At 37.5% G+C, this 72,089-nt stretch overlaps 1 protein-coding gene across 1 annotated transcript; it reads right to left on the bottom strand.

Annotated features, from left to right (window-relative positions):
* Nucleotides 1–29,410: 29,410 nt before the first annotated feature.
* On the bottom strand, nt 29,411–52,360 carry LOC108665979 (calcium-activated chloride channel regulator 2-like). Its single transcript, XM_018152790.2, has 4 exons — nt 51,736–52,360; nt 33,593–34,167; nt 32,033–33,276; nt 29,411–31,780 (listed from the first exon to the last, which is right to left on the bottom strand). Exons 1-4 carry the CDS (start codon nt 51,997–51,999, stop codon nt 30,129–30,131), a joined length of 3,735 nt encoding a protein of 1,244 aa, XP_018008279.1. The 5' UTR covers nt 52,000–52,360; the 3' UTR covers nt 29,411–30,128.
* Between the last annotated feature and the right edge of the window lie 19,729 nt (nt 52,361–72,089).

The following is a 72,089-nucleotide window of genomic DNA, read 5'->3' on the forward strand; positions in this document are numbered from 1 at the left end:
TTTCTATAAGCAAATTGTTCATGATTATTTTGCTGCAAACTCATGCAGACTTGTTATCATCTATTGATCGCCGCAGAGTTAAGTTAGTGTCCTGAAAGTATTGCCGTAAAGTATAATGTCATTTGTCGTAAAAATTTTGCCGTAAAGTTATTATCATGGAATTATTCCTTCAAACTTGTTGCCAGGAAAGAATTGTCCCAACTTTTTGCTATGTAAGTAAAGCTGCAAAGTTGGTGCCCTGAAAGTATTACCGTAAAGTTTATAATATGAACGCATTTCTTCAAACTTATTACCATGAAAGAATGCCAAACAAGTTGCCGTTAGAGTATCCTCGATTTAGTAAAATACATGTGTTTTAAGTTCAATTAAACTACGCTGATTTTCTAGGAGTTTTCCCTTTTGCAGATAAGAGTTGCATATAACGACATTTTTAAAGCTAACAAATTTAATCCAATTTCTTATGTGATCCGAAGCTCGCTAACGATATCAATTTTCTTTATCATAATGCAATCAATAAATGTTTTGAGCGACTATAAAATTCACTTGCGTCCTATAAATTTTCAGTCAGAAATTTTACAATGTTCTACTGCGCTATAAGACTGGTTCAATATCTCGAGTGCTTGAAATGCAATAAAAAATACCTTATATCCAGTATATTGTACGAATAATTGTTTATTTTAGAATTACACAAATTTTATAATATTTAAACCATTTGTGAGAATCTTAACCTATTCTGTATATATAAACTTCCGCTGGTTTCTCACAATCATCTGAATCCAGCTTTCTTTTTCCACGGCCTCAAGCCAACTTCTAACCTTAAGCAATAAGAAATAAACAAATTGTGATCCCAGAAATAAATTCAGAAAACATGACTCGTGAACAAATTTTTCGTAATTAAACCTCACCCTCAATTCACTTTTTTCGCATGAACTAAATTCGCGGCAAATCAATTCACTTTTTTCGCAAGAACATTAATTTAGCTGCAAATCTGGTAGCTGCTGCAGTATTCCATGGCGTCATTACAAAGCTCTCGTTTGTCAGTGAGATGAGCCGAAATGTGACACAACGAGAGCCAAAACACGGCTTGCAACTGCTCTGAAATGCTCCCAAGATCGGGTCGCATTTCCTACCGCCTTCGACATGAAGGAAATACTCGATGGCTGCTGAAAAATTTTTGAACTGCTCCCGCGATGGACTTGTACTCCAGAAGCCATTCTCGCTCGCGCGTAGTGTCGGAGTGGCGCAAAATACTTGTGTCGGGAGTGAAGCTCTACCGTCGAGTTTCTAATAAATTGATACCGAACGATTTCCAGAACACGCATAAAATTCTTGGCTTCAAATTGGTTTTGCGTTGTTGTGATATTAGATATAAAAAAGTGAATTCTTTCTAGATGAAGACAACTACGGCCGGAAGCGTTACGGTGAGTTCAAATATAATATAGCTGCTTTCCTGAATTATAAGAAAACATCCTATTGTGTTATACATAACATAATTAGCGAACGCAATTAACATGACATAATTCAATTAATATTGAACATAATTTTTAGAACTGTTATTAAGGATCACTCAACCCATAATAATTTTATCCCTTCCTGACCCGCCTTAAATCTTAGATCGGATATGGTAAAATTAATGACTTCTTATCACTAAACATACATCGCTTTCCTGACTTGCACCTACCAGCCCTGAGGCTCTCATGATTGCCTCCCAAACATCCTCTTCCCTGGGCAAACAAACGCAAGGTGAGCGTCAACCTTACGCACGACGACGCCGCTATTTGGTCCTCTCAAATTTTTGGCTTCCCATCGAAAATCGATCGTAGGAGGTGGATTTTGAGTGCAGTTTCGTACGTTGATTTCTACGCTCCGACAAAAAAATTGTGTAAAGAATTCCTAATACATGAGGTCTTCATAAGCTAGTTTTACGTTAGTCCCGAAATGAGCTATGAGGAATTGATGTGAGAATTACTAATTACATCCGCGAAAAGAAAACTTGTGTAAAGAATTCTGAATACATGAGGTACTCATAAACTATATTTACGTTAGTCCCGAAATAAGTTCTAAGGAAATGATTTGAGAATTACTAATTCAAATTTACTCATATATTTGTTTATTTAACCTTTTTGTGTTTTGCCTACAACCAATAATAATATTATTCAAAATTACGAGTCCTGCTAGCAAGTTTGAGTTGTTTGGTACCGATAAATTCATTTCAACCTGAACAGAGCAATACCTCATTTTTATTTCAGTGATCTTTTAGTTTTGGTTGCGATTCGATGGCAAATTCTGGCTTGATTACGTGACCGTTGAGTTCTTTTAGCCCACATCGCAGCTTCCTGTCAAAGCTTGGAGCTCAAACACAATGTCGGATAATCAGCGACGTTTCCTTCCGTCGTTGCAGAAGTCTACATGGTCTCCCATGATAGCGAGGCTTATTGAAAAAGAATCAACGTTGCTTGGCGGCGAAAAGATCCACTCTATGGACTAAAGAAGTACCGTGTCTTGGAAAGAATTGGCAAATTTCATTGAAATCGTTAAAGAAAGGTAATAATAGAGGAAATATCAAACAACTGGCTCAGGCGAGGAAAAACAATTTAAGCGAAATAAGTATTTTTTGATATATGAAAATTATGTGAAAAGGAACCACAGAAACCGCGTGACAACAAAATTTATTTTCCAATCATTTCTAAGAGTGGAATAGGGTAAGCTACTACAAAATTTATGATGAAGCATCTTTTCATCGTCTGTAGATTCCAACATAAATCTTTCTGCAATACGCCAAACTTTCCAAGCGAAAATTCTACAGTTCGAGTTTGTTTTTTTCTCTCCCACAATAAAAAGCAAATAAGTTTTCATCGTGTTGCACCTATACGCAACCTGGGGTATTTAATCTCCCTAGGATTACAAGCTGTGGAACAAACTCGTATTGCAAAAACAAATCTATGTACCTTGACTGAAGCACCCCCGAGCCTTTGCAAGTCCGAATAATCTTTGCCGATACCTGGAGCTCGGACGCTCGTCCTACCCTCTTTGTAAGTGCAAAGGCTCATACGCAACAACGCAACTTTGTTGTGTATGTTGCGGCCAACGTGCCGAGACTCGTGCGTAACATCTTTATTTTATGTGTTTTGTATGTTGCAGCCAACATGCCGAGACTCGTGCGCAACATCTTTATTTTATGTGTTTTGTATGTTGCAGCCAACATGCCGAGACTCGTGCGCAACATCTTTATTTTATGTGTTTTGCATGTTGCAGCTAGCATGAAGAGACTCGTGCGCAACATCTTTATTTTATGTGTTTTGTATGTTGCAGCTAGCATATGTTGTATTTTGTATGTTGCAGCCAGCATGCCGAGACTCGTGCCAAACACAACTTTGTTTTGTGTGTATTTTGTTCGTTGCTCTACAATTGTACACTCTTCCCACCCTTTCCACAGAGTGGTAGTCTCACGCTAGAACCATTAATGTTGGGAAACTCCCACACGAAGTTCCCATGATGAACATTAACGTGTGTAGACACCGAGCCGATATATGGACGACTCATTTTAAGCGCCGTCTGTAATTATTGCAAATTACCTCCTATCATTTGCCTTATCAACTCATTTATGAGACGAGAAGGGAAAGATTTTAATGGACGATCTTCGCGTCCCAAGCACCATCTGCCGTTCACGTTCGCTATTGATTGTAACGGAAAGCTGGTATAAAAGCATGAATCCTTATAGGAATTATTTTATCAGCTTGAAATTCAAAATTGAAACTTAGGGTAGACCATTTTTTCTTTCAACTTCGTGTTGAAGCATTGAGTTTAAACATAATTGCACTTTTTAGAGCTTCAAGGCTATTGTCACAAAAACATGGATATACGTACGTATGTGCCTAAAAATTAGGAGTTGTCAGCGATTTTTTCTACTCTGAGAACTGGATAAAAGTTGTTAATATAAAACGAATGTGCACCGGAATAATGAATATGATATCCCAACGAAAGATTCCTAGATTTTCGCTAGTGTACGAAGCAAATTACAGCAGAGTTACAATTAATCTTGGGTTCAATTGTTTTTTTTTCTAATATTCCCTCTCTGCATCGTCCTGAGACTGAGAACGAGATGTCCTCTGCGAGACGCGTGCCTGAGGCAAACCGCCCCCACAGGTTGCCCCACCCTCTCCTCATGCACAGCCTCTCGATGCGCGAATTTTTTTACGCCAGTGGAGCAATCGTTCAGTTTTTGAGCGCCGACAGGAATGGTCTTGCGTGAGGTTTATTAAGGCAGTTGCTGCAAAACAAGCCTCTTGCCTGCTGCCTTATTGGGTTGCTCGGATTTTTTAAGGTCCTTCCTAAACGAATTGCTTTGCTGCCTTCGTAGCCTCATCGAATTTTCCTGTTGATTCCGAAGCGCGTGTTTTCCAGGATGAAAAACTCCGTAGGAAATGCGAGTATTACCAAAACCACTACCAGGTGCGTTATTTTCAAAAACTCTGATAACGTGAACTTAATAACATCCATTTTTCCAATATCCCTGTTGTTATAGGGTATATAATCACACATGTTTCGAGATTTGCACAATACTCAGGTATTATGCCACATATTTTCAAATAAAGAGAAGTGAGTTGCGAGTGTTCGATATATAAGCTTTTCCGTGATGTTACTTTCAAACGTATAAATAGAAAACAGTCATCTCTTGATGGCATCCGAATGTTTCATGTTAAACAATTACAATTAAGCATATAAGCTTATCACAAATCGATGAAGAGGCTAACGCTTTTTCTATGTGCTTTCCGAAAAAAATAAAGGCTGCGTCCTTCATTTTAGGTCACCGCGCACTCACGCAAGTTTCACTGTAAACTTTCTTTGGAATTTTTTTGGCTCGTTGTTATCGAGTCCGTGGTTTTGCGGAGGCTCAGTTGGTCGAAAGTGACGCTTGCGTTGCTGGAGATTTACGGGCGTCGCTGAACCAAGAGGACGGACAGTAACCAGGATTCACTGCACCGCTGCGAGGCTTGGACTCGGATATGAGCGACTTTTGTCAAGACTGAGTTGCTACTTCGCTGTCCAGACGCAACCTAAAGTAACGCAACCACTATATCCTACCTAGCTGAGTACGATACTAAACACCTTCTTGTGCATAAAATGATGTCCTACCTAGCTGAGTACGATACTAAACACCATCCTATACACAGGACAGCTAGGTAGGATATAAAATGATATCTTACCTAGCTGAGTACGATACTAAACACCATCCTATACACAGGACAGCTAGGTAGGATATAAAATGATATCCTACCTAACTGAGTACGATACTAAACACCTTCCTGTGCACGAGATAAAAAGATATCCTTCCTAGCTGAGTACGATATTTATCGCCTTCCAGGCACCACTTATTATCCATAGCTATGCACGATTTATCGTTGCCGATAATCAATCATGTTGAGCATAATATGCAATGTTGTACACCATCATTGTATACTGCTTTTCATCTATTGTATTCTTAAAAAGTATTGAAGTTCAGGCTAGGTTAATTCAAGAGGTAGTGCAGATTTGCGAAAGTCGAACGTGCCAGATAAGCAAATAATATCGATATTAAAGAACTTAGCTGACCGTTCGCATTGAAACTTTCTTGACTTTCTGATTCGTAATTTAATTTGTTTAGCAATGCAGCTGAACAAAACAACAATCGAATCGCCTTGAGTTTCGACAACATGACTTGTTAAACAATAAAATTAACTGGGCAATTGACTGCAATTGTACTTTGCATTGTTCTAAGTTTCACACGAATTGCGTACAGCTGCTCGAAAACGGCTGAACGCAACGCTTCGGAAGCAAATAGCGATAGCTTCTCATCTTCTACCACTAATTCACTAATTCGTTCTTTGATGTGCAAATTTCAAAGGATGTAAAAAAATATTTGAATACTTGTTTGACCGAAAGTTCCAAAATAATAGGCTGTGTTTGAATTCAGTCAAAATCGTTATTGCTTAGCGTCTCGACACGTGAACTTACTTGGCCAATTGTACCCATCTAGTATGTATAATAAAAGTACATCCTTGGTAATAATACGGCAAAGCGAAGCATTGATTCCATTTGAATTGATTCTGAAAGTTGAACTTTCATTTCACCTTGGATCGAAACTACATCCCGTACATTATCAACCGCGATGTAGAAATGATGGCTTTATCGGATTCTTGTTCAGTGTAGTTGAATTTATTCTAAATTGGGCAATTCAGTTGTTTTGTGTCCCAGGTTCTGTGAACAAAGTTCCCTGGTGTGAAAAAACATGTTGTTGTTCGACACGACAATCATGAGTTAACTAATTCGTCTTTTGGCACAATGTAAGCATGAACGAAACGCGAAAATCGAAGTAATTATATATTTTAATTTATTTAGGTTGAAAATTTATGTTTGTTGTTACAGGTAATAAAATTTAATCGGCAATAAATAATGAAATAACAAACTTCGTCCGCGTAGCTATTACAAATTTACTCGAATAAAACTTTTAATTTACAATTCTTCAAGCCGTATTTTATGTTTAGCATTTATTATAAGATTTGTTCAAGCAGCGCAATTAAGAAAACTTTTAGCGCTGAAGTTTCTATACTCATTCTGGAAACTATTTATAGTTTGCTTTATTTTTAAAATGATCATTTCCTGCATCACTGAGTTGCTCACGACTTTCGGATCGTTTTCATTAATACGTCACTTTGGCGTCGAGAGATTATCATTCTATTTATTTAGCAATTCAACCCTTAATGACAACAAACAATGTATTTTCATCGTCCCTCCCTTCTGGCGTTCGGGAGCATTGCTTTGAGGTAATACATGCAGATTATTCATTCAATTATTCCCCTGTTTACTATTGAATATAAGCTACTTTCATTGCAACAACTTTCTGTACTCTCTTTGTATACAATGCAACAATGCTCGGGGAAAACATAAGCAGCAGGTGTTATGTTTCGCCACTCTTCTAAAAACTTCCATTATTCGTGCGCTCAAAAAAAAAATGCTAAAGTTTCAAGCCAAATTTTACGCTGCAAAGATCGACTTCCTGCCTGAGAAATCTCCGAGTGAAAGCTTTGTTTCTGCGGCCTAAAAGCCGACCCTTGCTCGTCAGAAAAACTTTATGCTTCTATCACCGGTGCTACTAACCATTTTTTATGTTGCTTACTATGCAAAATTAATGGAGGCTCAATTTGACATTGTATACATTGTTATTTTAAGCTCATTCTCTGCGCGTAATGTTCATATGTTTAAATAAAATTAATTACCAACAACACACCTATGTTTGTGAGTCATAAAATATTGACAATGAACTGACTAACTACATTAATATAATTAATATATGATATATCATCCTCCTGCCTGAACAGCAACAGTTTGGTCATCTTAGAAGTTATACATTGTTCCAGCTTCCTGTGTAGTGCTTCAGCTTTCGCTTGGGGCTACACTAATACAAACATTAATACGTATTATGTATATATGCATTACAATCACAATTGTTTTCTTATGATAATCGTGAAGCGAGACTTACTATACAGCATTTGTTGAGTCAATTTTACGGCATCGTGAATTTTAATGTCTAGACGACCATGAAAAAAATCTAACTGTCCTCTTTCAATAGTTAGTGAAATAAATACCGAACTATTACACTTGAGCTAATAGCAGGATTTTTAAATTAGTATATACGTATTTATATATAATATATATACATATAATACCTACCTATTTTAAATTACGACCAACTTTAAATCATTACCTAATTTACATTACTGACATTATTAATGCTATAGCATACAAAACGGTCCAATAATAACAAAATAATCTCGTTCCAGGCTGCCAGTTCAATCGTAGGATCAATTTGTCAGGACTAATGCGTCCCGGCAACCTGGCGACTAATATATCCCGGCAACCTGGCGACTAATGTGTCCCGGCAACCTGGCGACTAATGTGTCCCGGCCACCTGGCGACTAGTGTGTCCTGGCAACCTGGCGACTAGTGTGTCCCGGCCACCTGGCGACTAATGTGTCCCGGCAACCTGGCGACTAGTGTGTCCCGGCAACCTGGCAACTAATGTGTCCCGGCAACCTGGCGACTAATGTGTCCCGGCAACCTGGCGACTAATGTGTCCCGGCAACCTGGCGACTAGTATCGACTCCTGCAATATTGTCCCATTGCTGCGCGGATGACACGAGTTTTGTTCTAACTCTGCCACGCTAGACCCATGAGGCTGCAACTCATTATGTCACCGAGGAACGCAACGTTTCATTGCACTTCCTGTGTATAGGCTCTGTTGGGTTCATAGAAACTATAGGACGTGCATCTAATGCAAGAGCACCGGTAGCGTTATCTAGAATTTGTTATATAATTAATAGTTACAACGCCTCATTAAATTAACAAAGGGTATATGTTGTTAGTCGCTTCAAAAATGGTATGCTGGAAACATCATAGGAATGTGTCGATAAAAATTTCTGAAATAAACCCCAAACATCGGTGAAGAATTTTTTTAAATTGAAAAAGTTATGTCGAAGCTGAGATGAATTTATGCCTGATTAAAATACTACAAAAATGCTCATTAATAATATTCAGATTTGATCTCCATGAAAGTTAAAAAAAAACATGTATTGCATCTACGGATTTCACAAATACATTGCTGCTCAGTCGTGTTGCGTTGTTCTCTCTCGGAAATATCAAGAACTATCCTGCCATTGAGAAGTTCTTGAAAAAAATTGGACAGGATTCTGTGATTTTTGCACGGAGATAAATATAAGATCCTGAAACAGTCCGGAGTTGACCTATTGAGTAACATTCGGGAAATTTACTATTGTGATTACTGTCAATATTAAATCCGCCAATTTTTATACCACATTATTTGCAGAAAGTAACAGAATAATTTTAATGATGTAACTTGAATATGCTTATAAAATCCTTTTCCTGGCTAAATTGAAACTAGAAGCCGACTCCAAAATTAGAAATTTCTCTATTCATACTGTCGCTGTATTATAGATTGGTTCATTTTCATTTATACATAAGTTCAACAACACACTTTAATATTACTTAATTATATATGTGTTTGCCACCATCACTTACACTTGACTTAAATTACAACTGCGAACAGCTCAGTCAGCTATAAATAAAGTTTGAGCCTCGTATGTGAATCTATTCCTCATTTATTTCAAGGCTACCTAAACATTCTCTTTACGACGACAACATTCATCGTGAAGTATATTCAAAGAATATATCCAATAAGTAAATTACGCAAAGTATGTATCTCAAATTAACATTTTCGCGCGTATGCATCATCGTAGTTATAGGTACTTCAAAGTTTCCGAATTTTGCTTGGTTTCCTTTCTCGCTTCTGCCGGGAAAGAAGGTCGACCGTATACCGTGGGTTACGACAATCGTGTCAATTTCTTCAATTCCGATTAGACAAAATATCTTTCCTGTGTTATCAGAGCCTTCAAAAACCGAATTAATTTAAACGCTTTGCAGCTTTCCAGCCAATCTATATCAGTATGAAAATAACATTTGTGTACCGCTGTGGTACACAAATAAAATTCGGAGATAACCCCCATCTATAACAGACATCTTTCATAAATTGTGCCTACGAAACTGAAAAAGTGACAATAATGTGACGTAAGACCAAGTCTGACAAGTCATCAACCCCATGTTTTCAAAAATTAAATTCCATGCTTAAATTCTAGCAGAAACCCGCTTCCAAGTTTCATGCTGACATTTAAATGATATTCCAATTAAAGTAAATAATTTCATTTCGCCATTTCTCAATCAAAACATGTTTTTGTTTTTCACTAAAATTAAGAACCAACCGACTTCCAATCTAATTTCATAGCATGGTTACGGACAGAAGAATTTCAGCTTCTGTGTGTTGAATGGAAAAGAAGTAAAGAATCATCTGGACCAAAATATTACTTCTTAACTTTATATTACGAAGTGTTAATCAATGTTCTAATTGTGACAAACCCATATTTTATGCATAATTATATCCATTCTTATGTTGTTGGGAAAAAATAAGTAGCAATAACGCACAACTTTGTGAAAATTCATGTTGAAAAATCGTCACACGATGGTCATTGTAGCGAGCTGAGTCCTGCCATCCCCCCCCCCTCCCCCCATTCCCATTAAATGAAAACCTGATATTTTTGCTGAAAGGTGCGTTTGAAAATGGCTCGACATCGTCAAGCTCCCTCTAATGAGCAGTGAATCGCTCTCGTAATAAGCCAGCTAATGTGCTCTTCTCATAACGGTTAACTCTAAACCGTCACCGGCTTTATGAGGTCATTTTGCTGTAGAAGTGAATGTCTTGACTGTCCAAAGACGTTCTCTTCGTGCTAGTAATGACCATAGAAAAGCTTGCTCAACAGCAGCTTTCTTCGAAATGTTCCTTAGTGTCCTGGCAAGGGCAATTTTTGATAAGTAATGAGACACTCACTGGTAAATAGTCCTTTTTAGGCAATTTTTCTGTGCTGTTTCCGCATGCAGGTATAGTAGCCTAGTTAATTCCTTTCTTCAGGTATCAGGAAGAAATTTTTTGTTTCAACTCCTAATTCAAAGTGTTAGCCACTACCAGAGTTACCATGACTTTTCATGCGAGTTAAAATTTCCCCGTTAATCGATATTTCCCATAATTATACAATAAAATAAATTAATGCATTCCAATCATGTTTTATATTACTATATTGACTTCCTAGTGGGGTTTCTATTGGGAAATTTCATCATGACGTCGCACGAAAATTGTAAAACCTTGCAATCTTCACCCTACGACCTTCCTTATCAATCGATCGAAGGAAAATTTCATGTGATATCTTCAAATAATTAAATGTAATTAAATGACTTTAAGCAAATAGTTCGAGCACACATATAATCTGTATAATAACTCAAAACACTGACACACTTATGTTTGCTAATTAGAATGCCAACATTAAAAAAACTTATACGGTGTAAATTGGATTGATAACGTTTCCGTATTTCTTAGGAAAAAAATATACCAACCTTATTGTATTATCGTCACATTATAGCCAGCATTATTTATTGATACATAAGAAGACAGAAGCCTTTGTTGTTAGTTGTCATTGAAAAATATGCGTAGGATTACTTGCAGGGGATTCCACATACATGATAGCCGGTGTGCTTCAGCTTTGTTGATGGCTGCTTATGTTTGTTAGGCCGTGGCATGAGGGCTGAAATTCTACACAAAAATCCTTTTAATCGCAGCGGTTGCGACTAATGAGCTTCGCTTGTGTGGCTTTTGTCCGGTAATTGCGAAATAAAGCTTAATTTTAACTCATGCTTATGACAAACTAGGAGGATCTTTTATATAACATAACAAGTGATTCCGTTTAATAGCACAGAACTAATTACCATGGCAATATACTTCAACAATGCGGTGTCTTTATTAAATAGAAAACGTTTGATCGCTCCCAATTAGATCTCGAAAGCCTCTGTGGCTTTATCCTGATAATTCGATTTGTATTTTCTCCATGCTACATTCACATTATTCATATTCCACCTAATATTCGCAGCGGATGTTCATTAAGCTGAAGATCGTTCCAAGTCCGGCGTATACAGTACATTCTCTTATTCCTAATCCTAAATCTATCACTTTGAACTACGTTTTTTAAACCTCAATATTAATGCTTTTATATTCTCTGCTGTCCATCCAACCTAAATTTCAAAACTACGCATTCAGAACTTTGAAATTATTTTCAATGAGGCTGAATATCATATAATCATCAATGTAGAATATTTTTTCTAGTGCATCGCTTTTCAGTGGTTTTTCAATTTGAATTTCGATACATTGAACGATTTCTTTTTGAAGATTTTGGGTTTACTCGTCGCTCAAATGAGATTCATTATAAGACCATTAAATACTAGAGAGGAAAGGTATAGTTTTCCCAGCAGAAAAAGAATCAAACATTGATGGATTTCCATGGATTGCTTGTATATATGAGGATTACTCGTATGCACACCAAGAAATAAAGAGACGAGTCCTATAACAAACCAGTTTCGTTTTTTAATCCCCATCAATACAGTGCACGTACTGATCATATAATCAAACTCAAGTACAAATAGAGGCCTAATTAAGTACACTCAGCGGCCTATTTATCGTCTATGATTGGTATTTTTAGCTTGGAAAGCCGGCAGTGATTGGCTTTTGAACTAGTAACAATGTACGATTAGTTACGAATTAGTAACAATTTACGATTGTACAGGCCCTTGCCAACGCATAGTGCTTGGACAAACGTCAATGGCACCCGTTCGCTTGAATCGCAAATTCACTAGATGATGGAAGTTAAAATCTAAATTTATCAATAAAATACGAGGCAAGAGAAATGACCAAACCATACCGCACAGTGCATGTTTTACTTTCAAGTTGAATTTATTTTTGCCCAAGTATAGTAAGGTGGCCTAGTGATTGTGGCAAGGTGGCCCAGTGGGAGTACCATGCAAGGATTGGAGCAGAGAGGCGCGGGTTCGATCCCAGCTCTGTGCGCCAGTTTCTGGTCAGAAGCGGTGAGGAAGCCGGGCGATTAAGCACGGATGAATTGCAGCAGTGAGTTTCGTGTTGGAAACCACAACAAGCTGTGAATGCTCTGCGATGTGAAGAATCGACGATAGACCTACGGCCTAATGAACACTGAAGCCGCTTTTATATTATTATATATATTATCAAGTACGTTGTACAGAGCTTGTTGTTCTTCATTACAACGCACATGCATGCACAGTGCATGTTTTTCATAGGCATAGTGCATGTTAGTTTCAATTACAGTGCATTTATAATTTCCTGTGGTACAGCGTACAATGTACTCACTTACAGAGCATAATTTGCTCTCGTACAGTCTATAATTTGCATCTGTACTGTGAAATTTTGCCTACGAACAGCGCATAATTTTTTTGCACTGTGCATAAATCGCTCGCGTACAGTGCATAATTATCTCCATTTCTATGCGAATGTAATGACATGTTTAAGTGCATGAATGGCTAAAATAAGTTCATAATGTGCTAAAATACAGAGTATAACTTTCCGATTACAATTCTTAATTTGTTCATTACATTGCAGAACTTGCTCATTACATTGGATAATTTGCTCATTACAATGTATAATTTGCTCATTAAAATGTATGATTTGTTCATGTTAAGTGCCTACTCTGTTCATGCAGTGTAAATAATTTTCAGTGCAGTTGACTGCAGTTTCAAAGCATAATCTTTGGCCTTTTGCTCAGAGCCTGGAGTCGCTCACAGTCCACAGGGAAATGAAGTCAACGCAATAAATTCCAGTCTCCGTCCAACACACCCAGCCCTCATCCAAGTGTTGAGAAATTGAGAACTATTGAGACATTAACTTCAAGCCTGCGAGTCTCAAAAGTCCTTTAGAAATAAATTATTTTGCTGAATGAAAACATAATTTTTAGATATGTACTCGAATGGAAAGCGGTGTGATATTTTTATTCTGTTGTAAATTTCAAATATATGAAAGTTTGTTAGGAAAATTTGTTTGCATATATATGTTTGTTCTTTTTTATTTGTGTGTTGTTTGAAACCTGGTTGTATGAATATGCAGGAGCTATTCGAGTGCATCTCTCACAATAGTAACAACTCCCGCCATGCCAATATACACTCGACTTTAGATTTTATTTTTATGGTAAAATCGCATGTCAATGAATAAATTAATTAAATTTATCATCAATTTAGCATCGATTTTTGAATTAAATTTAGTGTCAAATTTCAAATCAGGAGTTAAATATAATCTCTGCTTAATATGGGAGAGACTGGTCTTAAATTTGTGACATTTATTTAGATTGACGATTATTAACAGGAATATGGCAAACAGGATATGAGTAAATGAATAAGTGGAAGTAGGATCAGTAAAAAATTTAATTTGATGGAGGCAAATTCTCAAATATCAAGGACGATCAAACCAGTGCAACTTCGGGCTGAGCAGCGAGTAGTTCAACTGTAATGTGAGACACCGTTTAATAGTTCGAGGGGTTCAAAAAACAAATTTCAGCATATTTTTCCTATTAGATGATGACTTATTAGTCAGCTATAATTTCAAACATTTTTCCTCTCATTTTAAAAAATTTTAGCTGTGGACATGGATCATGATTTTTCTAAGATAATTAGTTAATGCAAGAAATAGTTCTCTGATTTTATTTCGAAAAGAATTGTGTCATGCTCGCTCAACATTTTAATTTTGCTTCAAGGGATGATTTCGGAGAGCAGAAAAAATTATATATATCCTAAAAAATTTGCGTCATGTTCGCTGGACATTTCAATTTTGCTTCAAATGATGATTTCGAGAAGCTGTAGAACTTAGAAATATGAAAAAAATTATTTCATGCTTGCTCGACATTACCATTTTGCTTTTAAATGATGATTTCGAGAAGCTGAAAAAATTTATCTTCTTGCTGTCTATTCATGCCTGTGACTGTTCATGAAACACGCCATTCCTTTTCAGCTCCCCTCACAACCGAGGGTATAACAATGCTGTCGAATGAAGAAGAGTAGGAAAGCAGGAGTTCAATACAGACATCAAATGCGACGTGGGTTTGGAATTGCTGATCCAATTGGCGCGGACAAACAATGCGACAATCTGTCCGAAGTTATGGACAATCATGCACACTATAAATGAGTTTTGTGGGCGCTGCCCGAGCAATTATTATTCACCTATAAGAAATGAACGAGAGCACCAGAAAAGAGTTGAGTTTTAATGGATCAACAACAACATGCATTATGTGTGTTGCAAGGCTGTTGCAATTTGAAGCAGATGACATTTTTTGCAGATGTCCCCTGAGTAGCTTAATTGAGTAATGATTTCCCTCCATTTTTTTCTTGTAATAAATAATTAACGTGTTGTTTCTTTTTCAGACCATTGGAAAAATAATCATCTTAATCCAATATATCTTCTCTGCATTCAGTACTGAAATAGTTTTGTGTGAAAAAGTTGCTCACGTTCATGAAGGTGATCGAAACTAGAAATGGACTAGAATTTTCGATGATTGAGTTCTCAGTAAATTATTTCGTCTTACGTGAATTATTTTTTGATTGTACGTCAATCCTCAGCTTCCAATTATTCTGCAATTTGAAGAATAATCGCATTCATTATCCCCTTTCGTCCCCCTTGATGACTTGTTGGTGCGTGAGTGATTCGTGAACAATGCTGGATCGGATCCATTCCGCGACCGAGTGAAGTCATAGATTTCAACAATACTGCAACTGGAGCTACTTGCTCGTTTCTGTGCAGCGGTGGCCTAAGCTTTCGGTCGTTCTCAAGGCAAGAAGATATCAGCAGAAGTCCAAACACTGACCAACGGCCTATGCACTGGCCATCGTGCCATGTTCTTCTGCTGTAAGAGGATACAAGCAAGGTTATTGCAGGCATTGCTGAGCCTGATACCGTGGCAATATCTTCCTTGCAACAATATGCCTCTGCAAGTTCAGCCCGCAAAGCCAATGAACAAATATTGCTGCTTCAGCTTCTCAGCCAATGCCAAGAATCATGCTTAAAATTGGTTCGGAAATGATTTTCTGTCATAAGACTTAAACCTAACAAGTTAATTTTGAATACATTCAGCGTGATATCTGAAGCAATCGTCGATGAATAAAATCGAATACACTTTAAATTCAACAATACTTCTTGTGCGCAATTAATATGATGTTTTGCATATTTATTTATTCAGTTGATGGTACATGATTGCAGAATTTATTTTTTTACATGAGTTTGATTGAAGATTAGAGAATCAATTACTGGATTACTTGATTACATTACTTAGTTTCTGGAACTAATAAGTTAGTAAGGAATCTTGGTACTCTCAAAACGTTGTTAATATTTTTTAAAAAATGGCTGTTTTTAATCTGTATTTTCAACTACCAACACCAATGAAACACGGTTTGTATTGATATAAAAAAAAGAAATTTTTCAATAAACTCATTCTCTGGTTTTCAATCTATCTTTTCCAACTACATGCACTTCATTACTTAGGAACATAACGTAAAAAGTCTTCTACAGATATTCATCGTCTAAATGTAGAATCAAGAAAAACAAACTCCTTCATACAAGAAATTGTTTCTTAAGAAACTGTAGCCGAGGCAGTCTGTTTAAGATGACAGCGTAATACCGCGTGGCTTACGCTAAACGCAATTCAGTAGGCCCCGAATTACGCAGGAATATTCTACAGTTAATTGTAAGTGTGGCATCCACTCAGTAATTTAGAAGAAGATTATACATCCGTCAACACGATCTTACCTGAGCCTGAGGAAATCTGGCGTTCATGTGAAGTGCTGTCATAAAAGCTGAGCAGCGGTTTTTAAGACTCCATTTTCTGGTCAATAATCTGCAAAATAGCCGCCGCTTCTTGATACTTTGAGCCTGGGCTACAGCGAAGTAAATTGTCTACGGGCAAGGGAGCAAATCCTGCGGGATTAATGAAGGTGTTACCTTAACTCCATAACTTTGTCCAGGCGCTTCCTAATGAATACACGGGAATACGGCCGTAAATGGGTAAGTGAGTGAGGCCATAGGAGCTCGTATAGAATGAGATTAATTATTAGTGAACGTGATATGTAATATAGTATCGAAATCGATCCAGCACGTCATAGTAGGGAATTTTACTATAGATTTGTGCGATAATCGCCATTATTAAATCGAAAACAATTAGGAATATGCATGGAAAAAAAATATATGAATAACAACAACAACAACAACAAGAAATTACTCACGATTGGTTGTTGACCTAAAGTCCAGTTAGGTCCAATTTATTTTGGAGCCAAAAGTCCAAAACGAAAAAGTGCACTTAAAACGCCTAGAAAACGAAAAAGTGCACTTAAAACGTTTCAAAAAACATACCCCTGCTCACTGGCGAGATTTTCATTAGATTTTAAAATTCTTACACTCCATACGACGTTACCTTGTTCCTCGGAAACGTCTGCTCTGAGAACTTGAATACAAACAAAGCTGCGCTATCATCTAATATTGTCTTGGCACTCGAAATGAAAAGCAAATTAATAGCCATTAGGCTAAACACTTGCGTCGCTGAAAACCTCGCTTGCATTCATTAACAAACAGACGGAAGCTGCGCGAGAAAATTGCACCGTGCAAGAGACGTGGTCTTTCGCTGCGTCGTCTTGCCATCCGTAAAAAGGTTTGCTGCTAAGAACGCTGGAAACGGAGCGTTGAATTCTGGCCCCGATAAAGGCTACACAAATACGTTATTGCAGAGCCCTGATTTTCGGGCACGATGCCAAATTTCGTCTTGATGCCTGGTTTTCCACACTTCAATATGACCTGCATCCATCGTCTAAATTTCTCAGCTCATGAGGCTGATTTCCCCGACATAGATATTGGTTTTTATTTATTAGTGATAGGTATCACATATATACATTTCTTAAGAATAGTGTCTTTGGAAGGAAAAAGGCTTATAGTTGCACTGAAAATATACCATATCGTAGAGATACGTGGGTGTCAATGCATTTTAATTTTTTTCATTGTGTCAAGCGTAAAATATATTCCGCGATGTGTCTAATTGTGTCAAGTGCAGAAAATGTACCGTAATTCTTCTTATAGTTTCAAGTGGAGAACAAGTACGGCGTTACGTCTTATTGTGACAGGCAAAGAAAATGTACCGTGATGTATTTCAGTGTCAATTGAAGAAAATGCACAGTGATATATAGCGTCCAGAAACAAGTCATTGGGCTAAGATGACACTCACTGCGCAGATAAATGTGGCAAGGCACAGAAATGTGACTCGTTGTGTCAATATTTGTGTTAAAGAGTGTGACGCTGAACCCAGTTATCGAGTATTAAGATGCCTGCTATAGTACAAAGAAGTGTGCAATTACTGTGTCATATTGTTGTGAGTGATTCGTGTGTCACATTGCCGTGGGTGATCCGTGTGTCATATTGCCTTGTGTGATCCGTGTGTCATATTGCCGTGTGTGATCCGTGTGTCATATTGCCGTGTGTGATCCGTGTGTCATATTATTGTGAGTGATTCGTGTGTCATATTGCCTTGTGTGATCCGTGTGTCATATTGCCTTGTGTGATCCGTGTGTCATATTGCCGTGTGTGATCCGTGTGTCATATTGCCGTGTGTGATCCGTGTGTCATATTGTTGTGAGTGATTCGTGTGTCATATTGCCTTGTGTGATCCGTGTGTCATATTGCCGTGTGTGATCCGTGTGTCATATTGCCGTGTGTGATCCGTGTGTCATATTGTTGTGAGTGATTCGTGTGTCATATTGCCTTGTGTGATCCGTGTGTCATATTGCCGTGTGTGATCCGTGTGTCATATTGCCGTGTGTGATCCGTGTGTCATATTGTTGTGAGTGATTCGTGTGTCATATTGCCTTGTGTGATCCGTGTGTCATATTGCCGTGTGTGATCCGTGTGTCATATTGCCGTGTGTGATCCGTGTGTCATATTGTTGTGAGTGATTCGTGTGTCATATTGCCTTGTGTGATCCGTGTGTCATATTGCCGTGTGTGATTTGTGTCATATTTCCGTGTGTGATCCGTGTGTCATATTGCCGTGTGTGATCCGTGTGTCATATTGCCGTGTGTGATCCGTGTGTCATATTGTTGTGAGTGATTCGTGTGTCATATTGCCTTGTGTGATCCGTGTGTCATATTGCCGTGTGTGATTTGTGTCATATTTCCGTGTGTGATCCGTGTGTCATATTGCCGTGTGTGATTTGTGTCATATTTCCGTGTGTGATTCGTGTGTCATATTGCCGTATGTGTCGTAAAATTTTTAGTTGCATTTAGAACACGGCTGTCTCTGTGTCAAAAGGAAATGCTAGCCTGTAGTCTTATATATTCTCATCCATACCATCGTATCTCATCCCTATCTACGTATCTCATCCCTACTTAAGTATCTCATCCCTACCTACGTATCTCATCCCTACCCACGTATCTCATCCCTACCTACGTATCTCATCCCTACCTACGTATCTCATCCCTACTTACGTATCTCATCCCTACCTACGTATCTCATCCCTACCCACGTATCATTCACAACTCTGCAGCAGCCAAGAAACTCTGCATAAAAGAGGCATGCCATTGTCGCCGTCGTGTCCTGAAATATGAGCTCGTTATAAGCGTCCGGCCAGAGCCATACATACGCCTGCACTTGATGATTTTTGTCTGTATTATAACATGATTATATGTATGCTAAATCGTAAGGAATGCAATTCTGTAATCCCATATAAATGACTAGAAATTTTATTATTATAAGTATGCGATTAAATGCAATTTTCTATGCTTGCCCAAAGGTATTAGACTTAATTTGCAGATACACATTCTATCCGCTCTCATTCATGGGGCGAATTGATTATGTACTCGCGTAATTCAAGTTAAAAATATTAACGTTTATTGTTATTTATGAATTAATTTCGCAATGCTTTAGGTGTTTTTATAAATCTAGGATTACCTTCATACGACTGACTTCAGTAATGAATTATGTAGTCAATTGGTCTCGTATTAATGTGCTAAGTATGAAATAATCGAAACGTTACGCAAACGCTGTTTAGTGAGAGCTTCGAGGTCACAATAATGACACCTACAGCTGGAGCCTCAAACGCAATCTCCCGGTAATTTCATCTCACGTCGAATCTGAATTCCAAGTGCATGTTCTCGCTTATCCCGAGCTTTGTTGGCAGCACTATTCAATCTCTAAGTAGACTTAATATCCATCAACTAATTGGCCCAAGTTCTTACAATGCGCTTTTGTAATTAATTAATCAAGAGTCGAGGCTAAGACGGATGGCAATTGCAACTGGTGAGCGAAGTTATCGCCATGAGTGCGCCGTCTCATAAGACCCGACACAAGAGAAACGCCTTAGCGGCAAATTATTTCCCTCTTTGTCGGATTTACGAGACAAGGATACAGTATTTCCTGAGAGTTTAATATAAGGCTGTACAAGTGCGCTAAGAATTTTGTGTATTTCTCCTGGATAAGGTGCACTGATATAATTAAAATCGTTTTTTTTTCAAAGTGAATCTTGATTGGATATGAAAAGAATTTTCTGTGACTGCAAATCAAATCTTGCAGAGATTCCAAGGCCTTTGAAAACGCCACTCGGGAATAGAAGTTAATTGAAAGTGACTTTAATGCATCAGTCTTCTGTATTGTCTAGATAATTAGCTAGACATCGATCAAAATTACTTGAAAATAATTATTGAATTTTGCTAAGTTCAGCGAAGTAATATCAATAATTGCCGAAGTTATCTAAACTTAAGTTATCAGAAATTAATTTATCAGAAGATAAAAAAAAATACAATGATAAACTTCAAAATATAAAATAACCGCGAAAGATTCAACTGGAAATTTCTGAGACCGTTAGCTGCAGAGAATATCTTGCACATCAAACAGTTTGAGTGAAGTGCTTTAGCGGCAGCAAGCGGTCTCGCGTTATCGTATCACTTGTCATTAATCGCTCAAGAGTCTCCTCCATCCACATCACGCGCGACACAAATTCATCAAATTCTCTCGATGAATTTCCGGACGATGTTGAAGTTGTGATCAACTCTATCGACAATGGTTCAGAGTTGAGCCGCTGAGGGAGGAACTTGTTTCGAAGTTCTCGGCCACTGCGACAAAGTACGAGTTCGGCTCGAGAAGTATTGAGTGAACTGAAATAGGCATCCGCAAAGTTAGGGATCAACATGAAATGGATTAAGAACAAAGCCATTGGCTACGACGGGAAGAACCGAGATCTGCATAAGTTGGAATTCAGGCTAAAGGAAACAGAACTTCTGGCCGATATTAAATCGTCCGCCTTGGCTGCCGTAGTTCCTCAAAGTGAACAACGTTTTTGTACGGAATGGGCAAGTGCGCGTGTTTTGGAAGAAACACAACAAATGCTACGCATTTATTTCGGTCAATCTCTTAAAAATGGTCGCTGCCGAAAGTTTTACATTGAGAGAATTTTTCCACACGACCGACAAAGTATAAATAATTATTTTTGATTTATGCTTCGCAATCATTCACTATTAACCTTTTAAACGCAAACGAGTTCAAAACTATGCATATAACAGATTTCAACCACTAATTATGTCTTTCTAATCGAATTTTTTCTCAATTTTGACCTGTTGATTACTTGGATTTCTTCACTTTAATTTGAAATAACGGTTAAATCTGTGATCCTGACTTGAGGGAACATGTACGTAAGTAGATGAGAAACCGAGTCGTAAATTAAGTTTTTTAAGGGTTTTTAAGCGTCGTAATCCAAAAATTACGTGTGTATGTCGATCGAACATTCCTTTTCTTAGCAGGGTTTCAAAAGTTTAACCCACCCAGCCCGTAAAGAAAAATTATTGAATTCTGCAATGCGCGCTATATGCCGCATGTGAAGCTCTCAGAGCGGGCAGGCTATTATTGCAGGTCCGAAATTCAAAGGCGTGGATATATTGCTTTATATTCCAAATTAGTGGCTGAGTCACCACTGGTATTTGAATTGCCGGTCTTGCTAGTTGAATATTCATTGGGTTACAATTGGGAGAAGCTGAGGGATTTGCGGATCATTGTGTTCGTCTGGGTGATGCTGCTCGGCAGTGCACGTTCGAACTGCAAACCATAATATTGTAGTGTAAAAAAGTTATTTATTTTCATTGAAATTAATTTAATAAGATGAAATTTTCATTGAAATTAGTTTAATAAGGTGAAATACGTTCGGTGAATTTAAAACCGTTAGGGTTTATTTTGCAGCATTTATTCAGTTATTTGTAGCCTATGTACATTTCCTTGTGGATTGATAGGAGCTTTTGACCGTCGTTAATAGTCAATTTGACTCCATAGGAAGAAATAAATTTCGTATATTACTCATTTGCAAGAAAAGCACCAAGAGAACACCATCATTTTGCTTACTTATTTAAATCATGAATCTAATTCATTGATGCAAAACGGAGACTAAAAACGTGACTGTGACCTCACGCGTGAACATGTATTTATCGAGGCTATTTGGTGCTGGTCGTGTCATGTCTCTATTTCTTACTGCCTATTCTCCTAAATACTTTATCCACAAGTGGTCCAGTTTACTAATTCGTCATCTTAGGCGCACAAAATTCTCATTTTAAGAATTTTAATTGAAAAAATCAAGTTTGTTTCCAACAAAGATTCATTGGTGCACATACATTTCCCTCTCACCTCTCGTCCTGTTGCGCCTTCGATGACATCGTACACCAACCAATGAATTTCAAGGTTCGTTTCCGTACACAAAAGAGGCAGAAAACATCCGATAGTCCTGTTTTCTCACACTATATCGCCGAAACGAAAGTCAAGAACTTGAGTTGTTTCCGTCAAAGTTGTTGACCAGGCAGCGTTCCCAGTAATCAACTTAGGCGCTTGTCTTCAGCAATCCGTAGGGAGTCACCCTTACTTCGTTACGAGGGATTCTACTGTCTGACAAATGCACGCCACTCCAGTTCTGTACCTTCGTCTTGCCTGAAATTCCTGAAGCTTTCTTGTTTTCCACAAGTGTCAATGGTCAAATTAGATGAACACGAGTGAAGGGAGTCACTTTTAGCGTGGAGGCATATTTTTGAAATGACTGCAATGTTTTTGCTATTGCGCCTATTACCATGAATTTTTTTCCGCACTTAGCTAAGTAAATGTTTCTATTATGCAAAGTTTCGGAAAATATTTTAAATTTTTCACCACAAAAGGGAGATATAATTAAATCAAAAGATTAATTATTGAACAAAAAATATTTATAATAATATATTCACAAGTTTAACTATCAAAATATTAACAAAATATTTGTAAGTACCAGGCACCTGGAAAAGTCTCGTAATTATATTCATTACCTCTAAATGGTTAAGTTTCATAACGGTGGACAAAGTACTAGATTTTCTTTATTTTTCTCGTGCGAGTCCCCGACATAATAACTAGCCTTCACAGGTCCCTCTCTTCTTTAACCTCAACCCTCAGTAGCATAGACCGTCGCTCATTTTTTCCCTCGGATTATCCCGTGGAAACTTTGAAAATTGATTGCTGTCGAGTTGATAACTTCGGACGGTCACTTTGACGGTTACGGTGAAAACAACATTACTCTGATATTGATGATTGCTGGCGCCTCTAACAGCCGGCATTTGCGGTTTAGGAACTAAATTTGTGGCCTGTGCGAAATTTATATAAAAATAAAAAAATCCCAACTGAATGTCCGTGGATTCCTGGCAGTGGAACATTTCATTTGTAAAACTATTCATTTTGGTTGCTTGTTTAACTAGAATCTCTTAATTCATAAAAGAATTCCACATATCAACAAGTGAATAGGGACTAATTATATGAATTGGCTAATAGCCAAGGTCTTCGCTCTACCGGTACTGGTTTCAAGTTAGGAAACCTGTGAATACGTAAAACCAATTGATTGTTGTAAATGTGTCGCTAAGGTTTATTGAAGTGTTTATAAGTTTATTGAAGTAAATGAAACTTTCATTTGTAAAAAAAAATTAAGTATTTTTCGGTCAGAAGTTCACGAGCTCCGAATTATATTCAGGAATACATATAAAAATGGATTATCTTCAACTAAACTAAAATAAACATCTCGCCAACTTTTCGTCCCGACGATGATGGAGCTGGAAGCTACATGAACGTATTTGCTCCTTATACTCGTTACTCATGAGTAACGCTTCGGAAAAAATGTAGGAAGTCCCGGACCACTAAATTTCTTTTGTTGAAGTTTTTTACCCTCTCTTGACTATCAAAAGATAAGTGCTGCTAGTTACGTCGCTTTTTTACCCTAATCAGAAAGACATACACGAATTTTAACTACGTTCTCTACTGAGCTTTAGGCGCTGATATTTCATGGTTTCCGTCATTTACACATTCGGTTCAGCTGAATAAATTACTCGTTAAAATTAAACCCGCTCTTTCAGAAGGAATTCTGTTTGTGGATTCATGATTTGGAATGAAAAATATATATCATGCATTTATATGGATATTTCAATCTATCAAATCCGACCATCACGGTGTTATTTAAATATGAGGTCATTCTTTTTATCTTACACGAGCCGATATTCTGTGGTATTTGGGTCAACTATTCAAAAACTTTTCCAATCTTAGAAGAAATATAAATATTCTTAAATCTCTGTTCCTTCCACTAAAGATGAGTGTCTTCTGTCTATTTTTTGCCCTGAAATAGCAAACTTGACATTTAAAATTTCGTGAAATACTTTCAAGAGTTTACAGTGCTGCAATTATTGAAAATTCAACATTGAATATCAATTCTAGTTATTATTTATTTCTGAACATAAAAATGCCTGAAGTTGTTTGCTTGAAATGTAGTCGCCGATTCCATCTTGCAGATCACAAAAGCCAGTTCGTTTTTAGAGTGGAAAGCGATATGACTGGATGAAGTTTTGACAGCTTCGACTTGCCAAGAGGATAGACTGAAGTTTCTAGCTCGGCAGCGGAGCGATATTTCGTGCGTGCAAATGCCTAACAAGAAATTGACAGAAAATGCAAATTTGACAGATGTTGTGGCAGTGCACGCTTTCAGTGGCAGAATTTCTGTCGTTGCCAGAATTCTGCCCCTTTGAATGTTACCTCGTAGCAGATGAGGAAATAACGAAAGTAAATTGACATTAATGTCGTAAAATGATGATTCTGTTATTCTAAAGTTTTCCTTTATAATTAACTACTTTCGTATACGCATATCATAGCATAGTTTGCCTTGAAATTTTCCTGAATGATTCACAAAAAAAGTAGCGGAAACAATGCCACAAAATAAATATAATTTTGGTTTCAATGTCCGTAGATTTATTTCATCACTTTGAAATCTGCAATCAATACGAAATCGTTTATTGGAGCTCAAAGCTTATTAGAGGTGAAACAGACAAAATGTTCAGCATGAAAACAGACAAAATGTTCAGCAATAATTGGCAAAAGAAAAACAGTATAAGACTTTACTTTAAACGCAGATAGTGCAAGGTGCCGGAAATAGTGGTTCAGCAGAAGATGATTTTCAAATACTCAAAGTTCATAGTTCCTGTAGCCGCAGTTTAGACGCATCTCGTGTAGCATTTGTTTCAGCATCGCGCCGTCACCGCATATTAATTTTGGTCCAGAAGCTGTCCTGTATGGTACAGCGTGGAGACGCTTGACATATTTATCGTCATATTATTAGGCTATCTTGTCTGATAAATTTTACTAGGATTTATTACTATACGTATGGTATATTCATTTTTTGCAAATCTAGATGCAAAATATCTTCAGCCTGCGGCATTAAGCACATAAATGTGGCCATGACCGTGGCTGTGGCTTGAGGCCTGTTTTAGCGAACATTTGTTTCTGTTTATTGGAATCAAATTTTATGTGTTACCAAAGTTTCATTGGCCACGCCTTTGTGTTAATTAAATTGGCAGGAAACGTGAAAATCATCGTATGGGATGGTTAACTAACCAACTATGGACTGAATAACTGGAATAAGAGATTACAGTTCCCATTGCCTTAATAGAGAGCCATTCCTATGGATGGCATGCTTATACTCTATACTTTGACTCTTTCAGCATGCTTATAAGGCTTCAAGAAATGCCCTAAAAATTACCAATTTCCCTAAAACATTACCTAGAAGTACCATAAAAAACTACCTAAAAGTAATCTTAAAATTAACTGAAAATTTCGTTTTTCAGAGTCTTGTAAAATTGGGATCATCAGACGAGACTTAGGACAACAGTCGTAACAGAAAATTTGTTATGAATGAACTACTTTTGGAAAAGTGTATGGAAAACCGATCATATTACTCGCGGAGTTCTCATTATATTCTCGTTGCATCGCAGGTGCAACAAGCGTCAATATTAAAGATGATAGATACCCCAGCGCACACGCTGCTTGTTTCATTCGCACATCATTTATTTATTCTCGGGTATGCCGTATCTCATTAGATATTTCCCTTAGTTACTTTTTTCTTCACATACGTTGTTTTTGTTAGAAATCAAGGCATTTTGAGACAACAGAGGATCATTCATTGGTCTTATACCATATGTGTAATACTCCGCAAGTTTTTTCAACGATGAAAAATGCTAATTATTTTTTGTGTGTAAAAAATGTAATGTAATTTAAGATTTGTAGAACAAATTCCATTATTCCGCATCTGTAACTTGGCATCGTAGCATACATGGAATTACTTCAATCAAATTTCATCAAAGTCCAATAGATAGCTTCCATTATATATGACTATAACCTATGCGTTTTTCTTACTCATCGAACAATGTATGATGCTCATCCCAGTCCTTCTATTCTGAAGACGTATACGTGCTCAGCTTTCTTAGAAGAAAATAATCAACGAAAAAAGGACCAAGAGCACAAAGTGGCTGCGGCGTTTGCGGCAATATCCAGTAGGCAATAAAAAACTTTCCGATGTTATTATAAGCTGTTCGGAAAGAGCACTTTGATGCAATCAAAGCGCTCTGCCCCATGACAGTTTGCTTCTTGCCAGAACGCGCGTGTAATTCTATTAAGTGGATTGTTTTTTTCTTGATGTAATTCCGTGCTGTTACTTATGGATAACGATCATAGTAGTGCAATTTTGAATTGAAATTTTGAGAAAAACGCCGTGTATAATGTCGAGGAGGCACAAGTTGAAGCGAATGAAACTTCTGAATCAAATAAATGAATTTACAATCTTAATTGCATTCAAACCCTACTTCCTTAATGCATAGTGATAATTCGTGTCAAAAGTTCTCCTTTTGAAATGTTTTTTCGTTAATTGCTACGAAAACATCAAATAAATTTAAATCAGAATTTGAAATTATTTAGTTTTCTTTTGAAAATTATGAACAAGTACGCACTTATCCTCAATATTGCGAACTTTTTATTCCTTCAATGTGTTTAATATCCTCTTCATTCGAAGATAAGAAACTCAAACATCTTCCTGTTGTCCTTGGTCATATTACCGGTAAATATTTTTCAAAAAAATCACGCAAGCAAAAATAACCTATTATTTTGTTTCTTTCCAATCAGAAATTGAAGATGAAAAAATTATAGGTGAAATAAAATATTGCGTAACATAAAGATTTTATATTTTATACTCAAAGGAAACAGATTCTGGCTCCCGGGAATATAAGTTATGTTACAGGCCGGGAAGTAGAGCTGGTTTAAAAAACCTAATAGAAACATGATATGATCACCGTGAGAGGATCGAGGATTCCGTCTTTCCATCTTCATTTAATGCCCGTATCTAACATGAGTATACAATGTACACTAAGTATACATTGTTTAGTATACATGATGTATACTTTACATCATATGTGGACTTGATCTACGTCCAAATTCAAAAAAATTTTCTCGATGTAAGAAAATTTGTAGACCGTATAATTCAGGACACATACGAATTGAAAACATGATCCAAAGTACAGTTTGCATTGAATTAAATGATACAATCAGATTCTTGCGGACACTGCACCCAATCAAATGTAAAACAGACATAAATTTCTTTTATACAAAATCTTAATGAAATTTCCGTACATTACTAAAAAATGGATTTTACAAACCAGCTAAAGATTAAATGAATGTCTCACATCGAAGAACATTTAAAGGGCTTCGGGAAAAATTTTTGACGTGAGGAAGGTTTGTAAGCTTGTACACTGAGTGCAGACAACGCAGCCGACATTGATTGTCTTTAGGTCTAACAAAATGTTTAGGTCTAACACACCTACGGTGACGAGCTTAGCCGCCCCTCGTCAAGTTAATTCTCAATTATCACAGATGTCCCCCGAACCCCCATTATATGAGATCAGACGAACAGATATTAACATCTATCATCAACATTTTATAATTATTTATAATTACTTACAATGCAAGCGTTATCATTTACCATGAATATTATTGTTTATGAGAATGTCTACACTTAAAACGATTCATTTATTGTCCATAGCAATTCTTGCGTCTTGCCAGAGAGCTGGTGTGGCGCTGCTCACAATATGCAGTCCATTATTATTATATTGTATAGAAAGTAACGCGTATCGTGGGAAGTCTCATCTGCCTGTCGCCAGTCATAAGTTCGATTAAAGTTCCGGATATTATAAGAAAAAGCTAAGTACTCACTTCGTACAACTCGGCAATTTTTATTTCGAGAATAAAATTCAAGTAATCAGACGAAACCAAATTCTCTGACTTGCAATCTAGGGCAAAACATTTATTTGCATTTTTTTATGAACGATTATTAAGTTTTCTAGGCATACTTTGATCCGTAGAGATTCACTTAATTATATAGAATGTCAGTAAAGAACTGAATTGATTCAAGCATTGATGTTTGTTTCCCTGAAAACTTGAATATCAATTTGGAAAGTTTAATAAAGCTGACGTAATCTTATATCGTGTCGTCCATGAATTAGTACAATGAAATCATTAATTAATACTATAATTCAGTTAATTGTACCGTATCTTTAGAAGCGTAATGAATACAAAAGAAATGTTTCCGAAATTTCGACTGGCGACTTTGATAGAAAAATATCGGCGTGCAAAACACAGCAACTAGAGAGGGAGGCGACAGCGTAATTCTAACTTTACAGTAACACTTGTTTATCTTAAGTTATTGGGACTTAACAAATTTCTTGAGCATTCACTTTAGGTTGCAGCAATTGGGACGAGAGACCAACAATAAGCCTAAACTGCTACCATTATTCACACAATTTTAGATGCGATGCAATGGCGAATATTAATTGATCGTCTATCAAATCTACCAACCGCCTTCAAATTTTATAATATTAATCTGTAAATTTACTGGTGTCACTATTTAATCAACTTCCAAAGCTGAATATAAGAACGTATTTTTAACGGAATGAAGAGAACCTGTCTAGTGGCGATTGGGTTTCAAAATTTGATGAAATTAGTTACTGTTTTATTATGAATCGCATTTCATATGCAGACAAAATAATTTGAGCCAAAATAAAACTTATTCGTGATTTTTCCGAAGCAATGGTTTTACGAATGTTTCATAAAACTAACCGACATTCCACATTGGAAATTTTTAAAATAAACTGTAGCCGAGATTGCATTTTGAAATTGTATCTTCAATCCTTAAATCAAATAATTCCAAGCCCCTGAAACCTTAGTCGTAATTTATGTCAAAAAATCAGTTAATTAAAAGGTATTTTCGTTGGGCGTCGAGAGACGAGATCGAACACACGTCAAGAGGCCGCTCAGCTGACTAGTGATGAGCAAAGCTTTAATTTCATTTATTCAACATCAATTATTTACATTCGATTCAACAGCGCAGCCACGACTGTTGATAGTTTTTATCATTCGCCAAAATAAATGTACATGATTGCATTTAGAAACACAATGAAACAATTTGAAACCCGTACAATGGACATAATCTGTACAGGCACACGAAGCTCGTATAGATATCAAAGAAGATAAATTTTTAATTAAATTCAATCTTAAAAATTGTATTGTCTGAACTCAGGGGCTTTTCAAGCTAAAATTTAACCCAGAATAAATGTAACAAATATTATTTAAATGTGAGAATCCTAACAAGAATCATTAATGGAAGGCCAAGTAACGCGGTTGTTTACACTCAACTACATAACAACAGCAATTATAACATTGACAACTCTTCGTCAGTAATACTGGATAGCACTTGAAGAAGTGGTTATGCGTTCCATATATACATAAATTTTTACACACATTTTCTACACGAATGTTAACGCTACACGACGCGCCGCAATTTTGCTGTAATCTTCAACATTAGATACAGCATTATTTTCCAGCGAATAAATGGAAACATTTATATAGTACCACAGACACTGAGTTATAACTGCTTAGGACACAGAATGCTCTAACACATGATTTTCTATACGCGACTGGTTTAAAGTTATACGTCTAAGCCAATGATATGCTTCAGCCTTCAACAGCATAGAGGCTAGACTATAAATAATCTTAGTGATTCTCAAAACCGATGAATTTCTGATTTTATCTCTATTTATGTACTCGAATAAAAGCTTTTTTTACGTTACAAAATTTGCCAATTATTGAAGGGTTGTTATGTTTATGTGTTGCAGTAAAAAATTAAATTTTGCTAAATTATTTGAAGCCGCTGAGGAATGGCGCTGGGAAAATATTTATACCTTATGTAAGAAGAGATATGCACGTACGTGACTCATAGCCACAAATAAAAATAAAAAGTTTTTTACACCTGCGTTACGTTGCGACGTTTAGGTTCACCCATGCTGCTCGGCGACCCCATGGCCCCATTAGACGAGGTGGTGGGGACAACAGGAGGGACGGGGGCGCGGGAACCCTGGGGTTTTGGGGCCACTGGAGGAGGGACTTTGGTTCGTGCGGGGACCATGGGCCTCAAGTTGGGATTGTCTGGGTATGGGGCGTACATATGGGCTTGGGCCGAGTTATAGTTATCAGAAACAAAGGCTGGCATGTCACTGGGATGGAACGGGTGCAGCTCAGCCGGGTATGCGCCTTCTCCCATTGCCGGCTGCGGAACCTCGTGAGCGTATGCGGTTGATGCTTGGGAAGATTGTGAGGAAAGACCAGGGGTGTACGGAGGCAGGTCTTCGTGGCTGTATCCTGTGGCGTATTGGTATGGATACGGAGCATAGCCTTCTGTGAAGGATTGCTGGTACGCAGGAGGATCTGAATGCGTAGTGGAAGGAGTCTGAGAACTGGGGTAAGAATGAGTACCTGTCAAGGTAACGTCGGGAAAAGGATCGTGCATGGAGGCGTTGTATTCCATGGCATGGTTTGGATTAGGCATGACAGGGCCACTCGTGACGGAAAACCGCCTCTCGTGTTCTGCTAAAAGCTTCGAAGCTGCCCAAGATTGTACAGGTGATAATGGCCGCACAGGCTTAAGAGCCTCCGCGTCTTTAACGGTGCTGTCTGCGGAATCATGACTATCTTCATGGTCGATAACGACAGCCGAATTGCTTTTAACCATAACGTTACGATTAGCTTCCACCCGGTGAGCAACCTCTTTCTTGTTGGAGTGCTTCCTACGTCGCTTCAAGTGCAAGACACACACAATCGCAAAAATGGCAATGATGACAATAAATCCGCCAACAACGCCTCCAATCACGGCAATGTCTTCAAGGGCCAATCCTGCTAAGCGAATGGGTTGCGTAACTCCACGACCTCTTGGTTCTGTAGAGGCACTTGGATGAGCATTCGACGGGAAAGTCATTGGAGGAGGAGGAGTTGTTGGAGGCTGAGGAACAAGCAAAGTTGCTACATTACTGACGCCACCTCGATTGCTAGCTGAGTCAATCGCTCGAACAGCGATATAAATCATCTGATCGTACTTCTTAACCTCAAAAGTCATAACTTGCTCCGTGGGAACAGTATTGGGTGTTGGGAGCCCAGGTATTTGTTCTCCGTCCATTGCTTTAGCTTGAGCATAGCTGTCTGCTATGACTGCTTCATAAAAATTGGCTCTACCCCAATCATAGTCATCCCCAGGAGCTGTCCACTTCAGGGTGACTAACCTCGTTGTTTCGTTCAACTGAGCGCGTAGATCAAGGATGCGAGATGGGGGGAAAATGTCCCTCTCAGAGGCATCGTGCACCACGCTGATTACTCCGTAAGGAACTTGGCGGTTAAAAGGCGCAACAGGTTTAACGTGCTTGTAAGCAATGACACTGCCGCAACATTTACGCACTTCGTGATCACCTTCCATTCGGGCCCGGCGACCCAGAGTGTCAGCGGCTGGCACTTGGGCAAGGCCGTTGTTGTGGGTGGCTGTAACTGTGAGTTCGTAGTGCCCGGGGAAAAGCAGCATTTGTGGGAGGTATCTGGAGTACACACCATCGCCTGACGTGATATCAGGATCTGGAAAAAATTAACAGGAAATTTGGTCAAATTGAACATTTGAGAGTAAAATGTATTTTCTTTTTATCCCTAATTGCAACTTTCAGTTTTTGTCATATATACGAATTGAAAGACAGGTCAAATTAAAATTCAAATCGTTAGAAGAGCGAAAAACTACACAAAAACTTTAACAATAGACAACTCTTTTTTTGTAATGCAAAAAATGACGGCTTCGATATTTACTGCAATAAGTGAATTTTTCAAAATACTCACCTCCAATTCCTTTGTCGAAGAGTTCAATAAAAGTAGGCTTGTAGCCACTGCCTGTTGTGTTAGTGCCCAGCCTCTGAAGTTTAGCCACAACATGGGCATTCAGTATAGGGTAATCTCCATCCCTAACTTCAGCGAAAAGAATGATCGGTTGAGCAGGATCAGATGGATTCAATTCTGCTCCATCGTTACTCGTCCATACACGGACATTGACATTTCTGTTTTTGCTCGGCCAGGCAGCGACTTGAACGTGAAGCCCCTGGTGAGAATCTGCTCGATTTTCTACCTTGTAACGCCAAATTCCTCGCTCAGCCTTAGGAATGTTCACGAAAATAACATTTGCATCTCCGTCTTCTTCTTGCATATTCACCGACGACATGACTTGGCCAGTGGGAGTCGTGAGTTGAATGGCGTTTCCGACGTGGTTGAGGTCGTAGTAGTAAACTGAGAATCGAACGTCAGGGCCCAATGAATCATCTAGAGTAAATGATCCACTAGACATTGAGGCAATTCCTCCTGGGTAAGCTGTGCTTTCTACAATGACTGGAGTGTCAACTGCATCGACCGGACCGCTGACTCGCACTGCGGCCAGCAGTGCATCCATCAGTGCCACTAGCATGCTCACCTTAGAGTCATTGCCCACCCCTTCGTCCATGACAGTGAACGTTCGTGTGCTTCCACCGCTCGCCAACACCAACGACTCCAGACTTTGCGATGCTGATGATGAAGCGGTGCCGGGCCTCTCAGTGAGTGGGTACAATATCGGCGTGACACGAACTCTTCGGGACTGCACCAAACGAATCATTTCGTCCATTTGGTGATGTGTGGCGGCTCCAGCTCCAGTTGTTATCAAGATGATGTTTGCTCCAGCTGCTCCAATGGAGTCACTGTCGAGTGCTCGCAACGCTTCTTGCAAGCCGCACAAAACGCACTTGTGACTTTCAGGTACAGTTGAGGGGTTTCGAGGCAATGAAGAACCAACTCGTTGGCGCACATCAGATACTGAGTCCATTTTGGATAGTGGTGCTACTGTTCGAGCAACAGAATTAAACACCACTAATGCTACATGAGCTCCGTCGGGGATGTCATAGACAGCGACTCTCCTAACTGCCTTGCGAACAAATTCCCAGCGTCGCTGCATATTCATGATTGCAGTGTCTTCCACAGCGAGCACGAAGCGAGGGGAACTTTCCTGCACGAAGCGGAATGAGGGTGCGAGATGGCCTGTCAAGTTACGAGCGAGATTCCTGCAAAAAGAGAGAGACACAACGAAATTACCTCGCATGCAGACACATTGCTGCCTTCTTCACAATATCTATTTTATTATATTATTAGCAACACCAAATCACACTCGCAAAACGGAATCAATTATTAATATTATCATTCATTTGTTCTAAAAAAAAGCCTCTTTTTTGGAACAAGATTTGAGCCATAGGTATAATCTAGCTTTAGAAAGGGAGCAAAGAATAGTACATTTTAAGATTCAATCTATACTGAAGAACCTTAATTAACATTTTCATGAGCCTTGCCGTTACAGCAAGTCTAAATCTAACAGTTACTCACTTTTCAGTAGAAAAATCATCAGATTGCGTGATGATGTCCCACGCAGGTCTCCCTCCACAGAGGGCGTTGTGTTTCGTGGGAGCTTCAGGCACGTGTTGCTTAGAACTACAAAACGGAACTTGATTTTGTGTTGGGTCAGAACATTCGTTGGGACGCAGACGATGAGTAGTAGGGTCTCGGTATAGAGGAGGATATAACGCATCTCCATAGTGCCCGCGCTCCTCAAATATTCCCCATCTGAATTTAGCCCACTCTGCGAGCAGGAGTCGTGCAGTGTAAGAATGTGTGTCGTTCGATGCAGAATTGAGGAGATCTGCTCCCACGTATATTCTATCTCCAGGCTTACCACAGCCTTGAGTTTGCTGAGCCCATGGCCTGTTACCAAAAACTGGATGGGGTTTAGTGATGGAGACATGAGGCCTGACGGGAGGAGCGACTGATGTCAACGGTTGCATTAAAGCGCAAGAAGATAGGTCATCTCCCCAGGTGCGCGGTAGGGCCACAGTAACCTGACTCAGGGAGGCTCTACCGCCGGTGCTGGCGTAGAGCTCCGATGAGAATTCCCCCAGCACCGTCTGCACGAGAACAAAAAAGGAGGATGTGAGGCATGTGTTTGATTCAGAGTTTTTCAAGGTAAATCTAAGATAACATTTGAGAATTCAGCATTACCTGTTTGAATCAAGGCGCAATGTCTTAGTGTCCAAAACAGAGGGTAGTCTTCTTCAAGAAGTTAAAGTGATAATAAAAAAATAAGTTGATGTAACGTAAAACAGCTACATTTAATCATGTATGTAAATTTTATTTCCAAGTTGGTATTTTTCACTTTTAATCACCGGTTACCTTCCTTAGAATGCTTACTATTTATCTACTTTCCACTTGATATTACTAATAGGCAACATATATTGCATACAAAACCACTAGATTGGAAAGGTATGAGGATAAAACATATAATTTACAACTCAGTGAGAAATAAGAAATTAAAATGTGAAATAAAAAAAGTATTGTTTTAAGAAGTAATAGCAAATCAACCACGTTTATTACTGTAGGTGCAGGACCAGAATAAACATAATAAGTAGTAATACGTAGACATAATACATAATTCACTTCTGTTACACAAGTGTCGACAAAAAAATTTAAATTCTCTCCCAATTCTTCTAACACTGGCATCAATTTAAAAAATACGATGTTATTATTTTGGTGCGGGCATTTGTTCGATCTCATCGGTTGATCAGATGGGCCACCTGGTGCTTCTCATTCGCTGCAAATCTCGGAAGATCCTAGCAGCAAATCTGTCTACAAAACACTTGTATCGCCCCAAAGCGAGACACCTTCTTCCGAGGAGACAGAATTTCTTCGGCCAAAATATCTTGAAGGCAATACAGAGGCCATTGCCAGCCTGCGCTGTCTCAAGAGCGCACATCCCGCCATAAAGATTGTTGGGTGGCAAGGAGAGAGAATCGATAAATGGTGGGAGTTAATAATAAACTAGGAAACTTTGTTAGTTGTTAGCATTAATGTATTGATGTTTGAACAACTTAAAGCAAACATCGATGTAAATTTTTCGAGTTTATTACAGAACAACTTTACGTGCGGATATTCCCTTGACAGGGAAATACAACGGCATCATATAGAATCTCACTAGTTCAAGAAATATTCAATCTATTTCTGGAATGCTATATTTAAAACAATTGATCCGTCTATTTTGATTACTTAATTTAGGAGTCTCGCTACAGGAATTCAATAAATTCCATGGCGAGGCAATTTCGCATGACACCCACAAGGGCGCTTCAGAAGCAATGTTATGACACCAGCATTCGTTGTTATCTACGGACTTTTCAGGTGTAGAAGCAACACCGAACAATCAGGAATTTGTTGGTTAGCAAAACAAAGACGGGAGGCTGTCGACTCCGGCGCAGCGCTGCGTGCTTACCAAAGAAAACTTGCCGAAGACATCCTTCCACTTGCCTGTCGTAAATCTGTTCTTTTCTCTCAAATATTAGCCTAAAAATGCAATGAATCATCCCTGAATATGATACTTTGTAAGCCTCGGTGATATTTGAACGATATAAATCGCTAAACATTTGGGTTTGGAATGGAGAAGCCAATAAAGCTAAAATAGTTTTCCTAACTTGAAATTATTCAAGGTGTGAAAATTTAATATTTCTGTAAAGTGTTATGTAGATTATTATTTGTTCAAATTTATTACTTGCACTAAAATTTATTTTAAAATTCAATGAAAGCCATCACAATTGTTGTAAAACCTATCAATTAAGGGATTATTTTCATTTTAATCCATCAAATTCAGCTATCTCTACAGTGAACAATTATGTGTTCAATCCCATCAATCTACTTCCTATACCTGGTTTCTCCCAAATCCTTATTTCATAATTTATCAGTGATTTATCTATTCAAACACTAATTAGTCACCTCATTAAACCCCAAAAATTCTTGAGGATCATAATCGAAAAGACGAGTAGAAGGCTCGAGTGGGGCTCTTCCATCAACGTCGAGAGTCTCTCCAGCTGTTTACGTTAGACCATCCCTGGTATCAATTTTTTTAAAGCGAATATACCAGAATTTCCGCTGGAAGAGACTTGGCTTTAGTAGGACGATGTCATCCGACTGCGCTCGGTATTAGATCAAAGTCTTTCTTAACTGCCAAAGTCTCTCATTGTAAATAATAGCTCAGGCTTCCAACATGGTAACGAATTCTGAACTAAAGTTCTGAGAGAGGCCTGTAAAAGAAATTTTTATATGTAGGGTACATTTTCATTGAACAGATGGTGAAATTCTATCAAATTAGAATAATGTTTAAAAAACGCGATATTGAACAACGTAATTCGTTGTATTTGAAAGATGGAACAATATCTTCTAAAATTTATCCGCGATTAGAAATATCATGAACTAAAATCAATGCGCAATTTGTTCTATGCTAATTAGCACTGATATTTCTCATAAATTTCATTCATGTATTGTTTGGCAATCATTTAAAATTAATATTAATATTGCAAATTTTCTTCTCGCACCTAACATCAAAAGTTACCAAAACATTGATTTCAGCGTCACAGCGGTAAAAAATTACTATCCCGTACGCATAATTTGAACAAAACAAAACTTTCAGTAGCTCTAAAATCCTTCCATAATTAAAAATAAATAAACAAATTATACACCTGTTACAAATTCAGAGCCTACCTCATTCGAATTCTTATGAGAGATCCCGCGGCCTCTCAACGTAGCACCAAAATTTATTAACCGAGAACCTCAATTACAACAAAAACAACAAATTTTTGTTTAGTTAAAGTAAATAAATTCTTTAATGTGTTACTGCCGCGTTTGCAGCTCTCACTCGAGAGCTTACTAAGGTCTTAACTACATGAAGCTCGAGGCTGCGACCAGAACTCGACGCTTCACTGGAAGCAAATGCGTCGTCCGATACAGCGCCTCAAGGGGCCTGTTCATTTTGGTTTCTTGTAGCCATTTCTTGCTCAAGTGTCGTTTGTCAAACGGAAAGTGTCTTCGGGAGCTATTTTTCAATTCCACTTCATTTTTTCTCCGGCAAGCCCATGCTGCAAATGAGTCGCGCCAGCCCCTTTTTTGGATGACGATGAAAGAAAAATTTGGTCAGGAAATTGGGCGTCTGAGTTCTGACGGAGTATAGCGGTTAAATTTATCTGAGGAATAGATTGCAAGGATATTGATTTTCTTAGATTCGTCATAATACTTGGAAAAATTGCCCTAATTGAGCGCCTGAAAACAAGTAAATCAAGACAAATCAGTATAACCGTCATATGCATCTACATACAAATGTTTGCCTTCAAATGAGCAAGACAAGCCTTTTTCTGTGGTAACGTACGACTTCGTTTGAAGTTATCTCTCCCCTCTGAAAGATAAAATGATCGAGCAAAAAGCCTGATCGCGTTGGCAGCCGAGCTCACCATGAGAAAATACTTGAGCTGAGACTGCGCAACGAAACATTTCTCTCACTTTTAGTCTGGGAAGCAGACTACCTGAGTCGACTGGAGACCGCGCCATTCATTTACCTGCGCTCGTCGAGACAGACTTTTGAGTTTTGGCAGCGCCTCGACTTGCCTTGGGTCGTCTCTCCCTTCGGGACCCAACGACAACACTAGAGCTCCAGTCCGCTTTTCCACAGGGATTTCCACACTTGAAAACCGAGTTGTTTTTTGTAGCAAGGAATAGTGAAAAAGCCAATTTCTCGAAAAATCGGCTTTTGTAATCAAAGAATTGATCGAAGGCAGAACTGCGTAAGTGAATTGTAGGATATGATTTTATCCGTTTTTTAGCGTGATAGAAATAGGGAGAATGTTCGGAAAAATTGAGACGTAAATACTGTAGTGTCTATGAAATTCGCATGATAATAATTATGATGCTACGCTAGTTTCTAAAATTTGTTAGCTATTAATTTGGGTAACACATTAGTTTAATACCACAACTAATGCCAAATTCTACTTATACGCATTTTCATTGAGGTTATTCATCCCCTGCTTTCAGCTCCGCTAAAATATCATAATAATGTCAAACACGCAAACGAATTAATTGTTAAAGACCTTGATGTTGTTGTCTATTAGTTAATGTTGTTTTAGCTCTGCAGAAATCCAAGCCATTCTGGCGACATCAGTACGAGTGGAAGACTAGAGCTAAAGAAGACAGCGTCGGTCTGCAGAAAACGTGAAGACCTAAACACTGAGCAGAGGAGCCATTGTTCTGGAGCCGAGGTTTTGTGGTGGTTTCTTTTATCCCGAGACTCCTGACGGAAAAGTGCAACTTCAAACGATAAAATCCACACAACGTTAAGAGCTGGAAACGCCAACGAGTCAAAGCAATTTACGGCAAGTCTAACGTTCCGAGAATTTTTTAATTGCTTAGAGATTTACCCACTTGTTTCTTCCTGCTGTTTTTATTAAATAAATTCCACTTGTCTCTTGGCTAAGTCGTTTTGTTGAAGTTGTCGTTAATGATAAATGCCACCAGGAGGACAGACGCCTTTAGAAGAGCAGCTTATTGCATGCTTATGCTAATGTGTGCTGAAAGAATTTCAGCATTCATATAAGAGAAAAAATATTTCGTTTATTATTTATTCAACTCGAGCGATGAACTTGGAGTTATTGAATTGTCGACAGCTGATGTTATAAAATGCATTTAACTGCTTGTACTGGCAATTGGTTAAATATAAGATCAAGGGAATCTCACAAAATTTAAATGGAAACAGTTGTCTTTATTCATTCGCATCGTAAAGCTAAAATGTCAACACAGGTTTTTCTCATTGATGAAATATTGTAAGTAAAATGTTCAAAAATCATTCTGGCGATGCCAAATTAGTAATATGACCAAAATTCTGCCAGTTAGATTCTCATTTGGAATGACGGCAGAGTGAGAGTGATTGGTGCCTACAAGAGAATCAATTGAAAGTCCAATCATTGTGGTATTGGCTCCGGTTGAGGTATCACAAGGCCAGTACATTAGGAACACAATGGCTGGTGATTATTGTCGATTTTCCAGGGCTTTGAACCAACGGAGAGACAGTCCGGCAAACCCTGTCTAAGTTGTTTAGGATCGCTCGTTCCTTTTGCTCCATTGTGCGGTCTCCGACTTTTTTTAGTTCACTAAAGCCATGAGGTTCATTCCATCTTGGCTGTACAGTTGACCGCAACGACCTTTTACAATTTCAATTGAGTTAATAAGCACTTATTTAGATGATTCGAAGATCTTATATTTATTAGGAATTAATTTTTGTGATTAGTGAATCGAATTTTTCATTTAATTTCCATGCATTCGGATGAAACTGACAAAAGTTTTTATACTAGTTTGTGAGAACAAATGTATTACCATTGACTTGAAAAAATTAACGAAACTTTATGTATAATATTCATCTTTTTCGAAGAATGTGTGATTTCATTTATCACTGCACATGACGTAAATAAATCGCTTAAAATCTATTTAACTGAAGGACATACGAAAGGGAACTAGTTTGTGACGCGCATGCCTCCCAGGAGCCTCGTCTTCAATTGTCTTCACGGCAACAAGAGAACAAGAAAGTAATTAATGACAATTTCCGGCACGGGCTGATCACCACATTATACCTGAGAGCCTCAAGGGAGTCTTAGCTCCTGCCCAAAACCATTTTTCAGACCTGCTCAGTTTACTCAAGCGTAAAAGTAACGCCTATGAACAATTACTGACCTCTGAAATCTCACCTAGACGTAATAATGTCTTCATTTTAGAACCAGAACTGTCTATTTACATTTTAAATGTTGTATGTAAATAAATGTTTAGAAAACAAACAAGCAAGTCTTATTTTAGTTGTCAGCTAATTGTTCACAAATGGATTTATTATATTAATTAGTGTCTGGTATTTTGACGCTCATCAAAGGGTTTCAAGCGAGCATAAAATCATGAGACCAACTCACCGGAGACTTAAAGTTTGGGGACTCAAATATAGCGAGTTGATTTTTGAGCGTTATTAAATAACTAAAACAAAAAGCGAGGTTTTCTGGCAGAATATTGAGAAAGAGGCAATTTAGTTTGGAGAAAAATATCGTCCAATTAGCGACCAATTAATAATTCAAACATCGAGCTGATGATGAAAGACGCACCCCTCGTACTAATGCACGCTTCCAGAAAGAACTGGCAGCTGCATTCGTTTCGTTTGACAAGGAAATTCATCCATTGTTATTTTTCGGAAATATCTTTCAAGATCTCATCTATTGATGAGAAATTAATATTTGATGGATACCATTGGGCTTAATTGAATAACTATTGGTGATAATTGATCTTATATAGTTGTCGTTCAAAGTTATACAATATTAGAATCTAGGGTGAATTAATTGCATGAATTACATGTTTATTAATTGAATCGTATTAAGTAAGAATTTGTCATGATGGCTTTCAAAGTTATCAATATTGGAATTTTGGTTGAATTATATATATGGCAGCATTCTCCTTCAAATGATTGAGATGTACCTTGAGCAATAAGCATTTCCGTGTACGAAACACATGAATCATTTCAGGCGTTCCTGTTAGCCATATAACTGGTTGCCTCTAAGCCTTACTTTCAGTACTGCTTGATCGCAGTGTTGGCCTCAAATCTCACAGTTTATTTTTTTATATGCAAATTAATAATTGGGTTAATGGATAAATCTTTCCATTATTAATGATTTTTATTAATTCACTATGATGCTTCCTTCCGAATTAACACAAATTTATCCCTCATTCAATAAATACTAGGATATCGCAATTATCCTCCTTTCAATGATTGATTAAATCATTTATATATCTCAATTTTCCATTCTTCTTCAACTAAGAATTTCAATATTACTCATGACACGATGAGCACATCCCAGACTTTGTGCACTGACATTAGCCATTAAATTTTCAATGGATCGCGGATGGAGCCATATACAATTTCCAAGTCTACGTAGGCCTAATATATACATTTTTTATTGCGGTCATTTAGGCAGATTACTGAAGATACCTGTTCGTAGACGGGCGAGACCTGAATGTCAAACAAGCCGTATTACTGCCAAGCTTAAGTGTACGCATCTTCTTATACATATTTTTTTAGTCTTCAAAGCCTCTTAAAACGTAATAAGAAACCTGAGATTTAATCTCTTAAGTAAAGCTCATCTTCACTTGGATTGCGGGTGCCGAGAGGCTGTAAATCGCATAAGCCAACCGAAAGGCATGAGAATTACGGGAGATTTCCAAAAAAATTGTGGATCTAAATCTTCTTACTGACCATTTTTATAACTTGGTTACACACGACATCGAAATAAAATTTCGAGTGCATAAACTAGCATTCGAGTGTATGAACTAACATTCAGCCGGCGCATGTCACTAGTCGAATAATTGTATATTCACAGATCTACGCAAATTCCTTTCATGAACGAATTCCTTCATGCACGAAGCTATGGTACAAATTGCCTATATCTATCAAAAATCCAATTGCCTATAATAAAATAAAAAATCAAATTGCCTATCTATCAAATCATAACTATCGGATTCGCGATTTTTATATTTGTTCAAATTCAATGATTAGTAGATGAAAAATTTTAGTCATTTGAATGATGCGAATATGCCACCTATCTGAATAAACTTTTCATCGAGTCATCGTTCTTGAATTAAAAAAGTAAATTTTGAGAACCTGACGAATAATGTAAGATTAATGATAAAAAGTAAATTTTGAGAACCTGATGAATAATGCATGATTGACGAATATAATAGAGCCAAAAATTGCATGAGCCTTGAATTTTGAAGGAATTTTTATGTCTTTATGATAAAGATCACAATCTAGCGACGAAAAATTTCACTTTCTTTCCCACGCTAGAAAGGGCATAACTTTGCACCTAAAATTTTCATTCTGATACCACACAGAAATCGCAAAATACATCAAGCTTCACTGTAAGACAAACAGACAGACACCACCTCATTCTCGGGCAAACACTTGGTATGGAAGGAATTTCCTGCAGGTGAATGATTCACATATTATTTCTTCAGCTAGAGTGGTCTCTCGGTCACGCCAGTGCGCGCGGTCTTCCATACCCGAACAGCCCTAACAGAAAATTACGGACGTCTTAATGATGGAAAGAGATGCCTGTCAGTCACCACCATAATACTGCCATGATTCTCAGTTGGGTATGAACGAGTCATCATCTCTCCAGGATGACTGGTTTGTTTGACGTGCCTCAAATGCCCACCATTTGAGGAAAGCGCGCTTGAGTGCCGACCATTTAGCTATCATGAACTGACATCATTCAGTGCTGGAAATTATGAACATCGTCTCAAAAAACTTTTCAAGTTCCATTCATTTCTGATTATGATGGATATATTATATATTCGATAGTCATTGGAATTTAATTAATTTCATTTTAATTGTAAAAAAACTACTCAATAAATCCGTAAATGGGGATTTACGATAGTATATAATTAAATACGCCTAGGCGGCGAATCCTTCATATCCTTCACAATAAAAAAGAAACAAAGCCTTGGAATTTTTGCCTTCGGAAAGGGCGACAAATTGCAGGTTCGTCAGAAAATCACGCAGGGCAAACAGGGTTTATTTGAGGACCAGGTAGCATTTGGCGTTTAAGGGTGCCACGCTAAAGGGACTTGGATTATCACAGCGTCCTTATAGACACGATATCCTAGTCCAACTCCGGTGCTGCGTTTATCCACCATAAGCATTCCCGAGCACGTCTCCATGTCCAAACTCCGCTCCTTTTTTACACGGTGATTTTCGTGGGATTTTCGGTGGCCGTTCGAAGGCCGATGCTTGGCCTATCGATACCCGACCATGTATTTCATCAAGGTAAGCGGTGATGTTAGTATAGAGTTCTAGTCCGTACTGCATGGGTCGGAAAATTTTTGAGTGAAGTGAATGACGAAGCAAAATGAAATCAGACTATATAGAAACGTTGAAACTTGCGTATAAAAAATATCAACTACCGATGATTTTCTATAAATTATATTTACGACAAATTGAAACGGCAAATGAAGTCATTTTTTCCTGTATTAGAGTATTTTTTGCACTGTTACATCCTTCTGAAAGAAATCAATAATCAAATAAATGAAAGTTCTGCAAAAAAATTCGTTCCAATAACTTTGGAAACAACCACGGAAAGCTTTTGGCATTCATTTTTACAATTATACTTCAATTAAATTATCATTATATCCAAGTGAGTGAAGCTCTTATTATTATTAAGATTATTATTAACATTATTATTATTATGATTATTATTATTATTACTATTATTATTTTAAAATTATGATTATTATTAATATCAAAGTTAATTATTTGTTGGAGTAAATATTGAGCTTGAATCGTTCAAGGATCAGACATAAAAACTCCGCGTTAAATAGTTCCAGTAATAACTAGATCTAAATAAATATCCTAAGTTGAAATAGATCCATCCTCCAGATATACGAAATGAGTTAAAATCTTTGCAGCGTTCAAGAAACGCTCTTCTCGGGAAGGAAGTTTCGTCGTTTTGTGCAGGTACGAAGAGAACAACGGCACGATATAAGACTTAAAGAACAGACTTCACGGTTATTGTTCAAGTTTCTGGGAGTGCAGCTATTAGTAATCCTCTCCTAAGAAGATTACTTTCAAAACGAAGATTATATGTTCTCCCAACGTTGCTCTAATTCGTTTCTAAGGACGATCCAGATTCTCTTTCAGGGCGGAAATTATTTTTCAAAGCTGTCAAATTGTCAGGATGAAAATGGGAGTGATATCTTTCACCAGAAACGTGAATTGAAAGCGTATTTAAAATTCGCGTGGGGTATGATGGGCATAATTCTTGAATTCATTGTAAACTTATATTTAAAGTGCAATTCATGCCCAGTGATATAATGTTTGCGAATTTTAAACCCATAAATTAAATTTGAGTGTCCATTCTGAATTAACACACACCAGGAGGCATCTAAGATCACAAATTTATTCCACAATGTGCAGTAAAATTTTTATTTGAACGCAACCACCGCTCCTATCCTTGAAATATTTCCGTGAATTTTTTCAAGTCCGACGGACGAGAAACAAGTCTGTGCGCAGTCAACCGTTCGGCAGCGCTATAGTCGCTCATGCAAATGGAAAAAAAGATACTACGCGCTGCCTGACTCTGGCTTCGCGGCATGGATGTTCTGGCAGAGCCTGCTTTGCGTTCATGCATTAGCAATGGACGCTTGCATGCCATATCGATGGCTACTAGCCTAAATTAAGCAAGCTTTTTTCATATTTTACCACTAAACAATTCATTTTATAAACAAATTCTGATTTTATACAACATTCGAGATTCAATTCAATTTATTAACCAGTAATGCATGAAATTTTTAGAACGAAAACGATTATCGAAATTGTCCTGTAAATACGCCGGTGGACGCAAATCCATTAAATCTGATTGTGTAAAGCGTGGGCGTCGCCATTTAATGAGCATGAGTTCACGAATAATATAACCATAAATATTCATTGATAATGTAAGACAATAGACTAGATCTATCAGTAAACGATTTCAGTTTAAATTATAGTTCTTATATACAATAAGTCGACAAAAACCATGAATTTTCCATTGTGAATCAGTTTACCATTGGTTAATTGAAGGACCTACACATGCTAATTAGGCTTGTTCCCGTAAAATTTGCATTCAAAGTTAGGTTTTATTGAAGCCTCCTCCCTGCATTTATATTCAGTACTTACCTATCCTATACGGCTGTTTCAGAAAAATTGTACTAATTTACTTTATATTCAGCAAGCGTATACAAGGCAAGAAAAATTAATAGAGTACAGTTTAGAGCTTCATAAATAATGTTTAGTAGCGAAGACAAAATGTCCGCGTCGCTGGCCCGATAAAAACCTAATGGTGCTTTATAAACGCTCACACTTATGTGATGATACCCAAATTTTCTTCAGAAAGGAAATTGCTTCCCGATATTTACTGGCCTCGAGTCTTCCTCCAGTTTCTGAATGATTTAGTATGAATTCTACTCCAGGAAACTAAAAAAAAAATAGAGACTATAATCCAATAGATTTTTCGTTCAACGATAAAATAAGGTACCATCTCTGTAAAAATTTCATTAACAAGAAAACTACTCTATGTCTATCCTGCGATGAGATTCACTTCGAAATGATGGATATAACGCAAGATCAATGCAAGATTAATGCGTCAACATACTGGCTGAGCTCATGTTTGAGTTGTCATCAAGGAATAACACTCCACGCTTTTGTCATCCGGTTCCCACTTTTGCATGAAGGGAGCAGCATTATCTTTGATGCCCTGTATAATTTATTCCTATTCCCTTGGCTACAATAACAAGCTAGCTCGGGTTGCTCCGAGAACCCTTCGCTAATCATTAAGCGGAAAGCAAAAATGCTCAGGTACCATATCCTGGATGATATTCCATAATTCCGATGTGTTCGGGAACAGGTGCATTAGAATTTGCAGATTTTCGGAAACAGACGCATCAGCAGCAACATGCGCGAGTTGCAATCTAGAGAAGCCCAGATCAGAACATGTAAACAATAAGCATTTGCATGGACAAGGAAAACCCGGTTCTTTTTAACTTATGTTGAGCACTGGCAGTGGATACTGAAATTTAGTTCTTGTTTACTGGTGCAACTGGTTCGGCTTTGGATGCAGTTGTTAGAAAACGTGTATTCTATCATACTGAAAATACTTACAGGCTAACGTGCGCATTCTAAAAATATGTGTTTGAAACGTTGGCGATCATTACTGAGCAATCCTTATGTAGTGATTATCAACGGATATTTGATTATTCATCTAATATATTTTTCCTAAAAGTTTATTGTGATGCCATCATGCGGCGGAATTCACAAACCCGAACAATTTATTTTTACAAACAACTTTTCTCCACATCAGCGATTATAAAGAAAGGCATTATAAACTGCACAATGAATTCCATAGTAGCTGGGCATTAAACAAGAACTCTGACGTCACAACATGAAAGCTCGAGATCGAAACATCGTCAAATGTTCAATTGCTAAATCGATCGCCGACTGAAACGAACGCAAGAGACTATAAGTCGCATACTTTAGGCAGCGCAATCACGGGCCATTCTGTCATAGAGGAGTTTCCTACAAATCGACTATGGTAATCAGTCTGGTTAATATTCATGGCTAGATCTGACTGGGCTAAATATCGAGGGAATCTCATTGGATTTTCAACATGAGATTATAATGGATTTTTTTGCTCCATTCAACGAGCAATTGATACGCTCGTTGATGAAGAGTGAGACCGAACAATTTATAATGATTGGTAAGTTTTCATTAGTTTCCATTCATCGCCATTTGGTGATGAATTGAAATTTTGGGAAAAATTTTTATTAGATTTTCATGAGTATTCACCGTGCGAATTTGAGGGAAAAAGTTATGTTCCCACTACATGCGCGTATGGGACAGGTAAAAATTCTTTATTCGTTAACTGTAAATTATAGGTTCCTTCGTAACGTCGCACAATAAAGCACAAACAAACTATGGTCATTCGCGAAAACATTTCTCCATTTATTAGCAACTCGATTTGTTTTCAACATAGAAATACTCATCTTATTTCACCGTTCAGGTGCAACAGCAAAGGAACCAAAGCGGCATTAGCGATTATAAATGAGATTTTAACGGTGGATTTGCAAGATATACCTTGGGCGTTTTGCGAGGGCCCATTAATCTCGGGATTCATCGCGCGCGATGCTAAGCGGGACAATCGTAATAATTCAAAGTCCCGAGGCACCGCAGTCGTTAATTATATCCTCGGATTGTGCCATCATTTATGATTGTTTTTAGTGGCCAGCAACAATGTCTTCATCTGTTGTAGCATTTTACCTAACACCTTAGACCCTTCACACTCAGAAAATTAACTGATCATGTTGTCCAAATAGTGATGGACTTTGCCCACGTAGAGCTGATACACCCATTTTCCGTGCTAAACTGGGCAAAGATAACCCGCACAAGCGCAAAAAGTGCCTCGCTACTTGGACAATGATTCTTTCATTTTTTAGGGAGAAATTAGAACGCGGTTATTGAATTTGCCGCTGACATGGAAATGAAAATCTGAATCGTTTTTGTTTCGATCCTGCAGTGGCCTCCTTAATACAAATTGAATCGTTCCTCGTAACGATAAATATTCAATTAAATCTTTTGCGCTGATTATCAATTTGAGAAAAATGGTACAAGAATTCCCGTTTTATAAAATAAAAATGAATCATTCACATTCACGACAGTTGCTCAAGATTGTAACCACTCGACATAATTTCGAGATTGTGAAAGCATTTAAAAATATAATTAATTATAGAATTACAGTACAACACTACGTGCTTGATTAGACATGTATGACGTAAAAGACTATTTCGTGGCATTTTTTTCGTCTTAGTGTCGATCAAGTAAATTTTTCTTTATTTCGTAAACTGTTTTTACGAAATTAACAGCTCGGGGAAAAAAATAAAATCAACTAATGCTCTTTAGAAAAGCTTATCTTTATAGGCATTGAAACTATGTAATAATTAAGGCCAGATTTAGTTTGTATAACACTCACGGTCAACTGAATTATCGATATCCACTTTTTTGTGGTAAAGAAAGCTCGGCTACTCGTGGAACTTATCTTTTTACGCGTATCATTACATGAATATTATCATAAGTCATCGTTATATTGAAGCCATATTTCGACATTTATATAAATCATTGGTGGTTCAAACACATTTCATGTTGCCGAATGCGTGCCTATCTTCGAGCAAATAAATTTGAAGCAATGCTCTTCAGCCTACCCATCCCTGAAATATCAAAACTAACCCATTGTTTATTCTGTTCCATCTATAAAAAATTATACCGTCGCTGTTAAAAAAACGGTTTTATAGTTGAGTGCCAGATCCTCTGAATTGTATCAATCGCTAAAAAAAATATCCTAAATTGTATAAAAAACAGTCCTTCGCATGAACGCGTTATCACCAGAATTGGTTACAAATGATCTATTTTGTTGTTATTTTTCTAGTAATTGGTAACAAATAATCCGTGTTGTTGTTATTTTTAATCAATTGGTTTCAAATAATCCGTTTTGTTGTCATTTTTCTAGTAATTGGTAACAAATAATCCGTTTTGTTGTTATTTTTTTAGTAATTGTAACAAATAATCCATTTTGTTGTTATTTTTTTCAATTGGCTACAAATAATCCGTTTTGTTGTTAATTTTTATCAATTTGTTACAAATAATCCGTTTTGTTGTTATTTTTCTATCAATTGGTTACAAATAATCCGTTTTGTTATTATTTTTTATCATTGGCTAAAAATAAACCGTTTTTTGTTATTTTTTATCAATTGGCTACAAATAATCCGTTTTGTTATTATTTTTTATTAGCTTTGTTAGGCCTCCAGGACAGGAAGGTGTCGGCGACGCCTGTTTCCTTTTAAATGGGTACCCCCTCGCCGGCGGCGCGACAGCAACCCACCACTACACATGACTGCCTCAGCCACAGATCCGCGGTTTCATGCTCTTTATTATTGAGCAAATCAGAACCACCAAACCTGTGAGAACTGCCACGATTATTACTGTTTTATTAGATCCTTGGTTATTATTTTTTGTTGCCGAATTGGAATTTCTCTTTCCTTGCATAATTCGCATTTGTTCTCAGAGATAAGATTTTTTAGGGCATATATGGAAGAGGAATTGTGGTGCCCAACGGACATCTTTTTGCGAGTTACGAGTGCATTTACTAAAACATATGATAATCTCGCTATAAAGCACTCTTACAGCGATAAGTGAAAACCATTTACGAATAAAATTTATTTCATCTGTGAATGTTTGCACAAGCTCCCTGATGCAGTAGATCGCTAAGCGTTTATTTACAGAGCGCATGGACTCTACCGTACCAGCAATACTGTGTAAACAGCGTGGATGTACATTAGTACAGGGAACTCATTTGAGTTACGCACGCTTGAATTATAAACATCATATGCGTGATTGAACTGAGTAATTAAATTTGAAGGAATTTCTTGCCAAAGGTCATAAAACCATACCTCCTCATCAAGCAAATTGGCAGGATATAAATAAACAAACGTATAAGCTCCTGAGGTCGTCATGATCTTCATTGTCGGGAATCAACGGGATGATCGGCATCCCGTTGAAAATAAATAACATAATAATAATAGTAATAATGATAAAATAAATAACATAATAATAAAAAATGACATAGCGTTGCAGTAAGTAAGTAAAGAAAGAATCCAGTAAAGTGATTTTCGAGCTTGAAAGTCATTTTCATACTCGTGTATACTTTAGAATAATCTTTCATGGAGTCTAAGCTGCATCACATGTCCAGCTCACTTACTTTGTACTAAATAATTCCGACTTCCTAGCGCACCTGTTAAATGAAGTAAATCCTGGGAATGGCTTCCCCCGTGCACGGCCAGAACCGTCGTAAAGTCCTGTCACTCGTCCGTCCATTAGCAAGAAACGATAAATGACGTACACAACAAGGGAATGTTGTGCAGCCAGAAACAGGATGTGCGGGGCACAAAATAAAAGGAAAACTATTGCTTGCGCACTTGACTGTCGAGCGAATGTTGTCGGAAAAGATGAAGTAGAATGGATAACATTTTTATTTGGGGAATTGGGAACTTTTGGAAAACGAATCCAACTTTTTGGAAACGACTTTGTAGGCGTTTATGAAATAATGTTCTAATTTGTTATGCATAAATTATAGTACAATAATACTGTCAATAAATTTCTTTTTATTTATCACTGAAAAGGTCTCAAATAATCCTCATGAGCTTTTACGGGACAAAATTAGTTATGCTTGTGTTGATGACGCTTGTAAATTTATTCTAATGCACTGATATCTTATGTCAGAGGAACACTGCTGTACAAAAGCTACGAATTTCTCGAGGGGAGCGCCTTTGTGACGCACATGCAAAATAAACCACAGAAACTATTTGCATGAATCATTCGCATTACTTAGCGTTCCCAACTCTAGCCGAGAATTGCAGAGCTTTGAAATGTATGAGCGAAATCCGTAGACTACAAGCTTGCGCGCGCGACCCTGGGATATGGAACAGTTGTTGAACATGCTATTTCCTCCACAGATTCCTAGTACAATTAATCATACGCTCGCCGGAAACTGCTATAATAGAATCAAGGTAACGCTGTGCTCCTCTCAGCGCTGTACTTGCCGTGCGGATAATTTCTGAAGCAAATTTTATGGCCTTTGAAATTGAATTTAATTTATACATAGGAATAGCGTTCGCTCGCTTGCTTCTCGGAATTCTCGCGTGAACTATATGCGGCTTATCAAACTTTTTAATATGTGTTTTGTACTTGATTAATTGATATTTAGCTACAATAATTCATTATTATCGGTTTGCAACTTTTTATGCAAATATTTGACTTTTTCCGAATGACAAAAAAGGCAGTAATACCGACATCTACTTGAAAACAGCCTTGCATTGTCCTACTGAGATAGAATTTCACGACACAGAAATGTTATTATTGCAGACAGTCGCCCAAACCGCTGTAAAATCTTAAGTACTTTATATCCTTTTGAAAAGAGTTAGCCTAAGCCAGGCGCCAACTCGCTAGCAGCTGGCAAAAACCAGCATTACTTTAACTATCTATCGAACTAAAATCATAGCATAGCAATTATTTGCTTCAGTGGAAAACATACCAACGAAAAATTAACTCAAGATGGTACACTTCATAACAAAAACTGCTCGTTATTCAACATAATGAGTAATAATATGTGTGGACCTTCTACAATATTTGTTTATCTTTTACATTCAGAAAATTAAATGGCAAAAAAATATAAAATGAGTTAGATTTACTCTTCATTACATATGTAACATCATTAAATTATCACGATGTTTGTCAAAATTATACCGAATCTGGTGTAACGTATTTTCCCACCGAACGCTCATATGTGACAAAGTAAACGACCAGTAAAGGAAAATGAGCTAAGAAAAAGGTAATGATGTAACCAGCAATTAATCAACAACAAGCTATTAACATATAAAAAACAGCATTCATAAAATAACAAAGAATCAACAGCTGTGAAATAACGCAGCAATAAGAGCACCGAGACGCACGGAGAGCGGCAAGCCACATGCGATGGTCTCGTTGTAACGTCCTAAGTCCCGAATTAGTTGAAAATTTCGATAGTAACCATAAATTTTCTGACTAGGGGACCTATTGACGTGTACACAATGATGGTTCATTCCAGCAGATGAAATACTGCATTTTTCCATTTAGCTGCTTTGGAAACGAATGTTTTTGCTCCCATTCAGAAAAAAATTGTATAATGCGGTAATAAATTCTTTCTCTTCGCACATGTCATCTGCCAGCATTAATGGTAAAATTATGCGGTTCTTAAGGCGATTCACAGGGGAGTTGACCGAAATTTAGTCCAAGTTAATGGTAATTTTTGCATGATCGGCAAAAGTCACCGTGCATTTATTTATATAATTCAGGTGCATGAAATAAATTTGGTGAGAAAAAAGTAACATGTAAAATTAATGGACATGTTTAAATTTCTACTCAAACAGTACGTGGCATAACGTCGATCGTGTTTATGTACAGTAACATATTACATGCATTATGAAACAAATAAATTGAAGCAATCAAACGAATAAAATGAAATAGTTACCTTGAGGCCGTGCAATATCCTCTTGCATTGTTCCTGAGGGATGCCCTCATCGATGGCGACCATCAATCCTTCGTATCCGTTGTCGACGAGTTTTAAATCCTGCGCCGTTGTGCCTGGAATCCCCGCCAGAAAGCTCAAAAGAAGCACCACCAACAGGAACACAATCGGTCTTTTGAAATCCTCGCGGATTTTATGTTTGGAACACAAGGAACTTTCTCGCGACCCTTGCGGCCTGATGTTTTTAGAGGTTTTCTCGTGAAACATTTTGTCGGCACTTCGTTACTGTTGTTATAATGACAGATAAATCATCACCAATAATAACTATGAGTTCACTGTTATTGTCAGCAGAACTTTAATGTAAAGAAAAATTATTCGAAGTTTATTATAATATGAAATTCGTGATTTCATAAGATAATTATAAGTCACTGAATTAACACAAGATTTTAAACGCTGCACTCTGGTAAGTCGCTGCGTTTCAGCGATTTTCGTTATCACGGTTCGTTGGTTTCTAAGGAATCCAGGATAGCCTCATAGACCAAAAAATCTGTACGATCGCTGAGGCCTGACCTTCCCGGGACAAGGAGCTGCGAGAACCATACCGTGCAAGGCTCCAACAAGTACTGATGGTATGGAACCGAAAGACTGGCTGTTCGCTTACCCTTACGGCTTACCAACGCTGCTGGCTTGGCTGGCTGAACTGGCTGCGGCTGGCTTACTCCTCGGGTCAGTTTAAGCTCCGCCTTTTTCGCAGGTTCGAACATTATAGCGGCGTGACGTATGGGTTTGGACTGCAACAACGCTGGGCGTTCGTAAGTCGTCGTCGCGTGTGTGCCCGCGGGCGTTTTATGCTAATTTCCATCCCGGCGTTCATGCCCCACGCTCAACAAAGGACTAACTCAGCCTCCAGGCCCCGTAGCTCTGCTAATTTGCGCTAAGTGGATTTTTACGACTGGTCACTGGGATGGATGGCGTTCGATTTATAGCTTAATATGCAGGGTGAACTTTGCGGCACTATTGAATAGCAATTTTCCCACCATATATTACAAAAGTTTATTGGTAATCCACGTTAGTTCAAATTTAAAGTTATCAAATTTAAAGTTATCCGTACGTTAGTTAATATTCATTTCGGATAACTTTACATTGGAAAATGACTGATTTAAATTGGTTGCAATACGATTTATTTAACCTATATGCCTAACATCGGGCAAAAAACTAGCACTCAAGTTGACTCCGACTAAATGGATCGTATGAAGTGTTTTCTCGAGTTAATATTAGGAAATTTAGCTCCGACAATCAGTATATACGGCACTCAGCTTCAACTGAACAAATTCATGAATTTTCGTTCCTTCCACGGAAGGATGAAGATCATATTTTAAACTGCATTAATTATTATTTAATCATATCACTATCACGCACAGACACGATTTGTCATCAATGGCAGAGTGGAGCGGGATTTTTATAATTATTGTATGATTTGTGAAGGGAAATTGGTAGATTATATTTACATTTTTCTGCAGACAAATTATGTGTATGATATCTTGGAATTTTATATATATTACTGTATGCAATAAGAATATACTAATGCTTGTCCTCCTGCTCTTGGAGCTCTCGGATCTCATTGACTAATGTCATTATTTTATCACGTATGCTGTGATGGGCGTTTATTGAATGCATGTTTTGTCGCGGCTTAATTAATTCGGTTTAATAACTTTTATGTCAGATTCAGATTTATCATCAGTGCATTTTTTAATGATCAGTCATCTTAAATATATTTCATTCGGTATGTTTTCGAATGATCAGTCATCTTAAATATATTTCATTCGGTATGTTTTCGAATGATCAGTCATCTTAAATATATTAATTATAATAACTTTATGATACATTATATGCAATAAATTCATTGACACTTACTATCCTAATATTCTGCAGCGAGGAGAGTAGCTCCTTGTTAAAAGAACTGCTGCTTGAAGTAGGCTTCATAGTTCGACTATAACTTCATTACATTTCCCATAATTTTCAATAATTCGGTAGAAAAGATAGATTCTTTTGACTTTCTCTACATTTAAATTTTTTTTTCGTTTGTAATTCACTGGATTTCAAGTTGAAATTCTTTCTACGCTATCTGTAGGTGTAGAGAAGCGAAGGTTAGAAATTTTATATAACGAGCTATTTTACTATACTATCTATAGCGAGCCACAAGCGTTATGAAACACTTTCAACTATTTTCAACACAAACCAAAACTTCATAAATGCAATAACGCGTTCTACACGATGACATATGCAACCTCTTTCAATGATATTTGTAATGCCTGCCGAAATTTCAGTGCTGCACTAACGCGTTTTAAACTATATAACATAGTTGCCACTTTTTAAAGCCTCTTACAAGTTGACTCCGAAGTGGTACATATATGCGTACCACGGTGTGAATTTCTCCAGGACGTAGTGATAAATATTAAATTCATAATATTGTAAAAAAAATGAAATAATAGTTCTAGTATATGAAGCAGTCGGTGTCAACGTGTTAATGGCTACTAATTAAGCTTGATAGCTGCATTAATGCGTTATATATTATAACACAGATAACAATTTTTTAATGACCTTTCGTACCTATGTTTGATGGCTGCAATAACGCGCGTTTTACATGAAAACATAAGTAACTATTTTATAGCAACCATAATAGCAGCAATAACGCGTTATGTCTGACAAAATAGTAACATTATCGTTCACTAAACATTACCTAACTTCAAACATTTCGATCCGGGAATAAAATAGGAACATAATCGTTCATTAAACATTGCCTAACTTCCAACATTTCGATCCGGGGATGAAATAGGAACATTATCGTTCATTAAACATAGCCTAACTTCAAACATTTCGATCCGGGGATAAAATAGCAACATTATCATTCATTGAACATAGCCTAACTTCAAACATTTCCATCCGGGAATAAAATAGGAACATTATCATTCATTGAACATAGCCTAATTTCAAACATTTCGATCCGGGGATAAAATAGCAACATTATCGTTCATTAAACATAGCCTAACTTCCAATATTTCCATCATTGTTCCGTGTAGCCGACAGCTAGCGTCTCGAAGCGGCGGCCGAGCGAACCTCGGCTCGCTCCTGGAGCTTGGGTCGCTGCAGGGCAGGCGAGAGGGCAGCCGGGTACAAGCTGTAGAAAATGGACGACCGAACAGATCCAGTTCCTATTATATTTACCTGTATTACATTGAACAGAAAAATTTGACTTTATGTTTTTGATTTGTTGAATAATTTTGAGTAACAAAATAATTTAGCATGAACTTTCCATTATTGTTTTTTTTCTTTCTGAAAATTTAATTCAGAAAAGAAATGGATTAGCGAAACTGTTTTTGCGCTCATATACGAAATTGATTTAAACATGAAAACTATACGCAAGTGAAACAATTTAGTGAAATTTTTTATTTAGTGAGCAAGAACCTTTTGGAGTTGGAGGTTCGTCATCCCTGAAATCGAGTTCTCCTTTATCTCTAAAATTCGACGTCTCAATTTTTGTCTTTGAGATTTCCTGGAAGAAATTCGCCTCGAAGTTGCGAGGTCGACCAAATCTGACAAATCTGCTGATTTAGATTGACCGTTCAACCTTATTCAGTTCGCTAGCGCCGTGCGCGTCCTACATTTCCGCTCAATGATCTGTTTTGGGTGCATTTAACGAACTTCTCTAGGGTCTTTTATTGCCAGTTGTCTCTTAATATGAAAGTTTCTGTGTAGTTTTATCCCGTAATTTTCTTCTGATATTTTCATTGTCGCTAAATGATAACTTTTATGTGATTATTACAGTAGACAGTTCAGGTGACGCGGTTACTTTTTCCAGATTATAAAAAATTCGATCTTCCCTCTGGGACGATAAACGTATCGTTTAAAAAACTCTTCTAAATTAAATATGATCTCAAAAAAATAGCCGGCTGCTTACTAAGGTCATGTTTGATATTCGAAAGAAAATTCGTATTTTAATATCATTCGACGTGAATTCGGGCTCGCCAGCAATTTACGTACGATCGAGTAAGGCATCCTAACAATCCATAATTCCTTTCATCTCTTAGAAATTCAGTCGCAGTCTCCTAGCTGCAAAACAACGAAAAATCGCGCGGCTTCCCTCCATGCAAAATCATCGGCAAGGAGACTGGGCTTGTACTTCAATAAAATTGAAACACAGATTGGATTTCTTTTCTCATCACACGCAGTGTCTCCCTCTTTGCTATGCATCGGCCAAAAACTCCCGTAGGTTACGTTGTTGCAGATACAAGCGACGGAAGAAGCGCGGTGTTCTCTCCCCTCAGACAACAGCTAGATAGAGGAAGATGTTTGCGTGCATGGTATGGCACCGAAGTATTTGCATCTTTTCGCAGCATATACGATCTTTTAGACCATCCGAAGGAATAATATTCTAATCCAGCTTTAGATTAGTAGTATTTTTCACCCATTTATTCCATCGACAGTACATTTGTTCCAATAATATTGTTTCGTGGTTTTAACCGACTTAAGTTCTGAATAACAAGTCGGTGCAGCATCATATTTATTGTTTAAAATATTATTGTCTTTATTTTTAAATTATTATTACAACTCTACACAAAATTTTATATTAAAATGAAAAGTTTCCTACGAGTTGCACAATTCATGTACCGTGGAACTCACACATCACATTGATTATTAAACATTTAGGTTGCGTTTTTTTCATAAGGATTCCTTCTCACTCTCGTGATTCAATTAGAATTAAGTACTTATAAACAGGCTCATTCAATATGACATTCGTCTACAATTACGGCAACATCGTCTATTCTCTTCTTATATTGTGAATTGTGGCAATGTAAAAATTCGATATGATTTAAGTGACGAGCAAATTTTACTTTTATACTCTTAAATTTTCTTTGGACAATTGCTTCAAAGTTCTGCTTTCTCATCCCAAATTTTATTTATTAATTTATTTATTTGCAATTATGAACCATTGTCAATATAATGCACTGGCTGGGCAGGTTTAACGAAGTGATTAATTAATAAACAAATGAGCAAAAGCCCCAGAAACTGACAATCAAATTGGTATTATGCGGCTTTTATTTTATATGAAGCGGTTTTCATTTTAATATGACGCAGCTTTCATTTTAATTCTTATTTTCTGGCACATGAAAAAACAATTCCAGGCCTTTTATAGAAAAAGAAAACACATTCGATTGGCTGACATATTTTTCGTTTTTTTCATATTTTTTTTAGTACGCTGTAGCTTTATTCAGAGCGGACAATGCCACAGACGCTTCTATTCAGATTAGTTAGAAGATGACTCAGGTGAGCTTAGTTCATTTAAATCCTCTGATGGAGGTTCAATTTTGTTCACTAGTTCCAATACTTTTATTGGCCGGCTAATAATGCACGAAATTTGTCCAATTTTGGAGTAAACAAGCATTCAGGCGAGCGCGTCAACAACACCTTGTGAACAATGGTAGTCTGCATGGCCTTGATTGATCATTTCACAATCCTTTTAAAGGCCCAAAAACCGGAGCTTAAAGAAAGAACATAAACAACCAAATCGATCACCTACTTTTAAATTCCTGAAAAGGGTAAAATCTTCTGTGTTCTTGCCATTAAAGGTGTGATTAATGGTTACTGATTAATGTTCGTGTTTTTTATCAATCATGATAGCTTGTTTGTCCAATGATTTATTTTTGTATTCTTTTACTGGGTGAGGGGACTTGTTTTTAATCAAGAATTGTTCAAACTGATCTTGGTGTGAATTATAATTATTTAATCAACCTGTAATGGAAGAAAAAGTTCAGTCAATCAAAAAAAGGAAAAATTTGATCAAATTTGTTTGGTAGCGAAGGCTAAGAATAACAGTTATAAAACTTCGGTTAGTCTTCGAGTTCAGGTCATGGTCATAATGCTTCAAAAAAATTTAAGTTTCTCATATATTCCTGTTAGAAATTCTCTTGCCTTATATTTTACGGCCCGAAGCAGAGCAACGGACAATCCGCAGGTGCACTGGGAAAATCAAATTTTCTCCGCCTCGTAGACCTGGAAGAAGATTTCTAGCCTTTAAATATATAACTATCGGCAGGTTGTGGTTGCAAATATTTCTTCTTTTCCGTGGACTCCATTGTGGTTCTCGTTCGAATATTTTTACCACTGGAAACAGACTACACACATATCAACTTTTAAAAAATTCCTTACTTTTCATGTTGATTTTGATCCAGTATCACATCAAAAAGAGATTGCTGTGATTTCTATGAATTTTTTTTACCGAAAAAAATACCGATTAAATGAGAGTTTAAATCGCAAAGTACCATTATCTATTTTTTTTCTACGTTTTGTTCAACATAAAAATTCTTCACTAAATATAATTAAAAATTTTGAATTTTCTGCTCACTTCTTATAGGAGCTATAATGTGTGCTCCTAATAAGAATTAAAAAGTTCTAAGTAGCAAACCAGAGATGTTTTTTAAAATCGCTCATAGAAAACGAACTCTGATCGAAATAATAATGTAATAATTGTTGCTGCCAAAGCACGACGCTAATTAACATGAGCATCGTGAACACAACAACGATCGAGCATCTGACCTTGCATGTAATCGTAATTCTCGAGCGACCTCCTCGAATCCGGAGTTTGGATGTAATGATCTGAAACAATGCTGGCTTTTTATTGCCACGTAGTACATGGGAAGCTGAGCGTCTCGCTTCCTGTTGTCTTATTCAAGGATATGCTGGGAAATTGTGCAATAATTTCCTTCCTCCTCACTTGAAATTGTCTGAAAACAATTTCATCTTATATTAGCTATGGCACCTATTATAGGCATCTACCAACGCTCCACTAATTCACGGTACCTATTATAGGCCTCTACCAACTTAAAGGCTATGCTTTTTATACACGTAAATTTCGTACATGGGTTTCCTATGTATCATTATTGACATCGAATACGCAACATAAAATATATATTAATAATTGAAGTAGATCATTTCCAATTTTAATATCAAGTAATGCAAATGCACAGAAAAACCCAACTTTTCAAAAATTTATTCAATTTTTCAGGTCAAAAGAACGACAGTTCCCTCAGCTTTTCTTGCAAAGCTTGCCAAGAAGATCCTGCATCACAGGCGGATGTTACTTTAGTGAGCTAATGAGACTCCTTTCTATCGAATGCTTCGACAGATCTTTTCCAAAGCTCCCAAACAAGCAGACGCTGTCCATTTAAGTCCCACTAACTAACCTAATCCAAAAACTTGAACATTCTTCGAGAAATATTTTCTATTTTGTGGTAGCCAACATATTGGGTTTGATCTAACGTTAGGATATACAAGTTAAGTTACAAGCGATACAGGCTGAATGGTTGTGCGTAATCTATTGTATAGATCGATATTCTGCTACCTACAGCTGATATACAGTAGGTAGTAGAAGTTGCTCCATATTCTACAGTCAGAAAAGTAGATATTATAGATGTAGCTCTTGTGTCATGACAACTCACACGCGCGCATTAGAATTGCATCTCGTTTTTACTTTTTTGGAGAAATTGGTAAGAAAATGTTACACTGCGATGTCTCTATATATATGAAGGAAACCTCATTACCTGCCGTCTTGCAACTTGTTAGCTTACCACTTCCTGCTAGGATATGTCGAAAAATATTTGTTAGGCAAATACGCAATACTCCTCGAGTCCTCATACCTCTGATACACATACTGTTCTTAGTCTAACTCGATATTTTCTTGATGCTTTGACTGAATTAACGTCCTTTTTCGTCTCGTTTACCCAAATGTTTAGGCGTAGTTTATAGACATTAAAATCGATCTCATTTCACTTATTTTTTTCTTATAAAACTCATTCAGGCGTTCCTGAATTAATATTCAGGCGTTCGTGGGAACTTCGCAATCCCCTCGAACATGAGGCCTTCGCCTACAGCTTTTTATACGAGCGAGTCCTCGAAAACTGCCGTACTCTTTCCCACAAAAATGTCATTCCCTTCACAGACGATTTGAATTGCTCTCTAAACACTACATTGTTTAGACTAGGTAGCTCCAGCTTTATTATGTTAAACTAATACTGCAGGTGTTTTATAATTGATTCTTCATTTTCCTGCACGTTGCTCACGTTATACCAAAATATTCAACTGAAATTATAACTCAAATAATTTTTTACTTTAAAAAACGGATATTAGGACTGAAGGAACGCTTGAACTGAATTAATTAGGACAACGTGACAATGTGATAATGGACCTAAATTCGCTTAATCTAATTTTAATTGGGATAACTGAATAACGATTTACCTCGAGTGGCAGAAGAATTTTTCATCGGGTTTCTCAAGAATAAGCCATGATCAAAATCTGTGTGTTCAGAGGCTCTTGGACATTCACAGGCCGCTTCTTCGACAACCGCTCGGATTACAGCGGCTTTTGTTTGGGATTACCGTGGATTAGGCACTCGCGGCCTTCACGCAAGCTTCACTCACCTTAAACTCTTGTTAACGACAGCGCCCACAATGAGCAAGATCAATGAGTGTCTGTACTCGGTTTCCTGCTTAAAACAAATAAGGTAGAACGTATTGTCACTGCATAGAAAAAGACTGCAATTTCGTCGTTTGGTCTGTTGATCTGTACATAAATTCGAGCAGTTCGTCTGTCTTGAACCTGGACCATCGAGGAGCGAGTTGCGAGGACGAGATTATCCATTGTAGAGAAGCGTTACGTGGTAGAAACGTAATAACGGATTTCAAACGCAATATTCTATACAAATACATATGTAAGTTCCTTGCAAATAAACAGAACGAACCAATTTTTTTCAAAACTAGTTTCTGTTGGAAGGAAACAATTTCATCTAAGTTTAAAGCCCCAGAAAATTTGTAGTTCAGCCATAAATTACGGCTTCACACGACTTAGAAAGGAACCCTCCATCCTAGTCTCAGTCTCCAGGAAGGTCACGTAATCACCCTGAGAAAACTTACAAGAGTATTAAACTTATCTCGTTCAGCGCCACACCTCTGTCACACAGCGTTGTCGGCGTTAAACCCACTGGAAAAGCCATTGCCGCCGACCTGATTAAAAGAGGGTCGCAAAAACGAAGTCTCAGGCACAAGCTTTGGACCCTTGCAGAGAAGGGCAAAGTGTCCCTGTGGAGAAAATCTATGTCTCTCACAGCCAAGGTTTCCAGAAATCTCAGGAGTATCACGACCTCGGAAACCTACACCGAAGTAGTACATCGGTCACTACTAGCAAACCAATTTCATAACGTGATTAGATCTTGTAAGATTTGATTGAAAATATATCGGGATTAGAGTGATTGCTAAAAATTCAAGATGAAATCGTGTTTTCAGATTGCATGCATGGTAATCATGCTGTAGTTTCATACGCTTGAATTGAAAATCAACCGAATTCCAAAAAAATGTACTACTATAATTTGTAATAAGGTAAATTTATAGTAAATGTTTCCATAAAAAATTTTTATTCACTGTGGCCTTACAAAGATTACATGGAGTAAGCTGAGCTTGAGCTTCAGTCAAATGTACAGTTACAATCGAAAATGGAGTCAAATTATTCTTTACGCAAGACAACACAGCCAGTACCAAATATGCAATAACATTGCTTTATTATAAATCCAACATAGGCTCACGACTGTTCAATATTTATATTTAATCTTCATGTGCATTGAGAATTTTACCTAATTTTTACATGGCAAAAAATTTTACAATGCAAGTAAACAAAGTAACCATATAACTACCTGGAAAATTTGAGAACTACCAAAATTTCACGTACAAATTCTGCGCAACGCAATTTTACTACTATATAGACCTGAGTTAGAACTGCTGAGAAGCTCTGGATACCGGCGCGATGAAATAGTTCACGATTCGAAAGCCAGAACTGGAATGAATAATCGGTTAGAAAATAGTAACAGATCACTTCTAGTAAAAGCTACAGAAGTTGGCCTGTAGGGAAGTTGGAGTTTTTGCATGCAAGTGGTAAAATACACCGACTTGCTCTTCAACATGGCTTAAACTTGCACTTTCAAGTCCATAAGTTCATTCTTATTACAAAAGTATGCCTTTAATAAAGTTTTCACTACATATTTTTTCGTGCGCATTAGCAATTTCGTACAAGAACTTTAGTCTGCAATACAAAAAATAGAATTACTTTAGATGCTGCCTTATACAGGGTAATTCTCGGAAACATCGTGTTTTGTATTTTGCGCCAAGCAGCCAGATGTTTTTGAAAAGGGCGGTAAATATTTCCTATGAAAGGCAAGGTCATGAAATTTTGTGTCACGCCTAGTCAGCTGTCGCTATGCATTGGACAAGTGAGCAGCGTGCGTTTGCTGTCGAGGCGTACTTTTCTAAAGGCCATTCCATTACTCCTACTCAATGAGCACTCCTTACTCGGTTCCGTATTCGTCCTTCAGGTCAGGTTCCTGATCGTAAATCAATTGTTACGTGGGTGAACACATTTACTGTAAGTGGCAGTGTGAATGCAAGAGGATCTGGAGGTCGGGCAGACTGCCACAACACCCGAAGACGGACAACTTAATTGTGAACGCGTAACTGTGTGGTGTGCGGTGTCAAAAGTCGGCATAATTGGCCCTTATGTCTTTAAGAAAAACTAACGCGCAGTAACGATGGCTGCAGCTCGGTACAGGCAAATGATGGATTTTTTTTTTAGCCAAAACTGGCTGAAATGAATATCGGGGATATCCGCTTCCAACAGGATGGAGCCACGGCCGACACAGCGCGATGGTCAATGGATCTTGTGGGGCAATATTTTGCAGAGCGCCTGTTTCTTTTTTAACTCTGTGTAATTTTTTTATATGGTTATCATAAATCAAATGTTTATAATGACTGTAAACGAACCCTACTCATTTGAACAACAACATACACCAGGCCATCACCATGCAGTCAATATGCTTTGCCGAGTTGAATGAAACTTCTAAAATCGACTAACTGAATGCATTGATAATGCGGGTCGACATTTGACCGACGTCATATTTAAAACTAAGTGATTAAAAAATTTAGGTACTGTCTTTTCAATAAAATTCATATTATAATTATATCTTTACTAGTTCTTTTTTTATTGAGCTTTCAAATCAGGAAGTTTCCGTGAATCAACCTGTACTTGATCTGGATTCATAACATTACCTTTGAAACTCGACCTTTTTCAATTTCTCTATACAGCGAATGTTGTTTAAAAGTATGAAGTATGATCACTCACATCGGGATAACTTTGCCTTGTCATATTCTGGACATAATCCAGCTTGACTCAAGCTGAGCCGCGCTACAATCTTATTTCTGTTTTGTGTTCGAACTGAAACCTTGTTTTACTGGCTCAAAAATATAAATATGTTGAACAAACGTATGATATGCATTTGTTATAAAAGGTCAATTCACTCCAAACATTAATACTCTAATGTTGATATTGACATAACCATATGTGACTTTATAGTTAGAAATATTGATTTTTTTCAGAAACAATTTTTCACTTGTGGCTAACCTTCGTGTGAATGCATTTAATTCCTATGATTATGCACAGCTGCTGTTTTCTAAATAAAATCAACGAGGCAAAATTTGCATTCCACCGTCCAAAGAAGCTGATTTGGTGCCGGTATGGCGCCAACCGTGACTGAGCCGCGCCGATTCCCCCACTGCTGCTGTTGTCTTGATGCCGGTTGTTGTTGTCGCCAGTGCCGGTTCAGAGCCAGCGCCCGGCCCTAAAACGGCACTCACATGAACTTTCCGGTAACATCCTCATGCCAGCTCGGCGCAAATGCAACTGTTAATTGGCAAGAAGCCGTAAGTGATGTCGAATTTGATTTTTAACTTGAAGCTGGGGCTCTAAAGAAATAGAGCTAAAAATTCGACGATGAGCTTTCGAATTAAATCAGTGAAATTAGCCTAAAATTATTTGTTAGGTAGACACCCAGATTACGATCTGAAACAATTTTGCTAATTCTCAAACCTAACTACGTTTTGTCGGATATTTCAATGTTCTAATTGTTTGCAATGTTAATTATTTTAAAATAATTTAAGTATTAAAACTTTTTACAGTAAGATTTTCGCAGCACTCACATTTATCAAACGAAATATTGAGTCCTACTGGAAATAAATCTACGTGCATCACCACAGCAAGCCTTGATTCAGCTTTAAAAACTCGTATTCCGCAGCATGTTGAATTTAAAACTAGACGGAGAGAACCTTGTTCTTCTGCGCGCATGAGAATATTAGAGCATAAACTGTGGTAAAAATATCTGCTTCAACAGAAACCTAAATATGACCGAATCTGAAGCAAAAATATTATAGTCGAAAATCTCCGTGACTCGCGTTATTTCTTTGCCACCACCAAACACATTCTTTGTCGCCGCACTCGAAATATCAGTAAATTCTGACAATGTTTCCGGTTAAACTGGCTGAGAAGGAATTCGATTTGCCGCATCTGGCCGACGAAGAATCTTATAGCGCTGGGACAACTGCCACAACTCGCCAAAAGATGATGGAGTGTGTCCCTTTTCCAAGCATTTATTTCGGATAGTGAGTATAATCATCAAAAAAACTGCAATGATGCTTGTGGAAAAAGTAATTTCATTTCAATGTATGTTATGTTTCAAGTTAAAACGGTTGTATCTTTTATTTTATTGAGAAAAACGTTGTCCAACTATATGATAAAGCATATTTCATCCATGCAAGAGGGCATTGTCGTGAAATTTATTTGCTATACTTCATGCTTCAGCGACTACGAATTTTCGTTCGGCAGGTACTAAGAAAATTTGCCTAAATAGCACTGTGAAAATTCACCTGGAGCACCATAGGAGTCACCACTCGTTTAGCTTGAGGCATTCATCCCTCCTTTCTAAATAACCCACAAACGTATATATCATCCTTATTTACGAATGATATAAAATGTTATAATAATAAAATTAGGTTATAATAAATAACCCTAGATCATCCTTACTAGTGCTGTTTTGGAGGTGCATGACGAAGGCCAGCTTTCCGCAATTTCGGCTTCAGTTATATTCTTTTATATTCTTATATACGCTCACAACCACAGCCACCCCTTCAGTTGGCAAAAAGGTATTAACCATATCCATACTGCACCTGGCCGAACCTCTTATGGCATAACCTAGACAACTTGCGATTTTCCTCCTCTCCAAATAAACCTGAATGGTCCCAGCCTAACCTCATTGGCTGCAGGAAGGTAGAAAGATGGTTCAAGTGAGCTGGTAGAGCCAGTCATTGGTTGCAAGAAGATTGTGACCTGGGACAGCGTGATCGAAGATGTTAAGCCAGAAGAGGTTAGGCCGGAGTAGGAGCAGCAGTATGCAGAACTTCCTGCTAAAGAGCGAGCATGCTTATAAGTAGTGGTTAGTTAGTTTAGTTAGCTTGATTAGTTAGCTTGATCAAATATAAGTAATAAGATCACTTGGCTGCCTAAGTCGCAAATTTACCAGGAATTTAAAAGTAAAGAAAATAGACAAAAAGTTCACCATTCCTTATAAGAGAAAACGTTTCGGAGTCCAGCTCCATCGTCAGTTCAAAACCTAGAACACAGGTACAAACAATTATTGGCCTAAAATTCACATTCAAACAATTCACCAAAACTTGAGGACATTAGAATTAAAATCGAAAATGAAACAAATAAAAATGAAATAACATGTGGAGAATGTACTATCTATTTACAATTTGTAGAGGATAGGAACTGATACGGCATTTAAACTGGGCTCATGTTTGAAAATATATAATGATTCTAAAATTCGTAGGTCAGAAACACCGGTTGTGGAGGCTAAAACTCTAAAATCACTATTGGACACCGGGACGTTGCACTGCTCGGCATGAATACGTACGGCTGAATGAGGGGGATGCGCAAGTATGTTCCCTGTTCTATAACTCCTGCCCTTATGCTCTGCAAGCCTAGTATAAAAATTGAGCGATGTCATACCGACATACGCAGAAGCGCACTGCGCACAACTATATTGATAAACTAGGGATGATCTCATAAGAACAGGGAGAAAATCTTTGTACTTGAAAAATTAACTAATTTTAAAACTGTTCACTAGCAATACATGAAAATTTACATTTGGGAGGTATTTTATTGTCCTCAAGTTTAGGTGAATTGTTTGAATGTGAATTTTAGGCTACTAATTGTTTGTACCTGTGTTCTAGGTTTTGAACTGACGATGGAGCTGGACTCCGAAACGTTTTCTCTTATAAGAAATAGTGAACTTTTTGGCTATTTTCTTTGCTTTTAAATTCTTGTTAGCTTGATCAAATTGACCAACTCTTTTGTGAAGGAAATGTACTCTCTGACAATGTTTTAATCATCAGTTGTATAACAAATGTCGTTTTATTCACTTGAACCAACGATCGGATAAGTTCTTTATCTTATAGAAGGAAACTTCATCATTCGAACGTAAATACGCTTCAGCAAGTGTTAATCATGCGACACTCTCAATTTCGAAATCCCCATCGTTTTTCCGAGTCGTTCTGATATGTCAGAGGACGCGCCCTGCCTCGACTACCTGATAGCTTCATTAGCAGCAACAGATAATTAGGAGACCATTACCCAACTTTCCTTCATTAGTTGGACAAAAACGAGCAAGCAATGATCTCGGTGTAGAGTTGTTGAAGTTCCAGTGGCGGCCTGCTTAGGGTAATTGCATGGGGGTTTAGTAGTGGCTTGAATTCGACGATCCCATCCCAGTGACGACAGATTTTCGTTAGGCAGGTGCTGAGAATATGTGCCGATTAAAGAATTTTCGATCTCTAAATTTCATCTGTTGAAATATCTGAAAGGGAAATGCCCAAATTTATCCAGATTCGCAATCAATTAATTTGATTAGAACCGGACTAAAAAATTATTAATTGTGAAGAAATGTGAAAAAAATCTAAATGTGAAAATTTGGAGAAATAAATTTGTTCTGAATGGCGGGCGAAAAATGTTGTTATGCTGAAAAGAGATACTGCCATGGAAAGAATTTCTCACTTATTTAAATTATTCTTTCCCGTTTATTATTTACAAAGCAATACTCAACAGAAGAGTACTATTTTAACAAATTGTTTCGTTTCTGTGGGCATATCAAACCCAGATATTCTAGTTTTGTGGCAAATGTGCAAAATTTCCGCTCGTGTAAATTTACAAATAATGAAAAGGTGTAAATCTCGTTTTTTTTAAATGAACAATTTATATAATTTATCAACAGCAAGATAAAATTCGGAGTGGTATCGAGCATACGAAAGCTTCAAATGTAAACGCACTGAACAATATACTCAAGCTTATATTTTAATGGTCATCTAATGGTTGTATTATCGTGAACAAACTTTAGATATAACAAGTTGAACCTAAATAAGAACGCGAACATAGAACAAAACTAACTTTATTACGGGAAAATTATGCTCACTCAGAATATGAGTGCTCGCTTGATTCCAAAAATTGCAAACATTCGTCGAAAAATATTTTGCAAAACGAAAATTTATCAGAATAGGAAAATACAAAAATATTATTTTTTGACTTCCGTGAAGCTGCTATATTTTACAAACACGGAAGTTCGCAAAGGTTCAACATGACTCAATTAAATTTACCCTCCCCGAACCTCAGTGAAACTGCAGATTCAAAAGTAGGATAAAATCATAGTTGATTTGCCTGGCATATTGTTTGGGAAGTTTCAATGAAGAATTCTATTTTTTTTCCTAAAGAAAGCCTGTTTTGAAAGACTTTGCTCACAAACATCCCTTCATTGCTCAGATTCAGAAGAAAAATAAATCTAAATAAAATCTCTGATGCTCAGACCCTCGATCCCGATGCGCTTCTCAACTCTTACGAAAAATTCCACAACATTTCAAAATCGAAGAATGTTTCTAGAGTTTCTGAAAAGAAATTTTGTCCAATGAAAAAACTTTTCCAGGTGATTTGCATTATAGTGAGCGATTTTTGGGCTAGCCAGCCAAAAGTTATCATCCAACACGGGAGCAGCAGCGCTGAAGAGAGCTTGGGAGAAGCGCTTCCTGCGCTACAAAAAAAGATACTTCGTCGCCTTCATGCAACCTTGTAAAATTCCCTTCGTATAATATTATAAATTCTGATCCATTCTACACGATGCATTCCTGCCATCGTTATCAATTCGTTGTCGGAGACGTGAATATTTTCCCGTAATATGCCAAGGCACTGGATATTCTCCAGTTAGTCAGCTTTTTATAACAAATGGCATCCAACAAATTGAACGCGCTAAAAACTGTAGTTTTGTCTTTAAATTTACGATTTTACTTGATTTGTCCAAATGATCTTTGTTTAAAAATTCACGGCTTTTTCTTTTGATCAAAGCATTCATAATGTTCATTTTTTTAACTGCAGCATTGAAGATTAAGACAACAAACTTAGTCTTTACAAGAGCATCGTGAACATACCAAGCCTATACCATCAACAGGACGAAAATTTTAAATTCAAATTTCACCTTTGATTACTGCGTGAATATAGCCACGATCACACAAAATTTCTACGCCGAATATATAATACGTCGATCAGTGTAAGTAACTCGCATAATCGCCGCTCGGTTCTTGATAGGAAATAAGTGTGTAGTGTACAACACGGTTAATGACATCGTTCCATTGAGTGATCCTGTAGAATAGTGTGGGAATTTCCGCCATGATCTCTTGTGTTGGGAGATCTTTCGCCGACTGCATGGTGACGAGACAATGAAGAAAATTAACTGTTCATGATGACAAGAAGATATTTTGATAATTATAAGTAGATAATTATTTAATGATTATAATTATCAAATATCCAATATAGATGATTATTTGATAATTATGAGTTAATAAATTCTTGTCTTGAACTTTTATTTCTTGAAACAATTACTACGCTGCGCGCATTATGTATTTTCTTCATGATATTTGGATTACAAATAACGAAAAATTAAAGAATTACTTGGTGGGATCTTCAATGGTTTTAAAACTATGAGAGAGATTAAAAATTAAGTGATGACTTCTACAAAATTATTAAAGTGAATAAGACTCTGAAAACTCAAGCCGCGCTGCGCCATACGGAATTTTTGGTTTTGGAACGTTCAAGGATTGTGTCAATAACATACAGGGAGACTACTAATAAAATTATCCAAACAATATTCTGTCATTCTATTTGTTATTGAGCAATTTACTCTGCACGGATGATACGTTATCCAATTCAATAATACGATTAAATTTCTTCTGTGCCCATCAAACGGATATCAAATCAGCCGTGCCCATCACTCGATTGACACATCATCCAAGCCACGGCAGACACATCATCCCAGCCACGGCAGACACATCATCCCAGCCACGGCAGACACATCATCCCAGCCACGGCAGACACATCATCCCAGCCACGGCAGACACATCATCCCAGCCACGGCAGACACATCATCNCATCATCCAAGCGACGGATAACACATCATCCAAGCCACGTATAACACATCATCCAAACCACGGATAACACATCATCCAAGCGACGGATAACACATCATCCAAGCGACGGATAACACATCATCCAAACCACGGATAACACATCATCCAAGCGATGGATAACACATCATCCAAGCGATGGATAACACATCATCCAAACCACGTATAACACATCATCCAAGCCACGTATAACACATCACACACACGGAAGTGTGAAGCAGACTTGTCCCGACACACGCTCATGATACGTGCAGCTCGCCTTCACTTATCGCGGGGCAAACGTGGCAAAAGTTGAGCCCTGTTAAATTGCTTGTCAGGCAAAAACCCGACTTGGAGAGACTCTCTCGAGTTGAGAGATTAAAAAGAATCTTAAGAAGTTGCTATTGTAGCTCGGAACTACTTGTACAGAATTCTACCCAGACAAAACTTGAAATTCTCTTGTGTTTTTTTTTTCGAATCTTGGATCATCAGCCGACGTGTGATCTTAAAAATTCAAAGTTTTTTCTCAACTCATTATGATTCTAAAAAATTGCCACTCTAGAATTTTCTATACTTTCTACAAACGCCCTAATCACAGACAGTGGAATTTAGTGTTTCTATTTTCTTGAAAGGCCTTACATTATATAATTATTCATTGAATAATTTTAACGGGCAATATGTTTCTAATACATTTTCAATAAATTTTCATTTGGAAAACTCAAATTTCGTCAAATAGAAATCACTCGGAGGTGTTTAAATTGGATACTTTATGCGTGTATAAGGAAGTGTATTCGTATATTCATATATTCTTATATAGAACGTATATTCGAATATTTATATATTCGTATATTCGTCTATATGTATATTCGTATATTCATGTATTCATACATTCGTATATTAACAATATTCTTATTAGTTTTTTCAATAGATCGAACAACATTTTTCGTTTGCACTGGTAAATTGGAATTAGTAAAAAACTAATAAAAATTGTCAATAAAACGAATTCTCTGGTCTTCAATGAAACCTGCGTAAAGGAACAAATTTTGCCAAAATATACCAACATTCGTATATATGTACATCGTGTATCCGCATAATTGTATTTTCGTATATTCGTGTACTCGTATATACGTAAATTCGTATATTCGTAGAGTTTATTCGCGTACAATCGCTGTCCGACCCCAGGTGGAGAGCCGTGGCTGTAACTCGACAGGCATATGCTGATGCAATGGCAGCCCTCGTTCATTTAGGCAACGAAACTACACCACTTTGAAGAAAAACTCGAGGCTTCCTTCCCAAAGGAGATCATTTCTTTTTAGCGACTCCTAACTTTGGATAGCGCATTGGTACAGCTAGGAACTTGCAAGGCATCGAGTTAGGATATCAAAAATTGCTCATGTTCTAATATCACTAATGGCTATGCTACCGGCACTCAGATATTGAAGCGAAGCCGTAGGGAATAAAAAGCCCAAAACTGTCCAATTTCTATGCTAACTTTGTGGTTTGAGCATAAATAAAAATCTTCAATATGGCTGATCGCCGCACTCTGCATGGCTTCGCTCGAATTTAAGGCTTCGTAACAGCAGACATTTCCGGGGGTTTCGACGCTGCGAGGGAACACGCTTAAAATTTCGCAGTGGCTATACTTACGACTGAAGTGACTAAATTTCTTACATAATACAAAATCAGGCAAAATATCAGGCTTTAAATTAAATGTAATTTCGCATTGAGTTTGGTCATATCTGCAACCTGACCGTTGAATAAGAATTACCCAACTACATGCCACCTTTTGCATCAAAATTTGTACAAAATCAGGGACCGTTAATTCTGCTCATCCCGTATGCAAGTAATTTCAAACGCTGTAATTGGAGTAACTCCGAAACCATTATTGGGTTTGGTCCTCAGGGATTTTTCGCAATTTTTTTACCTAGCGTCTATAGCGATACAATAGTTTTAGGAAATCGGTGGCAAAAATCAATATATTCTGTTTCCGCTGTTCGATGCCAGTTGTCTGTAGCGATACAATGTTTTCAGAAAAATTGTTATATCAAATATATGAAGCGAAACAATGTTTTCAAAAAAGTATTAGCGTACCTTCAATATTTTTTCATTCCTGTACTCAATGAAAACAGAATTTTTCTCCCCTTTCTAGTAACCTGATGCGACTACAATATGTAACCTTAAAGGACTGCAATATCTCCCCTTTCTAGTAACCTTAAACGACTGCAATATCTCCCCTTTCTAGTAACCTTAAACGACTACAATATCTCCCCTCTCTAGTAACCTGAAACGACTACTATATCTCCCCTTTCTAGTAACCTGAAACGACTACTATATCTCCCCTTTCTAGTAACCTGAAACGACTACAATATCTCCCTTTCTAGTAACCTGAAACGACTGCAATATCTCCTCTTTCTAGTAACCTGAAACGGCTACAATATCTCTCCTCTCTAGTAACCTGAAACGGCAACAATATCTATACATGGAATTATAATCTCATTATAATTCAAAGAACTGTCGCCATGCACGAGTAAGAAGCACAGAGGCACGACAAAGTTCTTTCGTAAAGCCTGGCCAAAAACCAACCTGCTTTTGAAGCGAAGACTTTCAGCGACTGAGCATTAGTCGGCAAGCGACGCCGTGAGGCGTTAGAATTTAACACCTAGAAGGATTTCTGTTCCAGTTCTCATTGAATGGAAGTAAAGAGTTTTGAATCCAGCTCGGTCTTTTGGCTGACTCTACGCAAAGTGGAGTACCGCGTAGCCGCTGTAATGGCCTTCATGGACACATGAAAGAAACGCGACCCGGGTTTCGCAGTTATAATAACACAGCAACACTTGAGTGCTCTTCACTGTTCTCACAGAGCGTTATTCCCCAATGAGAAGTGTTGAATTCGACGCCAGATGTTGTTTGCTTTCCCCTAAACGATGGGATACCTGAGTATGGGTCATT

This window comes from Hyalella azteca, unplaced genomic scaffold, assembly GCF_000764305.2.
Source record: "Hyalella azteca isolate HAZT.00-mixed unplaced genomic scaffold, Hazt_2.0.2 contig17616, whole genome shotgun sequence".
Classification (NCBI taxonomy): domain Eukaryota; kingdom Metazoa; phylum Arthropoda; class Malacostraca; order Amphipoda; family Hyalellidae; genus Hyalella; species Hyalella azteca.

What these genes read in the sequence shown, in the direction of transcription:
- LOC108665979 (XM_018152790.2), bottom strand. Translation starts at nt 51,999, where the DNA reads ATGTTTCACGAGAAAACCTCTAAAAACATCAGGCCGCAAGGGTCGCGA. An exon ending in GGATATTGCACGGCCTCAAG is followed by an intron (nt 34,168 to 51,735) that starts GTAACTATTTCA and finishes GTTCTCGTGCAG; the next exon opens with ACGGTGCTGGGGGAATTCTC. An exon ending in CTTCGACAAAGGAATTGGAG is followed by an intron (nt 31,781 to 32,032) that starts GTGAGTATTTTG and finishes AATTTTTTCCAG; the next exon opens with ATCCTGATATCACGTCAGGC.